This window comes from Mobula birostris, chromosome 18, assembly GCF_030028105.1.
Source record: "Mobula birostris isolate sMobBir1 chromosome 18, sMobBir1.hap1, whole genome shotgun sequence".
In the NCBI taxonomy this organism is placed as follows: domain Eukaryota; kingdom Metazoa; phylum Chordata; class Chondrichthyes; order Myliobatiformes; family Myliobatidae; genus Mobula; species Mobula birostris.
In genome coordinates, this window is record NC_092387.1 from 19,446,356 (window position 1) to 19,507,303 (window position 60,948).

Consider the following 60,948-nt stretch of genomic DNA (forward strand, 5'->3'; position numbering starts at 1 on the left):
GAACTGGGATGGTGCTGGGGCTGTGTTAAATAGAGAGCTGGAAGAGGTGGAGGTTCTGCTTGGCTGGGGAGATTTCACACGTAAGGTGGTACCTGTAGCAGGCTGAGAGAGCAGACTCAACATTTTTATTTGTCACATGAAAGCATCTACAAATACAGTGAAACGTGTCTTTTGTGTCAACGACCAGCAGAGCCCAAGGATATGCTGGAGGGCAGCCTGCAAGAGTCGCCACTTTCTGGCGACAACATAGCAGATCTACAACCTATTAACCCTAACTTGTATGTCTTTGAATGCAGGAGGAACCCAGAGAAAATCCACACAGTCATCGGGAAAATGTACAAACTCCTTCCAGACATCAGCCGGAAGTTAACTCTGGGTGCTGGCCCTGTAAAGCATTACGCTAACTGCTGCACGACCATGCCATGTATAAAAGAGAAATGGTAGTGGCAGAAAGTTTAAAATTTGGCACAATATCATGGGGTATCACAGAACATAATGTTCTACGTTCGATCTGAAATAGTGCGACTCTGGGAATAATCGAGGGAGTGGCATTGGATGGCATCTCCCACAAAGAGCAGGAACAGTGAATTCTTGCTGTGTGGGATCTGTTCCACGTAGAAGCATTTGGCTTTTAATCATGATTGATGCTGAGCACTGATAATAGTGCTCACTTCTGCCCAGCTTTGGGTGGGTTGGGGGAAGGAACCAGTAAGGCAAGGTCCTGGTCAGAAGAGGAGATCTGACTAATTTCTGATCACACCTGCGTTAACTTATCTGCCCCAGCAAGATTTGGAATTAGGTTTATTATCAATGAATATGTTGTGTGAAATTTGTTGTTTTGCCCCAGCAGTACAGTGCAAGGCATAAAAAAATTCTATAAGTTACAAGGAATACAAAAGTTAAGACAATAAATATTGTTACGAACCCCGTAACTGGGTTGCCAAACCAGCAGACATGGATCACTCAGTTGGAGTCTGGATTACTAGAACTAAGAAAGTTTTATTAAAGAAACAAGCAACACAGTACTCTAATCAAAAGGATAATAAATGCAACAGTTCAGCAATGATAAACACACATGTACACAGAATTAAGATAACAGGATCAATCAAGCTCTATCGTTGTCTAGGGGTAAATGACCAGTTTCAAAGTGACACAAAGTTCAGTTCAATTTAGTTCAGTTCAGTTCGCAGTAATCGCTGCCGTTGGAGATGGACAGTGGGGGGAAGGAGAGAGAGAGCAAAACGAATGAATATTCAAAATGGCTTCCACACAGACCTTCGATATTCTTCACAGTCAGCTTTCGTGCGAGCCCTTTGTGATGTCATCTGAGGTCACCGACCGTGACCCCTCCGTTTCCAGATACGATCGTTTCTCTGCAGTGAACCTGGCACCCAGGCAAGGGTGGACACACACCAGGTTCCTGCCGATCGTGCCTTTCCACCCTGTGCGTCTCTGGCTTGGTCCCGCAACCAGCCTTCCAAAACTTCCCACCGACTTGTGGGAGACGCACCGCTTCCAGGTTCTCGTTACCTCAGGGTGTCGTGTGTGTCGCCTTAGCGAACCTGTCCCTTTTTATCCCCCTGCTGGGGTATCGCCTGTCCATCACTTCAAACAGTTCAGGGTTCAAAGGGGGAGCCGATCTTCACAGCTCTCCTTCCGTTACTCTCCCGTCCCTTCATTAACATCTCCAAATGCTGCTCCATTGTTTTCCTTATCTCTCTTTCTCCTGAAGACAAGTGGCAGACCAACTGCTGATCCCACTGGTGCCAGCCCAGGCCAGCTAACATCTTAATTTATGTGTATTCTCGTCACAATATATAAAATAAGTACCATAAAATGTGGTGTCAAAATGGTTGTTCTGACATGTCTAGCATGGTAGTGTAGTGGGTAGTGCTTGTCGCTCTCACTTTCAGCTGCCACTGCTGGCTAGCCATCTTGGGAACAGGAGAGCTGAATGCATAAGTCTCTCTCTGCCAGTACATAGTGTCTCCAACAGCATGTAGTACCTTTTCACTGGTGACGCACAGAAACTGAACTCCTTTCAGTCTCAGGCTGAACTACAGAGGGGAGGAGGAGGTCTGGCCCCTGCGCACGTAGCGCGCAGGTCCACCGGTGTGCGGACGTGCCCTGGTGCTCGTGAACCAGATCCCCAGCTAATGGTAAATAGTCTCACTGTCTTGTGGGTATCCTTGGGAGAGATGAAGACTACGGCGGTAAACCAGACAGCAAATCCAGAGTGGAGCCACTGAGACATAGTTGAACACCCTTCTGGCAGCTCCTGCAGCCAAGCCAGTGCCAAAGGTATTGCTTCATAAGCTTTCCTTTGGACTACACTGGTGAGGCCGAGAAGGGGATCTTGATGACTGGGCATCTCAGGATCTTCATACCTTCTGCCCAGGCTTGTGATGATGATCACCATCACCCATTGTCCTTCCAGGCAGATAGATGCCAACCACCAGTGTAATGAGAGAACAAGGTAGTGAGTTGGTGTTCATGGGTTCATGGACCATTCAGAGATCTGATGTTGGAGGGGAGAAAGGTTGAGTGTGTCTTCAGGCTCCTGTACTTCCTCACTGATGGTAGTAATGAGATGAGGGCATGTTCTGGATGGTAAGGGTCCTTAATGATGGTCCCCACCTTTTTGAGGCATGGCCTTTTGAAGGTGTCCTCGAAGGTGGGGAAGCTAGTGCCCATGATGGAGTTGAGTGAATCTACAACCCTCTGCAGCGCTTTCTGATCCTGTGCATTGGTGCCACCATAGGTTCTGAACTTAAAGAGGGGTAACTTTGAAGGTATGAGACGTGAATTAGCTAAGATAGACTGGCAAATGACACTTAAAGGATTGACGGTGGATATGCAATGGCAAGCATTTAAAGGTTGCATGGATGAACTACAACAATTGTTCATCCCAATTTGGCAAAAGAATAAATCAAGGAAGGTAGCGCACCCGTGGCTGACAAGAGAAATTAGGGATAGTATCAATTCCAAAGAAGAAGCATACAAATTAGCCAGAGAAAGTGGCTCACCTGAGGACTGGGAGAAATTCAGAGTTCAGCAGAGGAGGACAAAGGGCTTAATTAGGAAGGGGAAAAAAGATTATGAGAGAAAACTGGCAGGGAACATAAAAACGGACTGTAAAAGCTTTTATAGATATGTAAAAAGGAAAAGACTGGTAAAGACAAATGTAGGTCCCCTGCAGACAGAAACAGGTGAATTGATTATGGGGAGCAAGGACATGGCAGACCAATTGAATAATTACTTTGGTTCTGTCTTCACTAAGGAGGACATAAATAATCTTCCAGAAATAGTAGGGGACAGAGGGTCCAGTGAGATGGAGGAACTGAGCAAAATACATGTTAGTAGGGAAGTGGTGTTAGGTAAATTGAAGGGATTGAAGGCAGATAGGTTCCCAGGGCCAGATGGTCTGCATCCTAGAGTGCTTAAGGAAGTAGCCCAAGAAATAGTGGATGCATTAGTGATAATTTTTCAAAACTCGTTAGATTCTGGACTAGTTCCTGAGGATTGGAGGGTGGCTAATGTAACTCCACTTTTTAAAAAAGGAGGGAGAGAGAAACCGGGAAATTATAGACCGGTTAGCCTAACGTCGGTGGTGGGGAAACTGCTGGAGTCAGTTATCAAAGATGTGATAACAGCACATTTGGAAAGCGGTGAAATGATCAGACAAAGTCAGCATGGATTTGTGAAAGGAAAATCATGTCTGACGAATCTCATAGAATTTTTTGAGGATGTAACTAGTAGAGTGGATAGGGGAGAACCAGTGGATGTGGTATATTTGGATTTTCAGAAGGCTTTTGACAAGGTCCCACACAGGAGATTAGTGTGCAAACTTAAAGCACACGGTATTGGGGGTAAGGTATTGGTGTGGGTGGAGAGTTGGTTAGCAGACAGGAAGCAAAGAGTGGGAATAAATGGGACTTTTCAGAATGGCAGGCGGTGACTAGTGGGGTACCGCAAGGCTCAGTGCTGGGACCCCAGTTGTTTACAATATATATTAATGACTTGGATGAGGGAATTAAATGCAGCATCTCCAAGTTTGCGGATGACACGAAGCTGGGTGGCAGTGTTAGCTGTGAGGAGGATGCTAAGAGGATGCAGGGTGACTTGGATAGGTTGGGTGAGTGGGCAAATTCATGGCAGATGCAATTTAATGTGGATAAATGTGAAGTTATCCACTTTGGTGGCAAAAATAGGAAAACAGATTATTATCTGAATGGTGGCCGATTAGGAAAAGGGGAAGTGCAACGAGACCTGGGTGTCATTATACACCAGTCATTGAAAGTGGGCATGCAGGTACAGCAGGCGGTGAAAAAGGCAAATGGTATGCTGGCATTTATAGCAAGAGGATTCGAGTACAGGAGCAGGGAGGTACTACCTCAGTTGTACAAGGCCTTGGTGAGACCACACCTGGAGTATTGTGTGCAGTTTTGGTCCCCTAATCTGAGGAAAGACATCCTTGCCATAGAGGGAGTACAAAGAAGGTTCACCAGATTGATTCCTGGGATGGCAGGACTTTCATATGAAGAAAGACTGGATGAACTGGGCTTGTACTCGTTGGAATTTAGAAGATTGAGGGGGGATCTGATTGAAACGTATAAGATCCTAAAGGGATTGGACAGGCTAGATGCAGGAAGATTGTTCCCGATGTTGGGGAAGTCCAGAATGAGGGGCCACAGTTTGAGGATAGAGGGGAAGCCTTTTAGGACCGAGATTAGGAAAAACTTCTTCACACAGAGAGTGGTGAGTCTATGGAATTCTCTGCCACAGGAAACAGTTGAGGCCAGTTCATTGGCTATATTTAAGAGGGAGTTAGATATGGCCCTTGTGGCTACGGGGGTCAGGGGGTATGGAGGGAAGGCTGGGGCGGGGTTCTGAGTTGGATGATCAGCCATGATCATAATAAATGGCGGTGCAGGCTCGAAGGGCCGAATGGCCTACTCCTGCACCTATTTTCTATGTTTCTATGTTTCTTTATCAGCTGGTGAAGCAACCAGTCAGGATGCTTTCTACAGCTAGTCTTTTCTGACACACCAAATCTCCTCAGACTCACAATGAAATACTGTATAGCTGCTGGTATGCTGTAATTGAATCAATAGTTGGGCCCAGGATAGAAGTAAAGTGGTTAGAAGGGAAACAAAGAGGAACTGTTGGCAAGGACATGATCATCATTAAATCACAATGAAAACCGGGGAGATACTTTTGAAGTCACCCCGGTGAGTCACTGCAGTGCATTTTGTCGATAATTCACACTGCAGCACTGGCACAGCTGTAACATGGTGAGTGAGTGTTTAAGATGATGAAGAGTATACCAGGCAAACAAGCAGCTTTATCCTGAGCTCTTGCTCTTTGTGATCTTTAATCAATGACTTGGATGAGGAAGTTAGTAAGCTTGCAGATGGCACAAAGGTGGGTGATGTTGTGGACAGTGTAGAATGTTGCTGTAGGCTGCAAAGGGACATTGATAGGATGCAGAGCCGGGCTGAGAAGTGGCAGATGTAGTTCAACCCAAAGAAGTGTGAAGTGATACACTTTGGAAGGTCGAACTTGAGGGCAGAGTACAGGGTTAGGATTCTTAGCAGTAGAGGCAAATACATTAGAGGCTTTTAAGAGACGTTTGGATAGGCAGATGGAAGTAAGGAAGACAGGATATGGACCATTGTGTGGGAAGGAAGGATTAGTGTTCGGATGTTCTTGATTTGCTTATTAGCTTTCATTGTGCCCGACGCCAGCCCCCTAGGCCTGAGTCGACATAGTAGTAGTAGTAATTAGCTGATTCGGCACAGCATTGTGGGCCGAATACCCAGTTCCCATGCTGTATTGTTCTGTGTGGAGGGACAGAGGGATCTTGATGTCCACTTCCATCGATCCCTCAGATTTGCTGTGCAAGTTGATAGGGCGGTTAAGAAGGCGTATAATGTGTCGGCCTTCATTGGCTGGGAGATTGATTTCAAGAGCCACGAGGTAATGTTGCAGATCTATAAAACTCTGGTTAGACCACACTTGGAGCATTGTGTTCATGTATGGTCATCTCATTATAGGAAGGGTGTGGAAGCTTTAGTGAGAGTGCAGATTTATCAGGATGCTGCCCGAATTAGACAGCATGTCTTATAAGGTTGAGCAAGCTAAGACTTTTTATTTTTTTATTTTAGATTATGAAGACACACAGTCCTCTTTTATTGCCATTTAGTAATGCATGCATTAAGAAATGATACAATATTTCCTCCGGTGTGATATCACAAAACACAGGACAGACCAAGACTGAAAAAACTGACAAAACCACATAATTATAACATATAGTTACAACAGTGCACAATACCATAACTTGATGAAGAAGTCCATGAGCACAGTAAAAGTTCAAAGTCTCTCAAATGTCCCACATCTCACGCAGACAGGAGAAGGAAGAACTCTCCCTGCCACGCTGACCACAGTCCGACTCTAAGTCATCCGAAAACTTCGAGCTCTGATCAGCTCTCTGACACCGAGTACTGAGCGCCATCTCTGTCTAAATGATTCAACCTCAAACTCGGCCGCCAACAGCAGGCAAAGCCAGGGATTTTGAGGCCTACCCTCCGAAAGATTCCGGACCACACAGTAATGACAGCAGCGAACAAGCGTTTCAGAAATTTCTCCAGATGCTCCTCTGTGCTTTCACGTCCATCTCCGTCAAATCAGAATTGTCCACGGCTCCTATTTAATGGATACGACATCGTTTTGCACCGGAGGGCTGCGCACGCGCAGCGCGCTGCTCTCTCTCTCTCTCTCCTTCACTTCACTTTGGAGCGAAGGAAAATGAGAGATGGTGAGATAGAGATATATAAGATAATAAGAGACATAGATACAATGGACAAGCAGAGACTTTGTCTCAGGGCAGCTATGACTAATATGAGAGGGAATAATCTTAAGGTGATTGGAGGAAAGTATGGGGGCTGTCAGAGGTAGGTTTCTTACACAGGGAGTGCACTGCCAGGGGTGGTGGTAGAGGCAGATACATTAGGTTGAATGGACAGAGTCAGACTGGCGATGTTGAGGCTTTAGCTCTTCGAGGCTTCAGTCAGAGAAAGCAAAGGAAAGAAAAGCTCAAGGTTAAGTTATTTTTCCTTCTTCCCTTCTTTAAGTTTGCTCAGCCAGGACAGTAGAGATGCCAGGCAGGACAATGGAATGCTCCTATTGCGGGATGTGGGAAGGCAGGGGGACCTCCAATGTCCCTGACGACTACAACTGTGAGAAGTGCATCCAGCTACAGCTTCCAACAATCTGCATTGAGTTGGATCTGGAACTGGTTGAACTCTGGGTCACTCGGGAGGCTGGAGGGGCGATAGATAGGACACTTAGAGAGGTAGTTTCACCCAAGGTGCAGGGCACAGGAAACTGGGAGACAGTCAGAAAGGAGAAAGGGATTAAGCGGCCAGTACAGAGTACCCCTGTGGCTATCCCCCTCAACAACAGGTACATCACTTTGGATACTGTTGGGGGGGGGGGGTGGTGCTGTTGACCTAACAGAGGAAAGTCACAGTGGTCAGGTCTCTGGCACTGAGTCTGGCTCTGTGACTCTGAAGGGAAGGGGGGAAGAAAAGACTTGTAGTGGTGGGGGAGGAACAGACAGTGGGTCCTGTGGGCGAGAACGAGATACCCAGACGGTATGCTGTCTCCTAGATGCTAGGGCCTGGGACATCTCGGATCGAGTCCTCAGCATTCTTAAGAGGGAGGGTGAACAGCCAGAGGTCGTGGTCCATGACATGGGTAGGAAGAGTGACGAGGTTCTGCACAGGGAGTTCAGGGGGGTAGGTACTAAGTTAAAGGGCAGGACCTCTAGTGTTGTGATCTCAGGATTGCTACCCGTGCCAAGTGCTGTGACGGCAGAACTATGGTTTAATATGTGGCTAAGAAGTTGATATAGGAGGGAGGGCATAAGATGTCTGGATCATTGGGCTCTCTTCCAGGGAAGGTGGGACCTGTACAGAAGGGATGGTTTGCGCCTGAATTGGAGGGGGACTAATATCCTAGTGGGGAGGTTTGTTCATGCTTCACTGTGGGGTTTAAACTAGAGTTGCAGGGGGAAGGGAACCAGAAAGCCAGAACAGTTAGTGCAGAGTTTGTGGAGGCAGAGGTTGGTAAGACCTTGGACGAAGTTAGGAATCAAACGGTTGAGCATGGTGTGACTAGTGTCCTGAGCTGCCTGTATTTGACTGCAAGAAATATCATAGGAAAGGCAGATAATGGTGCTGAAGATGAGGTAGCTGGTTTACAAACAGAGCCGATGTGCAGTGAAGGGAGGCTGTTGGTGAGGCAAAATTGCAGTCAACAAGATGAGTTGCAACGTAAAAGGAGGACAAAATCGAAAAGGGTGAATACAGGACTGAAAGGGTTGTATTTTAATACGTACAGTATACAGGATAAGGTAGATGAACAGATACAGATTGCCAGGTATGATGTAGGCAAGTGAATCATATCTGAATGAAGATTATAGCTGGCAGCTTAATGTCCAAGGATACACATTGTGAAAAAAGGATAGGCAGGAAGGCAGTGTTGCTTTATTGGTAAAAAATTAAATCAAATCTTTAGAAAGAGGTGGCATGGGGTCGGAAGGTGTTGAATCAATGTGGATAGAGTTAAGGAACTGCAAGACTAAAAAGACCTTGAAGGGGGTTGTATACAGACCCCCAAACAGTTGTAAGGATGTGGTCTACAAATTACAACAGGAGATAGAAAATGCATGCCAAAAGGGCAATGTTACAATAGTCATGGTTTTACAATACAATGTTTCAATATGCAGGTAGAGTGGGAAAATCAGGTTGATGCTGGATTCCAAGAGGGAGACTTTCTAGAGCGCCTACGAGATGGCTTTTTAGAGCAGCTCATGTTGAGCCCGCTAGGGGATCAGCTATTCTGGATTGGGCATTGTGCAATAATCTGCAATTGATTAGAGAGCTTAAGGTAAAAGTACCCTTAGTGGAAAGTGATCATAATATGATCAAATTCACCCTGAAATTTGAGAAGAAGCTAAGGTCAGATGTATTAGTACTACAGTGGGGTAAAGGGAATTAAAGAGCCATGAGAGAGGAGTTGGCCAGAATTGATTGGAAAAGAACACGGCAGGGATCACAGCAGAGAAGCAATTGCTGGAATTTCAGGAAGCAATTCGGAACGCACAGGATATATACATCCCAAAGAGGAAGAAATATTCTAAAGGCAAGATGACACAACCCTGGCTAACAAGGAAAGTCAAAGTGAACGCAAAAGACAAAGAGAGGGCATATAATAGAGCAAAGGTTAGTGGGAAGTTAGAGGATTGGGAAGCTTTTAAAAACCAACTGAAGGCAACTGAAAAAAGTCATTAAGAAGGTAAAGATGGAATACAAAAGTAAGCTGCCAGTAATATTAAAGAGGATACCAAAAGTTTCTTCAGATTGATAAAGTGTAAAAGAAGTGCGAGTGGATATTGGACTGCTGGAAAACAATGCTGGAGAGGTAGTAGTGGGGGACAAGGAAATGCAGGACAAACTGAATAAGTATTTTGCATCAGTCTTCATTGTGGACAGCACTAGCAGAATGGTATCAGCGGTCATGAAATATGTGAAGTTACTATTACTAGAGAGAAGGTTATTGGGAAACTGAAAGGTCTGAAGGAAGATAGGTGACCTGGACCAGCTGGTCTACGCCGCAGGTTTCTGAAAGAGGTGGCTGAAGAGATTAGACCATAAGATATAGGAGCAGAAGTAGGCCATTCAGCCCATTGAGTCTGCTCCACCATTCAATCATGGGCTGATCCAATTCTTCCAGTCATCCCCACTCCCCTGCCTTCTGCCCATACCCTTTGATACCCTGGCTAATCAAGAATCAAGGGTGCCTTAAAACCACCAAATGACTCGGCCTCCACAGCCACTCGTGGCAACAAATTCCACAGACTTACCAACTTCTGACTAAAGTAAGTTCTCCGCATCTCAGTTCTAAATGGACGTCCTTCAATCCTGAAGTCCTGCCCTCTTGCCCTAGAATCCCCTACCATGGGAAATAACTTTGCCATATCTAATCTGTTCAGGCCTTTTACCATTCAGAATGTTTCTATGAGATCCCCCCTCATTCTCCTGAAGTCCACGGAATACAGCCCAAGAGCTGCCTGATGGTCCTCATATGGTAACCCTTTCATTCCTGGAATCATTCTCATGAATCTTCTCAGAACCCTCTCCAATGTCAGTGTATCCTTTCTAAAATAAGGAGCCCAAAACTGCACACAATACTCCAATTATGGTCTCACGGGTGCCTAATATAGCCTTAACATCACATCACTGCTCTTATATTCTATACCTCTAGAAATGACTGTCAACATTGCATTCACCTTCTGCACCACCAACTCAACCTGGAGGTTAACCTCTAGGGTATCCTGCACAAGTCCCTTTGCATCTTTGCATTTTGAATTCTCTCCCCATCTAAATAATAGTCTGCCTATTTATTTCTTCCACCAAAGTGCATGACCACACACTTTCCAACATTGTATTTCATTTGCCACTTCTTTGCCCATTCCCTTAAACTATCCTCATCTCTCTGCAGGCTCTGTTTCCTCAACAGTACCCACTCCTCCACCTATCTTTGTATCATCGGCAAATTTAGCCACAATTCTATTAATCCCATAGTCCAATAGATTGTGGAGGCATTAATAATGATCTTTCAAGAATCAGTAGATTCTAGCATGATTCCAGAAGACTGCACTCTTCAAGATGAGAGAGAGGCAGAAGAAATGAAACTGTAGGCCAGTTAGTCTGACCTCAGTGATTGGGAAGGATTGTCGGAGTTGATTATTAAGGATAAGGTTTCAGGCTACTTGGAGGCACATGATAAAATAGGCAGTAGTCATCATGGCTTCCTCAACGGAAAATCTTGTCTGACAAATCTGCTGGAATTCCTGAAGAAATAACAAGCAGGATAGACAAAGGAGAATTGGTTGATGTTGTGTACTTGGATTTTCAGAAGTCCTTTGACAAAGTGCCACACATGAGGCTGCTTAACAAACTGTGCCCACATATTACAGGAAAGGTACTAGCACGGATAAAGCAGTGGCTGATTGGCAGGAAGCAAAGAGTGGAAATAAAGGGAGCCTTTTCTGGTTGGCTGCCAGTTTTCTTCAGGGGTCTGTGTTGGGACCAATTCTTTTTACGCTATATGTCAATGATTTGGATGATGGAATTGATGGCTTTGCTGCAAAATTTGCAAACACTATGGATAGGTGGAGGGGCATGTAGTTTGGAGGAGGTAGAGAGGCTACAGAAGGACTTAGAGAGATTCAGAGAATGGGCAAAGAATTGGCAGATGGAATACAGTGTTGGGAAGTGTATGATCCTGCACTTTGGTAGAAGAAGAGAAAGGATTGACCATTTTCTAAATGGAGAGAAAATACAAAAAACTGAAGTGCAAAAGGACTTGGGAATTCTTGTGTAGGATTTCCTAAAGGTTAATTTGCAGGTTGAGTCTAGGGTGAGGAAGACAAATGCAATGTTAGCATTCATTTCAAGAGGGCTAGAATATGAAGCAAGGGTGTAATGTTGAGACTTTATAAAGCACTGGTGAGGCCTCACTTGGAGTATTGTGAGCAATTTTGGGCCCCTTAGAAAGGATGTGCTGAAACTGGAGAGGATTCAAAGGCGATTCACGAAAGTGATTCCAAGATTTAATAGCTCATCACATGAAGAGCATTTGATGGGTCTGGGTCTGTACTCAGTAGAATTCAGAAGAATGAGGGGTGATCTCATTGAAACCAATCAAGTGGTGAAAAGCCTTGATAGATTGCATGCAGAAAGGTGGAAGAGTCTAGGACCAGAGGACACAGCTTCAGAATAGAGGGGTGTCCTTTTAGAATGGAGATGAGGAGGAATTTCTTTAGCCAGAGAGTGGTGAATTTGTGAAATTCATTGTCACAGCTGACTGTGGAGGCCAAGTCTTTATGTATATTTAAGGCAGAGGTTGATAGATTCTTGATAGGTCAGGGCCTGAAGGGATGTGGAGAAAAGGTAGGAGATTGGGGCTGAGAGGAAAAACGGATCGGCCATGATGAAATGGTGGAGCAGACTTGTCACCGCACTCTGTCACTTCATTCCTTGTCACAACCTTCATCAGTCTGACATTCCCAGCAGTTGTTTCAGATGGAGATTGTACCATGCAACCCCAGGAACTTCTAATTTTCACATTGGCACCAGGACCATACATTACAAAACAGACCCTAATGTGATAGTTTTACTCCTAATCATAGTGTCCAGTCTTATTTATTTTTACTGACTGTCTGTCTGTAGCTGTGGTGAGCTATCAGCAGCCTGGATCTCAATCCCCTCGGCTTCTCTCTCATCAAAAAAGCCCCACAAACCCCTGTCCTTTGGAAATCTCCTCTACTATCACGAGTGGCTGGGACATGGATATGACTGGTAAACTTCAGATCTAGACATTTAGAACATAGAACAGCACAGGCCCTTTGGCCCAGGATGTTTTGTGCTAAACCTTTAACCTATCCCAAAATGTCTTCCAGATAGCCCTCCATTTTTCTTTCATCCATGCACCCATTCAAGACTCTTAAAAGTCCCTAATGTATCTGCCTCTACCACCATACCTGGCAGTGTGTTCCACACACTCACCACTCACTGTGTTTAAGAAAAAGACTGTGACACCCCACACCCTGTACTTTCCTTCCAACTCCTTAAAATTATGCCCCTTGTTGAGATGTTCGCTATTTTGACTTGAGCTTTGTCAACAATTGAGTGTGTGGGGGGGGGGGCGCGGGGTGGTGCCCTTGAGGAAGTACTGCCTCTCCACTGCAACAATCTGGATTGAACCCTGACCGCAGATGCTGTCTGCATGGAGTGCTCCAGTTCCCCCCACTCACCTCCTGGAGATGTGTCGTTTGGTAGGTAAATTGCCCTGGCTGTGGAGGTGATTGGTGGTACTTGAGTAGAGTTGATGAGGAGGAGAGAAAAATAAAATGGGTTTTGTGTAGGATCAGTTTAAATGGGTCAGTGAAGACTTGAAGACAGTGAAGGGTCCGTTTCCGTGCTATATGACTTGGAATCTCTAGGCAACAGACAGACTGTTCCAACTTTATAGAAGATATCCCATTTTGCTGCGGGTGGTAAAGAACGTCACGGCTCGCTGGCTAGTTTAAAAACAAGTTCATGAAGTGGACACAAGCTGCCTCTGTAATGAGTGCTCCAGTACAGAGTAACACTCAAACAGCAGAAAACTTCAGGGGCAGAGAGACAACCTGTGACCACCTCGACTGTAACCGCTGAGCAACCTACCAAGGATAAAACATGATCGTGTGCAATTAATCTTAGGCAGGTGATGGATTCACAAACAAATGTAGCAGCACAGTTTACATCTGATAAATATTTCTATTCACCTTCCCAAATTTATGTTTTATAGTAGCCTATGGCTCCAAAGGTAGTCATAGCCGAAGGGTGGTAGTGGGGACGAGCTCCCAATGCTAAACAAATGCTCTTCATGGTGTGTGTCTAAACAGCCTCTGACAACCAAGTCCAACTCCTGGCCTTCACATGTGCCATAGTTCTTATGCCCGGCAGAGCTGTTCTCGCTGACAGGAGAAGGGGCAAAGGCGGGCCACTGGCACCTTAAAACCAGTTGCTCGGGGCAGATGGGGCTCGTTAACCACAGATGGTAGCTCATCTAGGAGAGGGAAAGCTTTGATTTCAAACCTCCGCTGCCTTGCGGCTATACCCACTCACGGGAAAGGCTTTGGGAGTAAACCCCAAGGAAAAATCCGGAGTCGGAATCCCGAAGGCGGCCGACTGCTGCCCCCAGCACCGGCACGGCAACTCCTGCTGGCACCAAACTCTACCGACTTTCGTCGTTCCTTTGGACCTGTCATCAGCACGGAGAGGGGGGTCCCACTGCATGGGCAACAGACAGATCTCCATATCAACTCTGCCCTGGCTTGCAACCTGGAGAGACCACTCCAGCTTCACTTACCAGAGGCGCAGCGCCCATGGTCGACCAGGACCGACGGAGGCCACACACAAGTAGCCTATGTTACAGCTGACACTGCGAAATTAAAAATAAAATTGACTACTTGCTGAAAAGTTCGAGCAGTGAAGGTGTGTACAATTACCAGTAGTTGGTAATCACAGAGAAATATCACACATGAAGGAATATCTCAAGTTCATTTGTCGAGTTAGTGTAAATTTATTTATTGAGGGACAGCGCAGAATAGGCACTCCAGCCCAGCCAACTTACAATGACCAATTTACCTATCAACCAGTACGTCTTTGGACTGTGGGAGGAAACCAGAGCACCCAGAGGAAACCCACATGTTCGCGGGGGTGAACATCCAAATTCCTTACAGGCAGCGGCGGGAATTGAACCTGGGTTGCCTATACTGTAAAGCGTTGTGCTAACCACAGCAGATACAAATTCTGTTACTACATGCAACACACATCAAAGTTTCTGGTGAACACAGCAGGCCAGGCAACATCTCTAGGAAGAGGTAAAGTCGACGTTTCGGGCCGAGACCCTTCGTCAGGACTAACTGAAAGAAGAGCTAGTAAGAGATTTGAAAGTGGGAGGGGGAGGGGGAGATCCAAAATGATAGGAGAAGACAGGAGGGGGAGGGATGGAGCCAAGAGCTGGACAGGTGATTGGCAAAAGGGATATGAGAGGATCATGGGACAGGAGACCCAGGGAGAAAGAAAAGGGGGAGGGGGGGAAAACCCAGAGGATGGGCAAGGGGTATAGTCAGAGGGACAGAGGGAGAAAAAGGAGAGAGAGAAAAAGAATGTGTGTATATAAATAAATAACAGATGGGGAAGGTGGGGCATTAGCGGCAGTTTGAGAAGTCAGTGTTCATGCCATCAGGTTGGAGGCTACCCAGACGGAATATAAGGTGTTGTTCCTCCAACCTGAGTGTGGCTTCATCTTTACAGTAGAGGAGGCCGTGGACAGACATATCAGAATGTGAGTGAGACGTGGAATTAAAATGTGTGGCCACTGGGAGATCCTGCTTTCTCTGGCGGACAGAGCGTAGATGTTCAGCAAAGCGGTCTCCCAGTCTGTGTCGGGTCTTGCCAATATATAGAAGGCCACATCGGGAGCACCGGACGCAGTATATCACCCCAGCCGACTCACAGGTGAAGTGTCGCCTCACCTGGAAGGACTGTCTGGGGCCCTGAATGGTGGTAAGGGAGGAAGTGTAAGGACATGTGTAGCACTTGTTCCGCTTACAAGGATAAGTGCCAGGAGGGAGATCGGTAGGGAGGGATTGGGGGAGGGGCGAATGGACGAGGGAGTTGCATAGGGAGCGATCCCTGTGGAATGCAGAGAGAGGGGCGGAGGGAAAGATGTGCTTAGAGGTAGGATCCCATTGGAGGTGGCGGAAATTACGTAGAATTATATGTTGGACCCGGAGGCTGGTGGGGTGGTAGGTGAGGACAAGGGGAACCCTATTCCTAGTGGGGTGGCGGGAGGATGGAGTGAGAGCAGATGTGCGTGAAATGGGGGAGATGCGTTTGAGAGCAGAGTTGATGGTGGAGGAAGGGAAGCCCCTTTCTTTAAAAAAGGACATCTCCCTTGTCCTGGAATGAAAAGCCTCATCCTGAGAGCAGATGCAGTGGAGACAGAGGAATTGCGAGACGGGGATAGCATTTTTGCAAGAGAGAGGGTGAGAAGAGGAATAGTCCAGATAGCTGTGAGAATCAGTAGGCTTATAGTAGACATCAGTAGATAAACTATCTCCAGAGATAGAGACAGAAAGATCTAGAAAAGGGAGAAATGGACCAGGTAAGCTTGAGGGCAGGGTGAAAGTTGGAGGCAAAGTTAATGAAGTCAACGAGCTCAGCGTGCGTGCAGGAAGCAGCGCCAATGTAGTTGTCGAAGTAGCAAAGGAAAACTGGGGGACAGATACCAGAACAGGTTTAGAACATAGATTGTTCCACAAAGCCAACAAAAAGGCAGGCATAGCTAGGACCCATACGGGTGCCCATGGCTACACCTTTAGTTTGGAGGAAGTGGGAGGAGCCAAAGGAGAAATTATTAAGAGTAATTTATTTATTTATAAACACACATTCTTTTTCTCTCTCCTTTTTCTCCCTTTGTCCCTCTGACTATACCCCTTGCCCATCCTCTGGGTTTCCCCCCCTCCCCCTTTTCCTTCTCCCTGGGCCTCCTGTCCCATGATCCTCTCATATTCCTTTTGCCAATCAACTGTCCAGCTCTTGGCTCCATCCCTCCCCCTCCTGTCTTCTCCTATCATTTTGGATCTCCCCCTCCCCCTCCCACTTTCAAATCTCTTACTAGCTCTTCTTTCAGTTAGTCCTGACGAAGGGTCTCGGCCCGAAACGTCGACTGTACATCTCCCTAGAGATGCTGCCTGGCCTGCTGCGTTCACCAGCAACTTTGAAGTGTGTTGCTTGAAATTCCAGCATCTGCAGATTTCCCCGTGTTTCTGTTATTACATCTTGCGTTTGGTAGTGAAGATCAACACTCATTACCCGCCTGTCCCCACCCCACCAAACACAAGGTCCAAATGGTGGGTCAGCACAACTTGGGAGCTGTCTAGAAATTTATTTTGTTATTGTATTTAGATAAACAGCAAAGTGACAGGCCCTTCCAGCCCAGTGAGTCCACGTCGTCCAATTACACAGGTGACCAATTAACCTATGTATGTCTTGGGAGTATGGGAGGAACTAGAGCACCCAGAGGAGACCCCCACAATTATGGGAAGAATGTACAAACTCCATACAGACAATTTGTTAGGTCACTGCCATGCTTAACTTTGCATTTGCCAATCCAGTAGGCAGTGTACCTCTCCTACTTCATTCACTCTTGACCTGGCAGCATTATGAAGCTATTCTGGATAGAACGAGATTTCCCCATGGCTGTAGTATCGGTGTACAATCACAGAATTAATCATTACTACCCTCTCGCAAACGTCTGTAAGTTTCCCTTTGATTTTCTCTGAATATAAATAACTATAATGCAAAACCTAGCAATGATACACTCTGGAACAAGATGAACCACACTATGTGGATACACTTTCTTCCTTTCACCCACAATAATCAAAGGCAGGATCTTGGGAGTATATAGGTCATGGACATAAGTAGTCCTTGATAATTAATTGCATTAAATGCTGACTATTTTGAAAAACATCTGTGTCTTCCAAGACGACTTAATAGCCATGTCCGTCTGCCCACTGATGGATTACCCACTACTTGCCTGGAGAGGTTAGGCTGCAAAAATTAAGCTCACTTTCATCCAATATCAGCAGTTCCTCCTGAATAGGAGCTATTCCACTAACTTGGACATTTGCCTCCTTCTCCTGCTGGTGTACATGCTGATGGTAGCCTATCAAAATCACACCAAGGCATGCATCCTGTAACCCACATCCTCTGGAAAACATCACCGTCTGGTACGGAGCCGTCAGTGCACAGGATTGGAAACAGACCCAGGGTTGTAAACACAGTCAGCTCTATCGTGCATACTAGCCTCCCCCACCACTGAGGACATCTTCAATAGTCAATACCTCTAGAAGGTGCATCCATCATTATTGACCATGACCACCCAGGACAGGATCCCTTCTCACTGTTCCCCACAGGGAGGAAGTGCAGGGGCCTGTATGCACACACACAATGTTTTAGCAACAGCTTCTTCCCCTCTGCTAGCAGCTTATTGAGCAATCCACGAATACTATCTCACTATCTTGCTCTTTCTGCACTACTTATTTTTTCTATGTATTTATTATTGTAAATTATAGTAATTTTAGTGTATTGCACTGCACTGGTGCTGCAAAAGAACAAATTTCATGGCATATGTCAAGGATAATAAACCTGATTGAAAGGTCAATAAACAGTAGGCCTACAGGAGCAACATCACCAAAGTCACTCAATTTCTTGATGTGTACACGGGTTAAAGCATGTTCACAATTAAAATGGAGTATTCATCTAATGGCATCATCTTCACAAATGATACAAAGATTGGTGTGGCTTAGATAGAGATGATTGCCAAAGGATATACTGTAGACTGGTTGCAGATATGGTAGATGGAGTTTAATCTAGCCACATGTGACTTGCTGCAATTTGGGAGATCAGTTGTGAAGGTAGCCCCACTAAAGGAAAGGTGTGCAGGCTTTAGAGAGGGTGCAGAACAGGATTACCAGGATTCTGCCTCATTGGAGGGCATGTGGTATAAAGGGAGGTTGCACAAACTTGGGTCTTTGTCTCTGAAGTGGTAGAGGCTGAGGGGAGACCCGATAGAAGTTTGTAAGATTGTGAGAGGCATAGGTCTGTATCTTACTCCCAGAGTCAAAATATCTAATACCAGAGGGCATGTATGGAGTGGCAGTGTAATGTAGTATGGGGTTAGCACAACTCATTCCATTACCAGTGACACGGATTCAATTCCCGCCACTGACTATAAGGACTTCTATGTTTTCCCCATGACTGCATGGGTTTCCTCCAGGTGCTCTAGTTTCCTCCCAAAGTCAATATAGATATAGAATTGTACAGCACAGTACAGGCCCTTCAGCCCATGATGTTGTGCTGACCTTCAATCCCTGCCTCCCATATAAGCCACCACCTTAAATTCCTCCATATACCTGTCTAGTAGTCTCTTAAACTTCACTAGTGTATCTGCCTCCGCCACTGACTCAGGCAGTGCATTCCACGCACCAACCACTCTGAGTAAAAAACCTTCCTCTAGTATCCCCCTTGAACTTCCCACCCCTTACCTTAAAGCCATGTCCTCTTGTATTGAGCAGTGGTGCCCTGGGGAAGAGGTACTGGCTATCCACTCTATCTATTCCTCTTATTATCTTGTACATCTCTATCATGTCTCCTCTCATCCTCCTTCTCTCCAAAGAGTGGACATGTACCCCCAGATCTCTCCGCTCCTCCACACTACCAAGTATCCTGCCATTTACTTTGTACTCTGCCTTGAAGTTTGTCCTTCCAAAGTGTACCACCTCACACTTCTCCGGGTTGAACTCCATCTGCCACTTCTCAGCCCACTTCTGCACCCTATCAACGTTTCTCCGCAATCTTTGACAATCCCCTACACTATCCATAACACCACCAACCTTTGTGTCGTCTGCAAACTTGCCAACCCACCCTTCTACCCCACATCCAGGTTGTTAATAAACATCACGAAAACTAGAGGTCCCAGAACCAATCCTTGTGGGACACCACTAGTCACAACCCTCCAATCTGAATGTACTCCCTCCACCACGACCCTCTGCCTTCTGCAGGCAAGCCAATTCTGAATCCACCTGGCCAAACTTCTCTGGATCCCATGCCTTCTGACTTTCTGAATAAGCCTACCGTGTGGAACCTTGTCAAATGCCTTACTAAAATCCATATAGATCACACCCACTGCACTACCCTCATCTATATGCCTGGTCACCTCCTCAAAGAACTCTATTAGGCTTGTTAGACACGATCTGCCCTTCACAAAGCCATGCTGACTGTCCCTGATCAGACCATGATTCTCTAAATGCTCACAGATCCTATCTCTAAGAATCTTTTCCAACAGCCTTCCCACTACAGACGTAAGGCTCACTGGTCTATAATTGCCCGGCCTATTCCTACTACCTTTTTTGAACAAGGGGACAACATTCGCCTCCCTCCAATCCTCCGGTACCATTCCTGTGGACAATGAGGACATAAAGATCCTAGCCAGAGGCTCAGCAATCTCTTCCCTCACCTCGTGGAGCAGCCTGGGGAATATTCCGTCAGGCCCTGGAGACTTATCCGTCCTAATGTATTTTAACAACTCCAACACCTCCTCTGCCTTAATATCAACATGCTCCAGAACATCAACCTCACTCATATTGTCCTCGCCATCATCGTTCCCTCTCATTGGTGAATACCGAAGAGAAGTATTCATTGAGGGCCTCGCTCACTTCCGCAGCCTCCAGGCACATCTTCCCACCTTTATCTCTAATCGGTCCTACCTTCACTCCTGTCATCCTTTTTCCCTTCACATAATTGAAGAATGCCTTGGGGTTTTCCTTTACCCTACTCGCCAAGGCCTTCTCATGCCCCCTTCTTGCTCTTCTCAGCCCCTTCTTAAGCTCCTTTCTTGTTTCCCTATATTCCCCAATAGACCCATCTGATCCTTGCTTCCTAAACCTCATGTATGCTGCCTTCTTCCACCTGACTAGATTTTCCACCTCACTTGTCACCCATGGTTCCTTCACCCTACCATTCTTTATCATTCTCACCGGGACAAATTTACCCCTAACATCCTGCAAGTGATCTCTAAACATCGACCACATGTCCATAGTACATTTCCCTGCAAAAACATCATTCCAATTCACACCCGCAAGTTCTAGCCTTATAGCCTCATAATTTTCCCTTCCCCAATTAAAAATTTTCCTGTCCTCTCTGATTCTATCCTTTTCCATGATAATGCTAAAGGCCAGGAAGCGGCGGTCACTGTCCCCCAGATGCTCACCCACTGAGAGATCTGTGACCTGACCCGGTTCATTACCTAGAACTAGATCTAGTATGGCATTCCCCCGGTCAGCCTGTCCATATACTGTGACAGGAATCTGTCCTGGACACACTTAACAAACTCTGCCCCATCTAAACCCTTGAAACTAATCAGGTGCCAATCAATATTAGGGAAGTTAAAGTCACCCATGATAACAACCCTGTTATTTTTGCACCTTTCCAAAATCTGCCTCCCAATCTGCTCCTCTGTATCTCTGCTGCTACCAGGGGGCCTATAGAATACCCCCAGTAGAGTAACTGCTCCCTTCCTGTTCCTGACTTCCACCCATACTGACTCAAAAGAGGATCCTGCCACATTACCCACCCTTTCTGTAGCTGTAATAGTATCCCTCACCAGTAATGCCACCCCTCCTCCCCTTTTTCCGCCCTCTCTATCCCTTTTAAAGCACTGAAATCCAGGAATATTGAGAATCCATTCCTGCCCTGGTACCAGCCTAGTCTCTGTAATGGCCACTACCTCATAATTCCATGTATGTATCCAAGCTCTCAGTTCATCACCTTTGCTCCTGATGCTTCTTGCATTGAGGTACACACACCTCAGCCCTTCTACCTTAACAACAGGAATTCTGCAGATGCTGGAAATTCAAGCAACACACATCAAAGTTGCTGGTGAACGCAGCAGGCCAGGCAGCATCTGTAGGAAGAGGTGCAGTCGACGTTTCAGGCCGAGACCCTTCGTCAGGACTAACTGAAGGAAGAGTGAGTAAGAGATTTGAAAGTAGGAGGAGGAGGGGGAGATCCAAAATGATAGGAGAAGACAGGAGGGGGAGGGATGGAGCCAAGAGCTGGACAGGTGATAGGCAAAAGGGGATACAAGAGGATCATGGGACAGGAGGTCTGGGAAGAAAGACAAAGGGGGGGGACCCAGAGGATGGACAAGAGGTATATTAAGAGGGACAGAGGGAGAAAAAGGAGAGTGAGAGAAAGAATGTGTGAATAAAAATAAGTAACAGATGGGGTACGAGGGGGAGGTGGGGCCTTAGCGGAAGTTAGAGAAGTCGATGTTCATGCCATCAGGTTGGAGGCTACCCAGACGGAATATAAGGTGTTGTTCCTCCAACCTGAGTGTGGCTTCATCTTTACAGTAGAGGAGGCCGTGGATAGACATGTCAGAATGGGAATGGGATGTGGAATTAAAATGTGTGGCCACTGGGAGATCCTGCTTTCTCTGGCGGACAGAGCGTAGATGTTCAGCAAAGCGGTCTTCCAGTCTGCATCGGGTCTTGCCAATATATAAAAGGCCACATCGGGAGCACCAGACACAGTATATCACCCCAGTCCACTCACAGGTGAAGTGTTGCCTCACCTGGAAGGACTGTTTGGGGCCCTGAATGGTGGTAAGGGAGGAAGTGTAAGGGCATGTGTAGCACTTGTTCCGCTTACACGGATAAGTGCCAGGAGGGAGATCAGTGGGGAGGGATGGGGGGGACGAATGGACAAGGGAGTTGCGTAGGGAGCGATCCCTGCGGAATGCGGGGGGGGGGGGGAGGGAAAGATGTGCTTAGTGGTGGGATCCCGTCGGAGGTGGCGGAAGTTACGGAGAATAATATGTTGGACCTAATCAGTTCCCCTCTACCACCACTCTGCTCCATCTAGCGGAATTAGTCCTTACTCTTAATAATTTCTCCTTTGGCTCCTCCCACTTCCTCCAAACTAAAGGTGTAGCTATGGGCACCCGTATGGGTCCTAGCTATGCCTGTCTTTTTGTTGGCTTTGTGGAACAATCTATGTTCCGTGCCTATTCTGGTATCTGTCCCCCACTTTTCCTTCGCTACATCAACGACTGCATTGGCGCTGCTTCCTGCACACATGCAGAACTCGTTGACTTTATTAACTTTGCCTCCAACTTTCACCCTGCCCTCAAGTTTACCTGGTCCATTTCCGACACCTCCCTCCCCTTTCTAGATCTTTCTGTCTCTGTCTCTGGAGACAACTTATCCACTGATGTCTACTATAAGCCTACTGACTCTCACAGCTATCTGGACTATTCCTCTTCTCACCCTGTCTCTTGCAAAAATGCCATCCCCTTCTCGCAATTCCTCCGTCTCCACCGCATCTGCTCTCAGGATGAGGCTTTTCATTCTAGGACGAGGGAGATGTCTTCCTTTTTTAAAGAAAGGGGCTTCCCTTCCTCCACTATCAACTCTGCTCTTAAACGCATCTCCCTCATTTCACATACATCTGCTCTCACTCCATCCTCCCGCCACCCCAGTAGGAATAGGGTTCCCCTGGTCCTCACCTACCACCCCACCAGCCTCCGGGTCCAACATATTATTCTCCGTAACTTCCGCCACCTCCAACGGGATCCCACCAGTAAGCACATCTTTCCCTCCCCCACTCTCTCTGCATTCCGCAGGGATCGTTCTCTACGCAACTCCCTTGTCCATTTGTCCCCCCCATCCCTCCCCACTGATCTCCCTCCTGGCACTTATCCGTGTAAGCGGAACAAGTGCTACACATGCCCTTACACTTCCTCCCTTACCACCATTCAGGGCCCCAAACAGTCCTTCCAGGTGAGGCAACACTTCACCTGTGAGTCGACTGTGGTGATATACTGCGTCCGGTGCTCCCGATGTGGCCTTCTATATATTGGCGAGACCCGACGCAGACTGGGAGACCGCTTTGCTGAACATCTACGCTCTGTCCGCCAGAGAAAGCAGGATCTCCCAGTGGCTACACATTTTAATTCCACATCCCATTCCCATTCTGACATGTCTATCCACGGCCTCCTCTACTGTAAAGATGAAGCCACACTCAGGTTGGAGGAACAACACCTTATATTCCGTCTGGGTAGCCTCCAACCTGATGGCATGAACATCGACTTCTCTAACTTCCGCTAAGGCCCCACCTCCCCCTCGTACCCCATCTGTTACTTATTTTTATGCACACATTCTTTCTCTCACTCTCCTTTTTCTCCCTCTGTCCCTCTGAATATACCTCTTGCCCATCCTCTGGGTCCCCCCCCCCCCTTGTCTTTCTTCCTGGACCTCCTGACCCATGATCCTCTTGTATCCCCTGTTGCCTATCACCTGTCCAGCTCTTGGCTCTATCCCTCCCCCTCCTGTCTTCTCCTATCATTTTGGATCTCCCCCTCCCCCTCCTACTTTCAAATCCCTTACTCACTCTTCCTTCAGTTAGTCCTGACGAAGGGTCTCGGCCTGAAACGTCGACTGCACCTCTTCCTACAGATGCTGCCTGGCCTGCTGCGTTCACCAGCAACTTTGATGTGTGTAGCCCTTCTACCTTACTATCTTTACACCATTTATTCTGCTTCTCTTTCCTCAAAGCCTCTCTATATGTTAGACCTGGCTTTAATCCATGCACTTCTTTCACTGCTCTATCGCTCTGGGTCCCATCCCCCTTGCAAATTAGTTTAAACCCTCCCGAACCATGCTAGCAAACCTACCTGCAAGGATATTGCTCCCCCTCGAGTTCAGGTGCAACCCATCTAATCTGTACAGGTCCCACCTTCCCCAGAAGAGATCCCAATGATCCAAAAATCTAAAACCCTGCTCCCTGCACCAACTCCTCAGCCACACATTCAACTGCTATCTCCTCCAATTCTTACCATCACTATCACGTAGCACTGGCAGCAATCCTGAGAAGGTCACCCTTGAGGTCCTGTTCTTCAGCCTTCTGCCTAGTTCCCGAAACTCACACTTCAGAACCTCATCCTTCTTCCTGCCTATGTCGTTGGTCCCAACATATATCACGACTTCTGGTTGCTTTCCCTCTCGTACCAGGATGTTGTGCACCCGGTCAGAGACATCCCAGACCCTGGCACCCGGGAGGCAACAAACCATGCAGATGTCCTTCTTACGTCCACAAAATCTCCTGTCTGCTCCCCTGACTATAGAGTCTCCAATGCCGACAGCTCTCCTCTTCACCGTCCCACGCTTCTGCACCACCGGGTCAGACTCAGTGCTGGAGGGCCTGCCACCGTGGCTCACACCTGGCCAGTTGTCCCCGCCAACAGCATCCAGGACGGTAAACTTATTATTCAGGGGAATGGCTACAGGAGTGCTCTGCACTACCTGCCTGCTCACCTTTGCTTTCCCCCCTCTGACTATCACCCAACGACCTGCTTCCAACGTCTAGGTGTGACTACCTCCCTGTAGCTCTCATCTATGACTGCCTCATTCTCCCTTATGAGTCGAAGGTCATCCAGCTGTTGCTCCAGATTCCTTACACGGTCTTCCAGATCGCCCAGCCCTCTGTACTTCTGACAGATGTGACTCTGCGGGAGAGGGGAGTTCCCCCAAGACTGCCACATCTCACATGAGAGGCACATCACCGTCTCAGGTGGCATTGTAAAGACTAACTGCGAGCTAGCTTGTCATCCGCCTCTTCTCGTTGAAGCCTCTCGAGTCAAAGCCTCAAAGCTCCACTCCTTCACTGGCCGCTTCGCTTGACATACCGGACACACCAGTTAGTAGGCTAATTAGTCATTATCAATTGTCCTGTGATTAGGCTACGGTTAAATCGGGGGTTGCTGGGCGGTGTGGCTCAAAGGGCCTATTCTGTGATGAATGTCAATAAATAAAATAGATTTAAGATGAGAGGGGCAAGTTCAAAGGAGGTATGCAGGGGACATTTTTTTTTATGACACTATGGGTCCTGAAATGCACTGTCAGGGATAGTTGGGGAGGAAAACATGAGGTGGACATGAACATGCAAAGAGTTGTGTAAACAGAAGGAATTAGTTTACTTAGGGTTTTAATGACTAGTTTAATTAGTTTGGCATGATATGTGCTGAAGAGCCTGTTCCTGCTCTGTACTGAACATCTGTGCTCGACGTTCTAGCACTCAGTCCTCAGAGGGAACCAAGTAAATCACAAGGCCCTAGGTCAAACATGGAGTGCTGTGGTAAGATAAGATAAACTTGTTTCTGGCAGGATGGTAAAGAGCATTCTGGTACTAAGTGGAGTCATTAACACCATCTCTGTATTAGCAAGGATAGCTGGTTTCTCAATGTAATTGAGAGGTGCTGGTAAAATTAGGAATGAAGCACAGGTTTTAGGGAATGTAGGATTATGGATTATGTGCAAACTTCAGAGAATTAGTCTGATCCTATACCATGTTTAGAACTAACAATGTGGCTCAAACGGCCTGTTTTATGTAGACATAAGTGAACTCACTGGAATTTTCCTGGGAATGGTGCCAGGACCTTCAATTTCTCCAAACCAGCCACAGTTCTGTGAAGTGTCCGCCAGGTAGAAAGGTATAAGGTTTGTTGCTTCATTAATATTTTTGTAGCTTGCTGCTTTGTTGATATTTTAATGAATATATCATTTTGTAACCCCCTGATCAAGGTCACATGAAGCCATGGGAGCTGTGCATTTCACAAGTCTTGGTTACAATCTTTGAAGAGTATTGTTAATGGCTGGAGTCACTCGTCTTGTAAACACACTACCCAGAAGGCAATGACAAACCACCGCCGTAGAAAAGTTTGTCATGGAAAGACCATGCTCGCCCATGTCATACAAAAAAAAAGTTCTTTCTCCATTATTGATCTGAATCCTGCTTACATCCCATTACAACGTGGACACTTGGGTGCAGTTCCTTCACCCACTTTGGACCAGAAATTCAAAACTCCCTTCCTAACAGTGTTGCACAGTGTAAGTTCTCATGTGGAGTTTCAAGGCATGGCTCCACTTTGCATGGGAAGTGGACACCAAGTTTGACAGTGGCGTTTTTATCCCAAGAAGAAATTAAAAATTTAGTAAGGAAGCATTTTCTAAAACAAAACAGTTGAAGGCCTGGTCATGAAGGAAACAAGACAATATGTACAGTCTGTTTGAGTTTGAGCTCCCTCTGCACCAGCATATAATCCAGTACAGCACTGGTGTATGAAAAAGAGCCAAGGCAAGACTTCAATAATAATATTGATAATGTAAATAGATCACAACAAACTATGTAGCTATTTGTCCAAAATTTCATCTTTCTTACATGAACTATACTAATAAATGTATTGATCTAATTGGAGAAGGCCCAGTTCCGTGTAATGAAAGGAACATTTTCAAATTCCTGTATCTAAAGGAAAAGTATGTCGACATTACCTGTACATGAAAGGCATGATCTCTTGGTGGTGACAAAGGACACCTCAGTGAATAGCCATGTAATGCACACTCACTCAGACTATTCACTAGTATGTTTGTGAATTTGCACATTAACAGCTAATCTACATACCAATACACCCCCAGTTCCATGCAATCTTATTTGACAGAATAAGATTGTGTAGCTCAGGCAGATGGTAGGCTTTGCCAGTCACAGATCCCAGCCCACTATGTACACAGACCACTTTTGTACTTCAAAACAGAGTACCCAGGATTGATTTAAAAAGCTGCTAAAATTGGCCAATATTGAGCAACTGAAAACAAATAAAACTAGAATGTTATTGCTCGGTATTCGACAATCTGGACCACAGCAATAAGTATGCTTTTTGTAGATTGATGTCTGCTACAAAAAAAAACAGACAGGCAGCTTCTTTAGCATTTCACGTTAAAATATGTAGCAGATCTTATGCAGCTGAGGTAATGACTTGGAAAACCAGGTGGACGTGATCACCAAGGTTCATCTCGTACAGCCAGCGTGTCCTTGGGTGGTTAGTGATCCACTAAGGCAGACAATCCATGGCGATTGTATCCATCTACACAACAGCCTAGAATTTTAAGAGCAGAGTGCTAATTATTTGTCTTCAATGCCCAACTACAGTGCACCCTGAATACCACCGTGCTCATGATCTTAAATTCAACAAACCTGAATACTTCTTCAGAAATGCATCAAAATAAGCTGTTTATATCAAAACCGTCCTGCCAGTTTGAACAATTGTGAAACTAAGATTTAAGCTAAGATCTTGGAAAGACCTCTGTTTAAATTTCATTACTGATCACTGTAAACATCCATATGAAAAATAACAATCCAAAACCAAAAAAAAATGTGCAAAGTTCAAGGCAGGTGTGTATGAGTCAGTGCATTTAACCAAAGAGTAAAATACAATAGGTCCCTGATTAATTAACAGTAAACAATGGGCAATCACATTACAGAAACTAAACATTATTAGCTTAACTGATGACTGGAAAAGGCACACCAAATTACTTATGGTGTCAATTGTTACAGCAAGAGGTGGCTACAATAGGGCTTGTATTAAGAAACCTAAACAAGAGGTGATTTTAATAGATGGCCACTGTAGGTTTAGAACCAACTAAAAACACTCAGTGGTTGAAGACCAGGCTCAGCTGAACACTTGGTTATCTTTCCTGACATTGTTGTGCATTAATTTGTTTCTATCAAACAGCTCTATTTGATCCTGACTTGGGTTGTTATATGGAATTTGCACATTTTCCTGTGCAAGTGTGGGTTTGTCTTGGATACTCCATTTTCCTCTCACATCCCAGATACATGCTGATTGCGTCCTGTAAATTGCTCCTTGTGTAAGTGGGTGGCAGGAGAATTGAGGAGAGTGAATGGGTAAGCGAGAGGGAATGGGTTATAAGGAAATAGGTGGGGGGGGGGATGGAATCAGCGAGAACTGTCGAATGGACATTGGTGCAATGGATCACACAGCCTCCTTTGCCATTGTACAGAAACAGACATCAAGTACTGCACAGAATCAGAAGGAAGCGATGGAACAGCCAATGTTTACTACTCTCTGTAGGTACAGTTGGTCTAGAACAGAGCAGTTGCCATATCAGGCTGAGACAACAATTGAGTAATCAAATCAGAATCAGGTTTAATAATACTGGCATATGTCGTGAAATTTATTATGCATCAGCAATACATAATAAAAACTATAAATTAAACTAAGTATATATTAAAAAATAACAAGTTAGTGCAAAAAGAGGGGAAAAATTACTGAGGACGTGTTCATGAGTTCATTGTCCATTGTTGATGGTAGCAACGAGAAGAGGGCACATCCTGGGTGATGGGGGTCCTTAATGATGAATGCAGCCTTTCTAAGGTGTCACCTTTTGAAGATGTTCTCGATGCTGGGGAAGCTAGTGCCCATAATGGAACTGGCTGAGTTTCCAACTTTCTGCAGCGTTTCTGTTTTTGATCCAGTGCGGTAACCTCTCCATATTAGATGGTGATACAACCAGTTAGAATGCTCTGCAGAAATTTGCTGGTCTCTGGTGACATATGAATAGCTACGGTCATGCCTTCATCGTGCACTGTTTACTCTGAGTTTCATGTGAGCAAGCAATTTCACTGTATCTGACAATAATCTAAGGTCAGTTACCGATATGGTAGGTAAGATCTTTGCTCTATAGCCACATATGCCTACCTTTAAATTTTGCAATCATCTCTCATTTGAATTAACTGATATATACTGATGTTCTAATTAGCTCTGCAAAACCAAAAGTAGGGTCAGTAGTTGTAGACATGAAATCCATACTGTATAATGTTATAAAGATAATATCAAATTAGCATATGTAATTACCTTAAACTTTGTGGTCAGGTGAAGACCAGCAATGAAATCATTCATCGAAATTTTTGGACATGCTGTATTATGTGAATTAACCCCAAAACACTGACAGATATAACAGGAGAAAGCTGAACAACAAAAAAAAAACACGACACAGATAGAAGAACGCTCAGGGGCAAAAACAAAAAGATTTAATACAAATTTTCTAACACCAAAGCAGACCACTTGTACTAACTGAAGATTACTGAGTCTTTACTGTGGATTTAATCACTAAAACTCCAATAGAATACTGTTAGACTTTGAAACAGACACACTTCACCATCACCATCAACCTAATTATTAACACCTAAGGCAACTTAAGGCTGGAACTAAAAGTACTTCAAATATCATGACATTTTTGGGAGGCAAATTACTCGTCTGCTTCAGCTGTAAAGTCATCTTTTAAAAAGGAATCCATTATAAATTGTCACTTACATTTAAATAGTACAGGAGGCATTTCCAAAATACTGCAGTTATTGATGGATGCAACACACAAAATACTGGAGGAACTCAGCAGGCCAGGCAGCATCTATGGAAAAGAGTAAGCAGTCAATGTTTTGGGGCGAGACTCTTCATCACGAGTCTGATGAAGGGTCTCACCTCACAATGTCAACTGTTTATTCATTTCCATAGATGCTGCCTGGCCTGCTGAGTTCCTTCAGCATTTCGTCTGTGTGCTTCGATTTCCAGCATCTGCAGATTTTCTTTTGTTTTTAATAAATGCCATTTCTGAACAGGAGGAACTTTGAAAATGGAAAATTTGGAGTCTCACTGAATGTACTAAAGTGTTTGAAATAGATTGGCTCATTTCATCAGGACTCATGAAGGGTCTCGGCCTGAAATGTCGACTGTTTAGTCCCTTTCTATAAATGCTGCCTAAACTACTGAGTTCCTCCAGCATTTTGCGTGAATTGTCTGAACCCATTGCTTTATTATGAAAAGCTCCAGATTTTCAATATAAACAAAATGATTTACTTATTTTTAAAATGCAATGAGTTTTGGACATGCAGCACAAGTCCCAAAACCCACTAGATTACTCATGTTGTACCAGTCTGCAAGTTAGACAGAAACTTTAAATTGATTCCCATCAATTCTTTACTATTTAAATAAGTTAACTCATAAGCAACAAGATACAAGCACCGAGTCCTCTCTTCTGATAGCAGTCTTACTCTTGGGGTCTGGATACCTCAGACATACTAGGTTATGTATGCTTTGTAGAGCACGGACTTCATTAATGTTATATTGTGTGCTATACTTATTTAGGTGCAATGAAGGCCAACATACTACTTCACCATGCAAAACAATCATATTGTATTGATACAGTGTGTGATAATCCAGTCAGATTGTGGTGCAGACACATCTCTCTCTCTTTGGCTGGTGGAATCTGGTTCAAAAACCATCAGACTGCAGAAATGGTGGATGCAAGTCCGATTTGCTTCAGACTGGTGCCTGGAGCAAATCAACACCAAACCCATCCATAAATGCAGCAGTTTCACTCCAACTGAACAACAGATCTTGACAAATAAAAAACAAACAAAAAGTGTTTATGTCTTAAACATAAGCCTTAATCTGAGAACTGACTTCTCTCTGACTGCTGTCTTCCCACTAAATCTGTACTGGAAAACCTAGGGAGATATCCTGTAGAATTGGTCCAGTGAGAACTAAATAACAATCCTGACATCTTGCCATACATGTGGAAGTAAAAGAGAATTCAATGGCTTGAGCTTTTGCTGCATTTTCTATTCTCCAGCAAATTCTAGTCTCCAAAGAAATACAAAAAAATATGAACAGTACAAATGGGAAAGAGGGATTTCACAAAGCCCCCAGGTGACAGTGGGGATCCTAAAACAGTTGGAAGGACAACTGCACAAGCCAAACTAATGTAGAACTATTTTGGATTTTGGGAAATTAAGATTTTATATGACTGTTTGATAAAAATTGGTCCACCATCTCCTCCATGAAGGAAGGCCAGAAGGAAAAACAGGAAGTCAATGAATCCCAGCTTTTATTTCAATAGATTTGAATTAGATTTGCAAGTTAGAATGGATATCACTCTGTACCTGGCAGTAATTGCTTTTTCATGTTCTAGTCTGTGGCCATAGTCATTGTACACTACAGTGCAGAAACAAGCCCTTCTATCCATTTAGTCCCACCGCCCTGCACCCAAATCATAGCCATCCCACCCTTTTCATCTACGTACCTATCCAAATTTCTCTTAAATGTTGAACTCGACCCTACGTCCACCACGTCTGCTAGGAGCTCATCAAATATTCAAATCACCCTCTGACTAACGTTCCCCCTCATGGTTCCCTTATGCATTTCAGCTTTCACCCTTAACCCATGATCTCTAGTTGTAGTCTCCCCCAACCTCAGTAGAAAAAGCCTGCTTGCATTTACCCCATCTATACCCCTCAATTTTGTACACCTCTATCAAATCTCCCCTTATTCTCCTATGCTCAGGAATAAAGCCTTAACCTATTCAATCTTTCCCTATAGCTAGTGTCCTCAAATCCTGGCAATATGCTTGTAAATTTTCTCAACATTCTTTCAATCTTATTGATAGCTTTCCATAGGTAGGTAATTCTGCAAATTAGGCCTCACCCCTGTCTTAAACAACTTCAACTTAACATCCCAGTATAACATGGTTTCTTGATAAATTAGACTAAAGATGTCCATGAAGGGAGTGCTGGCAAAGATAAAGGAATTTAATCCACCAAATCAGAGATGATTTATAATGGTTGTAACATAAAATAAGAAATACACAGAGTGAAAAACATCACAGAAATAGTTTTATTGATACACTGAATCTTACGCTCAACCTCTCTCTCCAAAAAAGAATTACTGAGAAGGGACTTCTTTTGGGTTTCTGGGTGCAAGGTCACAGTATAACCGAAGTAAATTGGAATCAGCATGAAAACAAGGGGCTCTGCTTCCAAAATATTGTGCCAGAAATATCAATGACTGAATAATAAAGTCACATTCAGTGTTATTTAATTCAACTGTAAATTAAAAATAATAGCACCCATTTTCAGGGGATTTAGTTAAGAAAGAAACAAAAGATATTGTTGGTTGCAGAGAAAAACTGAGTTCAGTACACAAAGTCCAATTTAGCTTGTCCTTTTGAACAACAAAAGCCGGTGCAAAGGAGAGCAGGCCAAAAGAAGAATGATGAGCAGAATTTGGGGCACAAAAATACAAAAAATATCCATAAAAGTCCCAGTATGCAGAGAATATACTGGGGAAAAGTACTGACCATATTGTCTATTACTAATCAAAATTAAGACAAGCAGCTTCAGAGAACTGTATTAGGGTTTACAAATACAGCCTCACATTAAGTATGAGTATGCCAGGCTTGTCTGTATAATCCAAGATTTTACCAACAATACCAAAGAACTTCCACCCATAAACACTTAATTAAAATTAACTGCCAACATTTCATCAGAAACAAATGTACTTGTATGCAGTCTTTCCCCACAGAAAAGGAATGAAAGGTGTAGATGGTAGCTGACACCAGCCTGGATCCAGGAATCCTGCCTCCTATACAAGATATGGACAGTACCAGGGCAGCTTTCTCCAGTTTAGGAGAAGTAATCTATTGATACTAGCTAGATTCGTAAAGGGTGCAGGAAGCTTGAAGCAAGGAGCATGCTTCCCCTGAGAGGAAGTGGCTCAGACCAGAAGAAAGTTTCTGAACACAGGATTCAGGGCAGAGCAGAGGAGAAATTTATTCAGGTACAGATGACAAATCTTTGGTATACTATAATCTACAGGGTCAGTCACTGATAATGTTCTGTAAAACCAAAGACGTAGGAGCACAATTAGGGCTTTTGGCCCATCGAGTCCACTTTGCCATTCCATCATGGCTGATTTATTAATCCTCTTAACCCCATTCTCCTGCTTTCTCCCTGTAACCTTTGCCACCCTGATTAATCAGGAACCTATCAAACTCCATCTTAAATATACCCAACGACTTGGAATGCACTGCTGTCTGTGGCAATGAATTCCACAGATTCACCACACTCTCTGGCAAAAGATATTTTTCCCACCTCTGTTCTAAATGGATGTGCCTCAATTCTGAGGCTGTGCTCTCTAGTCATAGACTCCACCACTATAGGAAATATCCTCTCCACATCCACTCTACCTAAGCCATTCAATATATTCCAATGAAATTCCCTCTTCAATTTTCTAAACTCCAGCAAGTACAGGTCCACAGCCATCAAACGCTCCTCATAGATGAAAATTTTCATTTCTGGGATCATTCTTGTGAACTCCTCTGGACCCTCTCCAATGCCAGCACAGCTTTAGAGAAGGGGTCCAAAATTGCTCAAATACCCCAAGTGCAGGATAAAGTCTTTATAATGCCTTATAAATTCTCACCATTCCACCCTTGCTTCTAGTCTATTCTAGTCCTCTTGAAATGAATAATCACATTGCATTTGCCTGCCTTACCACCAATGCAACCTCTGAGTTAACCTTCAGGGAATCCTGAACAGGGACTGCCAAGCCCCTCTGCACCTCTGATTTCTGAGTTGCCTCCCCATTTGGAAAACAGCCCATGCCTTTATTCCTTCTGCCAAAGTGCATTACCATGCACTTCCCTGCACTATACTCCATCTGCCACTTTTTTGCCCATTCCCCCAGTCTGTCCAAGCCCTTTTGCAGACACCCTGCTTCCTCAACACTACCTGCCCCACCACCTCTCTTTGTATCTTCTGCAAACCTGGCCACAAAGCCTTTATCAAAATCACTAACATATGTATAATGTGATGAAAAGAAGTGGTCGCAACATCAACCCCTGTGGCACACCACTAGTCACTGGCAGCCAACCAGAAAAGGCCCTCTTTACTCCCACTCTGACAAGCTGTTGCACACGAGAGAGCCCACGGAATTACAGGAAAGCTACCAGCATGGATAGAAGATTGGCTGACTGGGAGGAGGTAAACCTTCTGGAAATCTAAATAAACAACATTCACTAACTCCTTTTCTATCCTGCCTGTTATTTCCTCAAAGAATTCCAACAAACTTGGCACGCAAGATTTCTACTTCAGAAAATCATGTTGATGTTGACCTATTTTATCATGCGACTCCAAGTACTCCAAAATGTCATCCTTAATAATAGACTCCAACATCTTTCCAGCCGCTGAAGTCAGGCTAACTGGCCTAGAATTTCCTCTCTCCTGTCTTTCTACCTCCCTTCTTAAAGAGTGGATTGACATTTGCAACATTCCATTCCTCAGGAACCATTCCAGAATCTGATTCTTGAAAGATTACTAATGTGTCAAAAATCTCTTCAATTACCTCTTTCAGAACACTGGTATCTGGTCCAGGTGACTTATCGACCTTCAGACTTTTCAGCTTCCCAAGCACCTTCTCCTTAATAATAGCAATGACACTCACTTCTGCCCCTGACACTCTTGCATTTCTGGCATTCTGCCAGTATCTTCCTCAGCAAAGACTGATGAAAATATTTATTACGTTCATCTGCCATTTCTTTGCCCCATCAATACCTGTCCAGCGTCATTTTCCAGCGCTCCAATATCCACTCTCACCCCTCTGCCTACCTGCCTGTCCATACAATGTGCATCCTTGGATGTCAAGCTCCCAACTACGATCTTCCTTCAGCCACAATTTAGAGATGCCCACAACATCATAACTGCCAATTTTGAACTGAGCTACAAGATCATCTACCTTATTCTGTATACTGTGTGTATTTGAATACAAAACCTTCTGTCCTGTATTCATCACCCTTTTTGATTTTGGCCCTGTGACATTTCAACTCATCCCACTGACTGCAATTTTTCCTTATCTGCCTGTCCTTCCTCTCAGTCGCAGCACACACTGCACTTAGTTGTATACAAACTGCTCCATTCTCTGCTCTATCACTCCGGTTCTCCCCCCCCCCCCCCGCCAAATTAGTTTAGACCCTCCCCAACAGCTCAGCAAACCAACATGCAAGAACATTGGTATCCTTTGGGTTCAAGCATAATCTATCCTTTTTGTATAGGTCAAATTTTCCCCACAAAAGATCTCAATGATCCAGAAATCTGAAACCCTGAACCCCTGCACCAATTCCTCAGTCATACATTCATCTGCAAAATCATCTTATTCTTTCCTTCACTGGCCCATGGCACAGTCAGCAATCCAGAGATTACCACCCTGGAGGTCCTGCTTTTCAGCTTTCTGCCTAACTCCCTACACGCTCTCTTCAAGACCCCCTCCCTTTTCTACACAAATCATTGTATATGTATGACTTTCAGGTGTTCACTCTCCCCTTTAGAGTGCCATGGACCTGATCCGAGACACCCCTGACCCTGGCACCTGGGAGAATGTCATATCACCTGGGTGTCTCTTACATGTCCACAGAAGGAACTCCCTATCACTACTGCACTCATCTCCACCCCTCTTCCCTTCTGTGCCACAGAACCAGACTCAGTGCCATAGACCTGGTCGCTGTAGCTTCCCCCTTGTCCTTCCTATCCAGAGCGATATACCTATTGAGAGGTTTGGCCACAAGAGTACTCTGCACTGGCTGCCTATTCCCTTTCCCTCCCCTGAAAGTCACACAGAAGAGATGGAGCTTGAAAATGGTGCTGGGATTATTAGATCAGGTATGAACTCGATGAATCCTTTGTGGAGTTACAAGATCTACCTCCTGTCAATGATACAGGAGGTATGTAATCAGTTGGTGTTTCTGGGGTGTGAACTGGGATTCACTGGTCAGTACATCAGGAGAACAAACTGCCAGCAGGCCAGTGCCAGCGAACCCACTTACAGGAACAACTGCCCTCTGGCCGGCTTCCGAGTCAGTCACCAGATCATAAACCTGACACTGAGGAGAGGTGGTGTGCTGACGTCTGTAGGCAAAGAGCTGACACACAACACTGCAGAATGGAACACTTTTAATCTGTACCGGAACAGCAGTGGCGCCAGGCCATACAAGGTCCAAGCTGGGAGATACAACTTAGTATTGGCGTCATCAGATTTCAAACCACTCACCCCAACCATACCTTCCTCCCACCACCCCCCTACACTTTCCCCTCCCTGTCACATTCACCAATATCACTTTGCAATAGAAATTTGAGATGCAGAATCCAAAAGCTTTTGCGTGGAAGATGGCATCTTTCTGTCCATCACTTAAGTTTCTACTGTACAGACCTTCATTAAAAACACTGAATCAACATCTGTCAGGAAGCAGAAGCCCCTGGGAATAGCTGCAGGAGTGCACGACGGCTGGTCATCTGGAACTTTGGCCTTGGGTGCGAAACTCCACTCCTATCCTCAGGTCAAGTCCACCCATTCTTTACTCTCGATGGACCAGCACAAACAAACCCAGCAGAACGAGCACTGCATACTGTGGAACAAATCAATTCATTCTTAAATACAGAAAGCAGAGAAAGCCGTAAAACACTGGCATCAGGAACATGATGAGATTCAGGTTACCTTAAATTTTGGGTAGTCGTTCATGAGAATGGTCACAATGCCTATATAAGGAACAAACCTGGAAAATCAAGATCAGATGTGTTAAGGGCATAAACAATTCTGTAATATGAAAGTTAAAAATAGCCAATTATAATAATTTAATTATTAATTTAATTATTATAACCACTGAACAGATGCACCCTTTCAAAATTCACTGATCTAAATATGAAACCTGACTCTTCAGTGGTTAGACTGATTATAATGATAAGATCCTGTCATCTCATCCTTATTTTTCAGACAATTCACTCAAACTTGGCTGATCTCACCGAGTTTGAGTAGGTTGAGGGGAGGGGGTGGGTTTGGGTGGAGAAAAATAGTAATTTCCTGGTAAGTGAATTAGCTTAGGTTACAACAGAACATATTTTAACACCATCTAGTGACTGTCGGATGAAGGAACTAAATCCTACTGGAACATTTTTCATTACTCTGGCCCACATATATCTTTCAAAACAAAAACAAAATCAATAACTCTACTTCAGCTCAGAATACTGCACCTCAAAATGTGCTTCCTGTTGTGGTTTCAACATGTTGGAATTTATTTAGATACAACATGGTAACAGGTCTCGTGCCCGTGCCGCCCAATGACGGCCATGTGACTACTTAAATTAACACACATAAAAGTTGCTGGTGAACAGAGCAGGCCAGGCAGCATCTCTAGGAAGAGGTATAGTCGATGTTTCAGGCTGAGACCCTTCGTCAGGACTAACTGAAAGAAGAGTTAGTAAGAGATTTGAAAGTTGGAGGGGGAGGGGGAGATCTGAAATGATAGGAGGAGACAGGAGGGGGAGGGATGGAGCCAAGAGCTGGACAGGTGATTGGCAAAGGGGATACAAGAGGATCATGGGACAGGAGGCCTAGGGAGAAAGAAGGGGGGGGGGAAGCCCAGAGGATGGGCAAGGAGTATAGTGAGAGGGACAGAGGGAGAAAAAGGAGAGAGAGAGAAAAAGAATGTGTGTATATAAATAAATAACGGATGGGGTACGAGGGGGAGATGGGGCATTAGCGGAAGTTTGAGAAGTCAATGTTCATGCCATCAGGTTGGAGCTGTCCAGCTCTTGGCTCTATCCCTCCCCCTCCTGTCTTCTCCTATCATTTCAGATCTCCCCTCCCCCTCTCAAATCTCTTACTAGCTCTTCTTTCAGTTAGTCCTGACGAAGGGTCTCGGCCCGAAACGTCTACTGTACCTCTTCCTAGAGATGCTGCCTGGCCTGCTGCGTTCACCAGCAACTTTTGTGTGTGTTGCTTGAAATTCCAGCATCTGCAGATTTCCTCGTGTTTGCGTGACTACCTAAACTACTAGCTCATGCATCTGTAATGTGGAAGAAAACCCAAACACCTGCAGGAAACTTACACAGTCACGGGAAAAGTGCACAGGGATTGAACCCTGTTGCTGGCCCTGTAATAGTTACACCAACTGCCGTGCTATCATGCCATCATTTACATAAGGCCATTAGGAGCCAGAATCCCATCAAGTCTGTTCCACCATCGTGGCTGGTTCATTATCCCTCTCAACCCCATCTCCCTGACACCACGATCAATAAAGAATCTCTCAACCTCTGCCTTAAATACACCCAATGACATGGCCTCCACAGCCATCTGTGGCAATGAATTCCACAGATTCACCAGCCTACCTCTGGCTAAAGAAATTCCTCCTCATCTTTGTTTTAGAGACATCATCTAATCTGAGGCTGTGCCTTCAGGTACTAGACTCTCCCATTATTAGACCCTCTCAACATCCACTCTCTCTAGGCCTTTCAATATTTGATAGGCTTCAATGAGACCCCCCCCCCCCCCCAGCAATTCTTCTAAACTCCAGCAAGTACAAGCCATCAGGAACTCTGCTATTTATTATGTACATGTGCAACTGATGATTGTCAATATGCAGTTTTATCCTGGTTTCCAGGGTACAAGTTTGCACTAATATGCCCTTCAGCAGGGGAGGGGAAGGAGAGGTACCAGCTTACTCTACAGGTTGGGGGTCAAAGTGACAACACCTGCAGCAAACGTCAGAATACCAGCTTTACTTAGTTTATAAAATGGAATTGGGGACTTTAACTGCTCTGTTTTCATAATAGTTATGCTCAACATTATTTTTGGTCTGATTACAATTCTCAACACCTGGATTTATAGGTCCTTTAACATAACATTATCCACAAAGAGCTTCATTCCATTTTCATACAATTCCTTTAAACATAATTGAGCATTCCCAAATGGATTTTGGATTGAAGTTGCTGAGTCTGAGCCAGACTTAAGAATACATGCTATAATTTTCAGTAATGGTACAAGAGTAATATACGGGATTCATTTCAATTATTACATTTATATTAGCAAGAATTCATCAGCTCAGTATAATAAAATGCTGCACAAGTGCAAGGCAGACTGAAGTAATGACTTAAGACCAACTTCTGAGTTCACAGATGACCAAGGATTAAACATTCTGAAAACTGATAAGCAAATTTTCATTTCCCCACAGTCCTGAGGACTTAAGTACTCTGTAAAAATGTATTTACAAATTGAAAAATGATTAGCCCCAGTTCAGAGATACTTTGCTAAATTTCAATTTGCACAAATCTGCATGATGCCTCAAAAAGGATAATTACACAGCTTTTTTCCCACTGACGTGATTCAGATGGCTATTAGTAATCCATAGTTTTAGTAATGGGTAGCTGTCAGGCTTAAAATGCCATTTTACAATAATTTTCTACATTCCCTGAGGTCCAGCAAATATTATATTAATATATATGTATCTAAGACAATTTGAAAACTAAATGTTATGTTCTAGGATTTTAATTTAAATGAAACAGAACTCTATTTTGTACTGAACAGGATGATCTCTACATTTATTATAGCACAATTTGTAAATTGTTACCGTTCCAAATCAAGCTAGCTAAGACATCAAATTATTTTAAAAGAAATTCACTAGAACTGGATTTTAGAGCATTGAGCATTAACATCAGGAAGAGATACTCCAGAACGGGCTATATAGCCTACCAAGCTACCACTGAGACTTCCAAGTGGACCCACATGCCAATGCAAATACATATTGAATTAGATAGTACTACACTGACTTGTAAAATCGAGCTTGAAACATCAAGCAATCATCCCCCCCATTCCCCCCCTACTCGTGTATAGAAACCAAAAGTTGGTAGATATTTGTAGTGGAGCTGGATGCTGGCTTCCAGTACTATGGATACAAGTCTTGAGTAAACTGGGACAAGCCACTAGTGCAAAAACTGTGCATTTTGATGTACATATGGTAAATAAATGAATTGGAAAGAGCAGTGAATCTTCAAACTATAAGCACTCAGCCATGACCAAAAATAAATTACCAGTCATCACCACTGTCACTACCACTTGCCTAACAGTATTAGTTATAAACCTTTTGCTTGACATACAATTATGACAGGGCGCAGCTAGTAACAGCGTGAAATTATATCTGGCATTTGTACGATGCAGGCTGGACAGCGGTTAATGTCACACATTTCAAAGATTTATCTAGTACTATGTACCACTAAAAGAAAACATTTCACACTTCATATATGTTAATGCAACTATTCCAGGAATGCTGCGGTCACAGCAAAGTTGTGAGCTGCTCAAAATTTATAATCCATCAACGGACTTTGGGGGAAAAAAATAGAATGACTCTGAACAAACACGGCAAAAGAACATCTTTCCAAATAACACCATTCTTTGCTTCTGAATGTGGCAATTTAGGTAGATTATAGTGAGTAGCTGTAAAACTTGGTGCTGCTGTAGTCTGTAAATGCAGGACCCCCGTGAAAATGGCTACATTATCCTGCCACCATAATTCTGGATTACCCATTGAAAGGCCCACGATTTGAATGTCAAGTTAAGGATTTAATTATAGCAAACTAATCTACAAAAATAGTAAATCTCAGAGGTCTTTTAAGTAGACAAAAGATGGGGAGGGTTGTAGGACAAGGAATGTGTAACTTCACCAATCTGCCACCATTAGAACATGGATACAGATTGTGAGGGGGACATTAAGAGACAAAATTACACTAGAACCACCTCCTGTGCTAGACTAAACTCAATTACATGTTTCTTTATTGAGCTTGCTTTGTGAAAAACCATGCACTCAGTATAGCAACCATGTGAGCTTTCAAGAGAGAATTTAGATTTAGGCCTCTGTTCAGCTCCACTTCTCTAACTGGTCTTTAGTGCATGTGGCCTCTCTGCCACATTGGTAGGTTTGGTGCTTGGTTCAGCCATCAGCTTCTTTTCCTTTTCTTGTTCCCAGAGCATTTTTGGATTCCTTTTATGTTTGTTGCTCATCTATTCTCAAGCCCTCTCTCTTTGCCTCACTTACTTTTTACTTCTGAAGCCTGTAATCTGACTGGCACTTTACTTGTTTTAACAGCCTGGCACTTTCCATTGTTTTTTTCTGTTCTATTATACTGTTTTTTCAGTCATTACAGGAGCTATTTCCTAAAGTTTGGGAAGCATCTTCTAGCTGAAGCACAGTATTCAGTATGTAGGTGCGAAACAAGATGTCCAACTCACCCACGAGCTCTTCCCACAACATCTTTTTTCTCTAGCCAATGTTGTCCCTGCCTGTACAGGCCTCTGTCATCAACACTGTTGTTGTCACCTTTTGTCAGGAACTTGATGTCACCGTTTTCTCTAGAGGGAAGGGAACATTCCTTTAGCATTTGGTTCACAATAAGTAGAAGCTTAGAGAGTGTACTTTATAAAAGGGTAATTTCAAATTTGACAACCTATGTCAATGGCTTTTATTTACACAGCACCCTTAATTATGCAAAGCATCAACAGTAGGGTCTAACAAATATTTTAGGAGGAACCAAGAGGGTTTGGGGCAGCAAAGCTTCGACCCAAGGTGACACAGTCAAAAGATGGACATTTATGAAGGACAGACATCTCACAAAATTGCAGGGTTGAAAATTATGGGTTGATAAGTAGCTAAAATGCAAACATAGGGCATTGCTGTTTTCTGTTTTTGCAGACGTGAAAAATCTGAACGAATTTGTCCAAAATCAGCACTTCAGGTACAGAGAGACAACAAAGTTTCACATGACTACAGACACTTTAGCTAGAGGTTTGAATGGAATACATCAGCAAATGGCCCTTTTCAAGAAGCAACAGATAAGAAAACTCCTGTGTGTGCAAGCTGAGCTGCAATCTTTAAGTGCAATCCCAATCAAATTCCATGATGTATCCCAGGAAACACCTCAATATACTAGCCCTCAGTTTCCCAAACACACATACACAGCCCTCTCTATGAAAGCAAGAGCACATGTAATAGATGCAAGAATATTGATTGTTCTTTGACCTTAAAAATGTGTAATTTATATATAATTGTTATTATGGGTGTTGACTGTACCTACATGCTTGTGATACTGCTGCGATTTCATTGTACCTGTACCTCACTGTAATTATGCACACGACAATAATCTCAATTTAACTACCTCTCTGCTCATTCGAATTCAGAACAGTTATAATTGCAACAGTTTTCTATGAACAACATTCTTGTTCATTGTTTATAATTAAATTTAGAGACATTTGGTAAGTCACTAAAGAGTCTTGTAAATTTCGACTGATGTATGGTGGAGAGCATTCTGACTGGCTGATTCGCAGTCTGGTGTGGAGGCTCCGATGCACAGGACCAAATGAAGCTACAGAGGGCTGTAGATGCAGGCAGCTCCGCCATGGGCACAACCCTCACTGCCACTGAGGAAGGTTCATAAAGAGGCGAAGCCCCCAGAAGGCAGCACCTATCATTAAAGACCCTCACAATCCGGCACACGTTCTCTTTGCTTTAGGGAGGAGAAACAGAAGCCTGAAGACTCACACTCAGAATGTTTTAAGAACAGCCTTTTCTCCTCTGCCATTTGAGTTCTGAACATTACTTTGCTATTCAGCTTTTACACTATTTATTTATCTTTGTAACCTATAGTAATTTCTATGCACCACTGCCACAAAACAAATATCACAACTTCTGTTAGTAATAATAAACTTGGTTGTGATTCTAGAGCTGGGAAAGGGAAAGAAAAACAAGTTGCTTATAAGCAGAGTAAAGCCAAAAATGAGGAGGATCTTTATTGTCCGCACTTCCCACAATTCTCTTGGTTCTTGGGAAAAGGTGGGAGATTGAAGAAAGGAGCAAAGCATTTCAAATCAGAGTTTGCACATTACCCAGTAGAAAGAAAATGGGATTTCCATCTCCCCACAAGGGAGATCACTTTACAGAAAAGGGTTACTGACATTTTAAACAATCTCTGGTTTCCTGGCTTTGGGCCACTTACTTCTCATGAATTTTCAGTACTCTGTGTACTATTGGAATTTCTCGTCCTTCAATTCTGAAGACAACAATTTCACCAACTCTAATGGGATCCTCAACTCGATTTGTCAGGAATAGAAGATCCCCTCGATGGAATGCAGGTTCCATACTCCCACTGAAATAAATCGGAAGAAGATCAAAGTAACCCCAACTCTTTCAGAAAGGAAAGTGATATTTCAGAGTATTGGCATAAAAATCAATCCAAGCATTCCATCTCAACTTTCATTAGTTTAAAAGAGAGGTACATTTCCAACCATGCCATGAGGCCTCTGGCATCTTACCCACACAGTGAGCTGACTATTCAGCAATGCTCTTTATCATAGTCAACCACAATACCACCAGATGTTTATTCATGTCTGGTAAACATCACTAAATTACAGAGGCCATGATCTTTGGTTCATACCAAATTTAATTGCAAAGTTTTACATTAAAATTTTGGGATAAAAATTCTACATCTTAGTTAATTTAGATAGCAATTTATTCAAATTTGTTATGTTAATTTTGAGAAGGAAATTATTTTCAATGTAACCATTTTATTTGCTAAATCAAAATGCAATTAATAATTACCACATTATTCTCCAGTCAGGCAATACCTGTAGATGGAAACAGTTAAGATTATAGGTTGTTGACCTGTTTTTTCAAGTGACTTGGAATATCAAGGTAATCCTCTCTCCACAGACACTGCCTGACCTATAAATTACTTCCACCATCTTCAGTTTTCATTCCAGATTTGTAATATCCACTTCAAAGTTGCTGGTGAACGCAACAGGCCAGGCAGCATCTCTAGGAAGAGGTACAGTCGACGTTTCGGGCCGAGACCCTTCGTCAGGACTAACTGAAGGAACAGCTAGTAAGAGATTTGAAAGTGGGAGGGGGAGGGGGAGATCCAAAATGATAGGAGAAGACAGGAGGGGGAGGGATGGAGCCAAGAGCTGGACAGGTGATTGGCAAAAGGGATATGAGAGGATCATGGGACAGGAGGCCCAGGGAGAAGGAAAAGGGGGAGGGGGAAAAAAACCCAGAGGATGGGCAAGGGGTATAGTCAGAGAGACAGAGGGAGAAAAAGGAGAGAGAGAGAGAGAGAAAGACTGTGTGTATATAAATAAATAACGGATGGGGTACGAGGGGGAGGTGGGGCATTAGTGGAAATTAGAGAAGTCAATGTTCATGCCATCAGGTTGGAGGCTACCCAGACGGAATATCCAAGAGGAACAACACCTTATATTCCGTCTGGGTAGCCTCCAACCTGATGGCATGAACATTGACTTCTCTAATTTCCACTAATGTCCCGTCTCCCCCTCGTACCCCATCCATTATTTATATACACACATTCTTTCTCTCTCTCTCTCTCTCTGTCTCGTCTTTTTCTATATAGCTCTACTAGACTATACTAGCTCTTCCTTCAGTTAGTCCTGACGAAGGGTCTCGGCCCAAAATGTCGACTGTACCTCTTCCTAGAGACGCTGCCTGGCCTGCTGCGTTCACCAGCAACTTTGATGTGTGTTGCTTGAATTTCCGGCATCTGCAGAATTCCTCGTGTTTACAATTGTAATATCCACAATTGTCTTCACTCAAAGATTGATAATGCAAACTCCTTTAATGCTTAAGATCCAAGTATATGCACTCAACAGAGATGAAGATTGCATCAGAAACTGCTGTACACTAAACTTTAGGGACATTCTCACAGATAGCTAAATTCTTCAAATTGAACTGCATTCTATAACAAAGAATGCTGCACAAGCTGGCTATCGGGTGGGGTATAATCTTATTGTAAATATTCACCCATATTCTATAAAGTGGAAAAAAATCATTGTACCTTTATAATTAAAATAACTGTTCAATATTTTTGTTAATTATCAACATGACAGATTAAATCATGTACATATTATTTACAATGTTTTTATACAACAGAAAATATCTAAGGGGTTCAACAGTGACTAAAATTTGTACAAATTTGTTCTGTACATATGCAATACAAAGAAAATGAGGTATTTCAGATGAAGGGAAAGTGCTTGCATTTATACAGTACCATAATCACATTCTCAGCACGTAGCAAACATTTTTCTTTAAACTTTGGACAGACAGTAGATAGTTTACAAAACGCAGCATTCATAAAGAGTCAATAGATACTATACCATTCAATATTACACAGAAATGCCCAGGATTAGCAGCTTGTTCAGAGTGGAAATTGCAACTTACAATTTCTGATGCCAGGGTGCTAACCCCTACATTAAATCCGCCTACAAGAGGGAATATTCCTGCCACATCTACTTTGTTACTCTCTAAATGACAAGTATTTCTACTTCCATTTCTTCTAGCACGTCAGAAGTTCATTATAAATGGCTGGACACTCAAAAAAATTATATACTGTATCGATATTTATGAAAACTTTTGAAAAGTAGTAAGTGACCATTGCATTCCATAGCATTGAGTTATGTAACTTGATACAAATGATCACAGAATGCAAGAAGAACCCATTTAAAATGTGAATATATTTACAAGATGTTGTCTGATCTGATTTAGAGGGTAAATAAAAGGAAGCTATTCCCATCACATTAGTCAGCAGTTCAAAAATGGACTGGGGGACAGGGACATATTTATGTTCTTTTTTGGGAAAGGTACATTTCTGATGTGAAGAAAGCACAATTTTTTTTGACTAAAAGCTATTATGAAACATGGCCACGGGTGGTCAGTAAAGTTCACGAGATTTATTCCTGGGATAGAAGGTTTAATCCTATGAAAGCAGGTGGAGACTATGCTGATATTTTCTAGGATTAAGGAATAGGAGATCTGACTTTATTGTTAAGGGGATTCACAGGGTAGACATGCCATTGGCTATCATAGCCATTATCAGGCAGGCTCTGAAAAGAATCAGATTTTGAGGACAGTGATGAAAAGAAATTTAATCAGCCAGAAGACACTGGGTCTTTGAAATTCTCCAGCTAATGGAGCCATGGCAGATCAGTCACAGAGTATGTTCAATAGATTTTAAGGGATATGGGGTTAGTGCAGGAAAATAGCACGAAGACACATGATCTTATTTAACGATGGAAAGAGATGCCAAATGGCCAACTACAGCTCGTTTCCCCTTATAATGATTTCAGTCCTTAAACTAAACAATTTCATAGATCCCCAATGCACAGTTCAAAGCAAATCAATCATGTCTGACTCTGAATCCACACATTTTATACCACAAATAATACAATACTGCAATATATTCAATATGCAAAGTAGAATTTCCAAGTGATTTTGATATCTTGATGGAACCCACTTTCTAACATGAATGAACCAAAGATGATGAGGGAGGAGTGGAGAAGGAAAAGAGAGCACTCCTTTATCAAACACAACTATCTGAAGAAACTATGAAAATTAGTATATGAACAGGACGATAACTCACCTGAGTACAACTACAATTGGACTTTCACTCCCTGTGAGGACCATCAGTCCTTTCCATATCATCAGTGCAGATGATACAATCATACCAAAATTCAACACTTGATAATACAGCTGAAACAACAAAAGATTAAACACAGGTAAGATTTCAGTGAATATGCATGCAACACCAACAGTTTTACCTTTCTATATAACAGTATGATCATGAAGAAAAAACAATGCACTTTATCTATACTGGTCTCACATCTGGTCAATATCATTAAGTCACCTCCAGTACTTGTGGAAAGATTCATTCCAACAACAGACCACTGCAGGTACAAGTTAATAGGGAGTTACTATCACATACTACTAGCACAAAGAACCAAATACCCAAAACTGAAAAATAATTAAAACAGTTGTGTGCTCCAAGTTAAGTCTGAGTGTCATAAACCAAGAGGTTCTTCAGATGCTGGAAATCTTGAGCAATACACATAAAATGCTGGAGGATTTCAGCAAATCAGGCAGCATCTATAGAGGAATAAACAATGGATGCTCGGGCTGAAACTCTCCATCAGGACTCATGAAAGATTATGGCATTACGCGTGTTGCTTTTTTGAGTGGCAACCTGCAATACAAACTTCATTTCTTAAAACTAAACATCCACCTGGAAGCGAGAACTTAAAACGGCCCTAGGACACACAACTACAGTATACAATTGCTCCTGTCTTCTAACCTTTCCCAAACTTTCAGCCAGTAGGTACAGGACAGCAGCTGCAACATAAATTCATTCACCTTCTGAGAAGTGTCAGATGATATTCAGAATACTGAACAAATGGAACCAGTTGCTTTCAAGACCTGGCCATTGACTGGGCTTCTACCCACACAGCCAACCAGAGGGTAGCTGGAACTTGTGGTCAGAGAGCAAACACGAGCGCTCCTTCACAACCAAACTGAAGCTTTTTTTAAAAAATATGCAAACCACTGTCTGCATTAGAATGTGCAAGCAATACCCTCTAGAGCTTAGAATCCCCATCAGATACAGGAATCAAGATAAAGGAGAAAAGGTCAGAGAAAAAAGTAGAATGAATATCTTCAAGGAGCTGAAGAAAGCTTTCCTGTTGTTGAATTTAATTTTAAGTAGAAGCGGTTTTAAGCAAATAAGCTTAACTAGGCCATTAAAAACTACTGAGAATTATGCACTTGAGCCTAAACATTATCTGTAAGATTAACAGGGGAATTTTGCACATGTTTGAAAGGGGTCCATTCTTTGTGCAACTTCCCAAAATGTTTAACTGGATCATATACTGTGGTTTTTTGGTTATGCAATGATGTGATTGATATTATTAAAGACAAAGATGAAAAGGCAGGCAGCATCTATGGAAATGAATAAACAGTTGATCAGACATCCCACTCTGCAAGAACTCATTTCATAGAGGTAGCACCATCAACTTGAGGGAGACTTCCGGGAGAGGTGGGATGTCTGCAATAGGGTAGCTCCTTAGCAGCTAGCCAGCTAGTTTAAATAACGTTAGCTATGCTAATGAATGAATGACACCTGTTAAACTCACCTCAACATGACTTTTACAGTCTTAACCCACCATGGGCAATAGAAAAGTCACTGTTGCAAACAGTGCAGTGAGCACCACTGTCATTATTTTGAGCCCTATTTGGCAGGGGTACACTTTAGTGTAGTCTGGGGTGACGTACGTTTTATATTTTTTTTTGGAACACTCTGCTACTCTGACTTTTTTTGGAACTCTCTCGCTCTCTCTCTCGTCCATGGTTCCTCTCACTTGCGCTCGCTCCCTCTCGCGGTCGCTCTCACTCGCGCTTGCCTTCTTGCTCTTGCGCTCGCTCTTTCTCGCGCATTCTCTCATGCTTGCTCTCAAAAAAAAAATCAATTTTCGGGACATTGTATATAATTTGCGGGCATCAAGGAGCCACTATTAATATGCGGGAGACTCCCGGAAGTTCCGGGAGAGGTGGGATGTCTGGTTGATATTTCGGGCTGAGATCCTTCATCAGACCCTAAAGCAGCTATTCTTTCACTTATAATGAGGTTTGAAGGATTCCAGCCCTGCCTGGCCTAGCCTGGTCTCCATATTACTGAGGTCACAAAATAAACTTGGCTCAAAATCTCTGAAGTGGCCTAGCAAGTTGTGTAAATCAATACAAAAGCTCACTATCTTCTATGTAGTATGGCATAGACATTACCCATCTTAAACCAGAAATAATAAGAAAAATGGACACATAACATGAAGAATATTGTGAGGAAGGTGTCAAATTAATTAAGAGTCATTTTTGATTTCTCCATTGTATAGGTGCACTAGTGTGTTACGCAAAGTGGTGACTGCAGGATAAAATGGTGTCACATTGGAAAGTGGTGATAGCACATCCTTGAGATTACACACTGGTGGAGAATATTTTTCTTCTTGCATACCTGCTGTCTCAGTCTCTGAGTTACATGTTTAGAACGACAGCTGCGAGAGATAAGATGGTACAGGCTTGTATCACTTGGAGATGGAAAAGTAAAGGGGTAAAACTTGTGTAGATTTGTGAAAGGTATAAAAAAGGGCATGTTTTCAGTGCAGATTTTTACCTTTCTTTAGTTTGGGTTGCATCTGGAACTAAGAGATAGAGAGAAGGCTACCAACTTAGTACTGTATGCCTGTCGGACCCGAGGTACTCTCCAGCATTACGTACAGCAGTTCGTTAATTGGTTGGAAAGTATTATTATTTTGTTTCCTTCTGTACCTTAAGAATCCTTTCTTTATTTTATTTTCCACATAACTCTAATAGTTTCTAAAACCTTTAACATGTGCATAGTCCCTCCTTTGTGGATACCTTTTGCTAATGATTCAGAAAAGAACAAGGTTTTAAAAATTTTTTAAACACTTCTGTTAGAATTGTCAAATACATGTATCAGTCATTTCCCACTGGCTCCACATGTGGCCCAGACAGTCTGAACTACTGTAGTAGATATGCAAAATCCCTCAACTGTCAGCCTACCTGAGGCCAAGGTATACTCAGTTCAATTTGCTCTGATTTTACTACCTCACTGTCACCCACTCCATGAAGTATTTGGCCAATGGGTTTTGAAAGCAACCGCCTCACAGTGCAATCCTGACCTCCGCTGCTATGTCTGGATTCTGCAATTGTGAAATAATCCAAATTTCCTCCTGTATCCCAAAGTGACATGGGTTAGTAGGTTAAACAGATATACTAAACTGCCCCAGTATGTAAGTGACTAATGGAATCTGGAGAGAATTGATGACAATGTGAGGAGAATATAATGGGACTAGGATCGGATTAGGGTATTTAGGTACCTGACTGACGGGCCTACGGACATGATTCCAGGCTGCATAAACTTATGACATTCAAGCAACAACACTAACTCAGGCCAAAGAAATTTTTACCTACAAATTGAGAGTAACCAGAAGGGTTTGCTTTTGAAAAAGTAGAGGAGGGTGTGAGGGAAAAATGGTGAAGAATCTGTTAGTTTGTGTTGTCATCAAGGTTTGCATACATGGAAGAATCAAATGCACATCAGAATTCAATTAAGCAACTTTGATGACTGGAAGCAAAACCATCTAATTTCATAAGAACATAATACCGGAAAGAGATTATAACATCAACAAGTTACAAATCTGGTTTTTCTTGGTGTTCAAAAAACAAGTTGCACTTCATCAATGATAACAAATCACTGAAAAGAAAGATTAAAGATTGGCTTTATTTGTCACATACACTGAATGTGTCATTTTGCAACAAATCAAATCAACAAGGATTGTGATGGGCAAGTGCTACTACTCTTCTGGCACCATCACTGCATGCCCACAACTCACTAAAACATGCCTTTAGACTGAGGGAAGAAACTAGACCTCCTGGAAGAAACCCATGTGGTCATGGGAGAACGTATAAACTCCTTCCAGACAGCAGCGGGAATCAAACCCCAACAGATTTTACAACGTCGTTAAATGTTGTACTAACTGCTATGCTACTTCTCTACAGCAAGAATGAGAGATCATTCTGACCACGAACGCTCACACTGTTTTATAGTAAGCATAATTCAGGAATCAAAGGAGATCTTGTAGAGGACAATTAGCTGGGAAAAGATTTTCCTGGAAGATCAGGAAGTAACTGGGGAACTCCTGATTATTCAAGATGACATTCAAGGGAACATTGTCTCAAGATTCAGGGGAGAAGATTTAGGACAGAGATGAGGATAAACTGTTTTTCCCAGAGCGTGGTGAATCTGTGGAATTATCTGCTCAGGGAAGCAGTTGAGGCTTCTTCACTAAGTTTATTTAAGATACATTTAGATAGGTTTTTACATAGTAGGGGAATTAAAGGTTATGGGGAAAAGGCAGGGAGATGGAGCTGAGTTTACGGACAGATCAGCCATGATCTTACTGAATGGCGGGGCAGGCTCGATAGGCCGGATGGCCTACACTGCTCTTATTTCTTATGTTCCCACATCATTGATGAGGATACAATGAGAGATAAGCAAATAGTGGAGAATTTGCAAGTACAATTAAGCAGGAAAGAGATCAGATTGAGGAAAGTTGTGCATTGGTGTGCTGCTAAGAGGAAATGACAGAATATACAAATACAGGAATTTACAACAGAATTATTGGCTACCTGTCTTTATTTGTTTGACACGGCTCAGAGCACAACTTTCACTTGTGTCCTTCTGGTGTAGTCAATGTAGGGCGAGGCTTTTCAGTTAGTTAACATGCAACATTAAAAATTTTGAAAGCAACTTAAATTACAAATGAAACCTTTCCTCTAAGGGAACTGACATCTCCCATTCACTTTAATACTTTGCCGGCAATAGATTTAATCAATTGGCCATGAGCAGATTTTCCAACATGACAGCTATGAAGCTTATGGTAGAGAGCTCTCTCTTTAGTCTCCAAGAGCTAGGGGATGAGGCTACCACTGCTGACTTCAAGCAACAGCAGCACTGGAAACAAGGACTTCCACTGGAATACCTGGAGACGTCAAAGATTAGCACTGGCATCTAGGCAGAAGATCTGCCCCAAAGAATGCAACAACCAGACTAACTCATGTTTGAAAGATAGCAAATTTCTTATGCCCGATGCCAGCCCCCTAGGCCTGAGTCAACGTCGTAGTAGTGGTAGTAGTAGTAGTACTAATAAATTTCTTAAGTCTCTTTACCTTCCTACAATATAGTGTCTGGGACGAGTCAGGGATTGGGTTACATAGTTTTGTATTAAATAATGAAGCAGATTTGGTCAAAAGCTGAATGGTGCATGAATATTTACTCAATAAGAATATGTGTCATTGAATTTGAAAGGAGGAAATGCCAAGCAGCTTAAGGTAAACCAGGTAAATGACTGATGAATAAAATATCAGTGGAGGTGTGGACAGTGCTGGAAAAAAGTTTACTGTTGTACAGGAATTGTTTACACCTGCCCCCCACCCCCCGAAGAAAGTCTTGTAGTTACCAACAAAAAAGCTGCAGAATATTAGAGATGAGAGCATTAAACTGCTGCTACAAAATAAAACTAATGGTGTAGATCCTGTCCAAAGCAAATGGCAACAGAAGAGCCATGAAAGAGAATAAAAAGGCAGGAATGATAGACGATGCCAATATTGAAATGAACACAGGGAAATTATTAACAGGCTGCAAGACCACTACAGCAGGATTAATAGCAGAGACCAGGGATGGCATCCCAAGAAATGTAGTGCAGGGAGTGATATTACTGGAAGAACAGGGTTGAAAGTAATGACATTCTCAGGCCATATAAATTCTATCTTAAAACAAAGTGGGTGAAAACGGTCAAATATTCTAATTGTAATTTTCCAAAATTCTCCTGAACTAAGGTTCTTTTGACTGAAAAAATGCATGTCATGTTGCTGTTTAAAAATAGGAACCATACTCTGATGATTTGCCAGAAAGTTATTGGACTCCATAATTATGGCAACAGGAATTGAAAAATTTTAGTTCATTTGTTAAACCAGCCTGGATTTGTATAGTAAGGTCCTATCATAAGAACTTGATAGAAAGTTTGGAAATGATTAAATTATCGGACAATAAAATATCTAACATTATTATTATTATAAGCTATCTGGATTCCAAAAGTATTTGGTAAACTCTCAAAAAATTTTGGGGTGGGGGTAAAAAAAAAAGTCTTTTTTTAACCTGGCTAGAAAGTTGGTTGAATGAAAAAGGTCCAAACTTTAAAAATCCTTCGAATTACCATAGAATTTAGATCATTAAGGGATCATTCAAACTACTTTTTATCTATATTAATGACTTGGATGAAGGGACTGACTGCATTGCTGCTAACTGAGCGGACAATACCAAGAATGGTAGGCTAGCAGGTTGCACAAAGTACACGAAGTGCTTGCGAAGGAGTACTGATGGGTAACATGAGGGAGCAAGAATTCTGAAGACAGAATGCAATGTGGGAAAATGTGAAGTTATGCAATCTAGAAAGGAGGAGGAAAAAGCAAAGTAGTATTTGACCAAGACAACAAAATGTTGCAACAGAGAGGGTTCTGGAGTCCTGGTACATCCAAGTCTAAAGAGTTAGATACAGCAAGTGGAGGGTAGAATTTTTGGTGCAATGTTACAGGGCCCTGGTGAAACCACATCAGTCCTTGTCTCCATATTTAATAGACATTACACTTTCATAGCAGGAGTGCTAATAAGGTTCACTGGGTTGATTTGCAGCATTAAGAGCTTGGCACAAAAAAGACCGAACAAATCATAGGAATAAAGAAATTTCTTAGTGAAATAAAAACCTCTCAGCAGGATTGAGAAGATGGATATTTCCCCTTGTGGATATCTAGAATAAGGGGCACAATTTAGTGAGCTCCCATTTCAAACAGATGTGGAGAAATACATTCCCCAAGGAATTCTTTTGATTTCTTTTCCCCAAAGAGCTATGGAGAAAGAGTCCTTAAATATATTTTAAGCATTTAAACTAGAAGAGTTGAGGAGTTCTGAGAGAGTTACACGGAAATACTGGGGGGGGGGGCAACTTGGTCTTACTGAATCAGAAACATGGGAAAATCTGCAGATGCTGGAAATCCAAGCAACACACACAAAATGCTGGAGAAGTTCAGTAGGCCAAACTTATGTTGGCCAGCTGAGTTCCTCCAACATTTTGTGTGTGTTACTGAATCAGGTTTAATATCACTGGCATATGTCGTGAAATTTGTTGTTTTGTGGCAGCCGTATATTACAATACATAATAAAAACTATAAATTACAATGAATTAAATTTATGCAAAGAGAGAGAAAGATGAGAAACTGCTGCATTCTGGTTTTCACCAAAACGTGGCTTAACAACATGCCCGACTTGGTATTTCAACTCGATGACATGACGCTGTTCGGCTAGACAGAATCCCTGTCAAGGAAATCCAAAGGAAGTAGAACCTGTGTGTACATGAATAAAGACTGGTGCACAAACTCATCTGTAGTTAGCAGTCACTGATCCGAGGAAGTCGAGCATCTTACAATTAAATGCTGCTCAGGGAGTTTACAAACATCTGGGCAGACTTCAATCATGTTAACCTGCAGGATATTTTACCCAAATTCCACCAACACATCACCATGGCCACTAGGGGAACAGACTGGACCATGTTTATACAAACTGACATGGTACTTACAAAGCCACCCCATGCCCTTATCTGGCCCCAATGACCACATCTCCATAATGCCAACCCCAGCACACCGACCACTACTGAAAATGGAGAAACCAGTCAAGCGCACGACCACTGTGTGGCCTAACGAGGCAATCTCTGTGCTCCTGGACTGCTTTAAATGGACTCGCTGGCAGATGTTCAAGGAGGTCAGCACAAACTACACAGGCACAGACCTCAAGGAATATGCCTCATCATCAGTCATTGGCTATAGAAGTGTGTACCTTAATGGTTATTTTATGGCCGAACCAGAAGCTCAGGCTGAAAGCTTAGGTGCACTCCCTACTAAAAGCATGGGATGTTGTTATCAAGTCCAGTGACAGAACAACTCTCAGAGCAGCCAGGAGAACATGCAGGTAGACTGGAGGGATCAGGTTGGTACTGGACCCCAAGTTTGTGGAGTCCCTCCGAGATGGATTCTTAGAACAGCTTGTACAGCCTACCAGAGAGAATGCAATTCTAGATTTAGTGTTGTGCAATGAACCGGATTTGATCAGGGACCTCAAGGTAAAGGAGCCATTAGGAGGTAGTGACCATAATATGATAAGTTTTAATCTACAATTTGAGAGGGAGAAGGGAAACTCGGAAGTGTCAAATATTACAGTTGAACATAGGGAACTATGGTGCTATGAGGGAGGAGCTGGCCAAAGTTCAATGGAACAATACCCTAGCAGGGATGACAGTGGAACAGCAATGGCAAGTGTTTCTGGGAATAATGCAGAAGGTGCAGGATCAGTTCGTTCCAAACAGGAAGAAAGATCCTAAGGGGAGTAAGGGGAGGCTGTGGCTGACAAGGGAAGTAATGAACAGCATAAAAATAAAAGAGAAGAAGTATAACATAGCAAAGACGAGTGGGAAGCCAGAGGACTGGGAAACTTTTAAAGAGCAACAGAAGGTAACTAAAAAGGCAATACGCAGAGAAAAAATGAGGTACGAAGGTAAACTAGCCAAGAATATAAAGGAGGATAGTAAAAGCTTCTTTAGGTATGTGAAAAGGAAAAAAATAGTTAAGACCAAAATTGGGCCCCTGAAGACAGAAGCGGGTGAATTTATTATGGGGAACAAGGAAATGGCAGACGAGATGAACAGGTACTTTGGATCTGTCTTCACTAGGGAAGGCACAAACAATCTCCCAGATGTAATAGTGGCCAAAAGACCTAGGGTAATGGATGAATTGAAGGAAATTTATATTAGGCAGGAAATGGTGTTGGATAGGCTGTTGGATCTGAAGGCTGATAAGTCCCCGGGACCTGATGGTCTGCATCCCAGGGTACTTAAGGAGGTGGCTTTAGAAATCGTGGACACATTGGTAATCATTTTCCAATGTTCTATAGATTCAGGATCAGTTCCTGTGGATTGGAGGGTGGCTAATGTTGTCCCTCTCTTCAAGAAGGGAGGAAGAGAGAAAACGGAATTACAGACCGGTTAGCCTGACGTCGGTGGTGGGAAAGATGCTGGAGTCAATTATAAAAGATGAAATACGACACATCTGGATAGTAGTAACAGGATTGGTCCGAGTCAGCATGGATTTATGAAGGGGAAATCGTGCTTGACTAATCTTCTGGAAATTTTTGAGGATGTAACTATGAAAATGGACAAGGGAGAGCCAGTGGATGTAGTGTACCTGGACTTTCAGAAAGCCTTTGATAAAGTCCCACATAGGAGATTAGTGGGCAAAATTAGGGCACATGGTATTGGAGGCAGAGTACTGACATGGATTGAAAATTGGCTGGCTGACAGAAAACGAAGAGTAGCGATTAACTGTCCCTTTCGGAATGGCAGGCAGTGACCAGTGGGGTACCGCAGGGTTCAGTGCTGGGACCGCAGCTGTTTACAATATATATTAATGATTTAGATGAGGGAATTAAAAGTAACATTAGCAAATTTGCCGATGACACAAAGCTGGGAGGCAGTGTGAAATGTGAGGAGGATGTTATGAGAATGCAGGGTGACTTGGACAGGCTGGGTGAGTGGGCAGATGCAGTTTACTGTGGATAAATGTGAGGTTATCCACTTTGGTAGTAAGAATGGGAAGGCAGATTATTATCTAAATGGAGTCAAGTTAGGAGAAGGGGAAGCAAAACGAGATCTAGGTGTTCTTGTACATTAGTCACTGAAAGCAAGCATGCAAGTACAGCAGGCAGTGAAAAAAGCTAATGGCATGCTGGCCTTCATAACAAGGGGAATTGAGTATAAGAGCAAAGAGGTCCTTCTGCAGCCGTACAGGGCCCTGGTGAGACCACACCTGGAGTACTGTGTGCAGTTTTGGTCTCCAAATTTGAGGAAGGACATTCTTGCTATTGAGGGAGTACAGCGTAGGTTCACAAGGTTAATTCCCGGGGTGGCGGGACTGTCATATGTTGAAAGATTGGAGCGACCGGACTCTGGAATTTAGAAGGCTGAGAGGGGATCTTATTGAAACATATAAGATTATTAAGGGATTGGACACGCTGCAGACAGGAAGCATGTTTCCGCTGATGGGTGAGTCCAGAACCAGAGGCCACAGTTTAAGAATTAGGGGTAGGCTATTTAGAATGGAGTTGAGGAAAAACTTTTTCACCCAGAGAGTGGTGGATATATGGAATGCTCTGCCCCAGAAGGCTGTGGAGGCAGAGTCTCTGGAGGCTTTCAAAAAGGAGATGAATAGCGCTCTTAAAGATGGTGGAATCAAAGGTTATGGGGATAAGGCAGGAACTGGACACTGATAGTGGATGATCAGCCATGATCACAGTGAATGGCGGTGCTGGCTCGAAGGGCCGAGTGGCTTGCTCCTGCACCTATTGTCTATTGAGAAATCTCATCTTAGATATCAAGAGGGAAAATACTGCCCAAACACAAACAATACAGAAAGACCTGTCTGATGACAACTCCCCTGTATGTTGCTGGGCATCAAGAGCGTTCCTGACTATGTAACAGAAACAATGTCGACCATACCATTGACACCTCCCTCCCTGATGTTCTAAACAACTTTTCTGTATACTTCAAGGCAGTGCAATATAGTGTCAGTAACAAAAGCTACCCCCACCCTCCCAGGTGAACAGCCACTGCCTAACAGCAGCAGACAGGAGAAGGACTCTGCAGACAGTCAACCCCCATAAAGCAACTGGGGGATTAACAACATCCCACACTGAGTATTCGGGGAGTGTGCATATCAACTCACTGACATCTTCATGGACATCTTAAACACTTCACTCTTCCAGGCTGCTGCCGCCAATGCTTTAAATCAGCCATCATCGCGGTACCAAAGAGCTCTATAGCTGCCGAACTAAACAACTACCATCTGGAAGCACTAAGCACTGATGCCAATTATCATGAAGTGCTTTGAACGACTGGTAATGGCACATATCAAAATCTCCATTCCTGCCACATTGGACTCTCACCAATAGAAGCACACTACAACAGATGTCATAGCATCTATCATGCACCTGGCCCTGACACACCTAGAAAACAAGGACACATGTCAGAATGCTGTTCCTAGATTTCAGTTCAGCTTTGAACAATATTGTCCCACAGACCTTGGTGAACAAACTCCTACTCTTTGGTCTGAATACACCATTGTGCAACGGGGTGTTGGACTTCCTAAGCATCGGACCCAATAGTCAGGATGCACAACTACTCCTCCCAACCCATTATCCTCAAACCGGGTGCCCCCTCCTCCCCCGAGGGCTGTGTGCTGAGTCCATTGCTATACAGGTTGCTCAGACATGCCGGCATGGGCAAATACCCCAGCAATCACATTGTTGTGTCATCAGTGAGCTTGACACTGATGAATCAGCTTACACAGAGGATGTGAAAGAGCTCGAGGCCAGGTGACAGGCAAATAACCTCTTCCTTAAAGTCAACAAGATAAAGGAGATGGTTATCGGCTTCAAGAGAACCTGCATCACTCACACTTCATTTTACATTGCCAGCACAGCAGTGGGAACTTCAAGCAGTTTCAAACTCCAGGGAGCGCCCATCACACACAAACTCTCGTTGTCCCAGAACACATTATACCCAATCAGGAAAGCTCACCAATGTCTCTGCTTTCTGAGGAGGCTGAAGAGAGCTGGACTTTGCACATCCATACTCACATCATTCTACAGATGCGCATTAGAGCATCCTGACAAGCTGCATTGCTGCTTGGTGTAGAAACTGCACTGGAGCTCACAGGCAATGGGCAGCAAAAACTGCCCAAAACATCACTGCTACCAGACTACCCATCAAGAAAAGGGCCAGTAACATCATGAAGGATCCCACGCAATCTGCTCACTCCAATCAGAGAGGAGGCTACTTAGCATCCACGCTAGAACTACCAGGCTCAGGAACAGTTACTTTTCCCAAGCAGAAAGGCTGATCAACATCTCCACCTCTATATTATTTCTCGAGTCATCTTATTACAGCCTAGCATTTTGTGTATTTATATTTTATGTATTTACATTTGTTTATTATTATTGTGTTCTTTATATTTTTTGTGCTGCATCGGATCTGGAGTAACAAGTATTTCATTTCCCTTACGCTGTGTACAGGAATTGACATTAACCAATCCTGAAATGTTTGAAGACAAAGTGAGTGGAACAGCAGTCCGCTCCTATTAATGACGTGTCCTAAACCATGGATCAGAAAACTGCGCGGAACAAGCAAAGATATGGATTAAGGTCACCACGCAGCTTTCATTCTCAAGTACAGCTGAACGCCCGCCCATTTTGTACATATGTTAAGGTACCAAACGTAGCGAGAAGGCTTTCCACATGGAGACACCCAGTCCACATTGCCGGGCTGTGCAAACACCGGATCACAGCGCGCCCTCCCCACGGGGCATCCGAAAGAAGCTCACAAGAGAATCACCAAACCTGGGTGGGGGCAAAACAGGCGAGAGTGTGTGTGTGTGGGGGGGGTGATAGGTAGGCAGTACGGGCGGAATCCGACGCCCGGGGAGAGGTGGGGGGAAAGGGCTGAGGTCCCACGGGGGGCATCGATGCCCCGGGGAGAGGGAACCGATACACTCGGGTGGTGGGGGTTGTTCCTGAAGGAGAGGGTGGACCCGTTGCCCTCACCGACCTGCCGCTTATTCATACGCCGCACATCGTTCAGAAAATCCAGCGACAGCATGATGCCGAGTGCTCCGTGTCCCTCTCGGGTGTCTGTCTCTCTCTCTCTCCCGCCGGCCAATCGGACCTGAAGGCAACTCGGCCCAGCGCCACACCGGAAGTCGCCCCGCTTCAAACACAACTTTATTCGCAGCCGCCAACGGACAAAGCGCGCGGCGGGTGGGGTGGGGTGGGGTGGGGGAGGGGGAGACGGGCTTGGAGGCGGGGCCGAGGGTGGCGCGCTTCCCTGGAGGAACTCAGACGGACGCCCCCTCTCGGCCAGGATGACCACAACAGCGAGCAGTGTTTGCCGGCGAGGCTTTCCTCCCTGTAAAACACAGACACTGCCAGCTCAGCGGCTACTTCCTGGTAATTAACTCCAGGAGTTATTGGTTAATAACTTAGTTTACTCTCCTTGGGGCACTGGTTCCCCCCACGTTCTCTCTTTTCACCTCCTGCATTCTTCACCACAACCCACCCCACCCCTCCTTAGTTTTAGATTAGAGATTAAATGTATTTATTAATCACATGTAGATAGAAGCATAGAATAAAATGTGCCATTTGCTTTTAAAATTAACACAACTGAAGGATGTGCTCGGGCAGCTAAGTGTTGCTACACATTCTGGCGTCAACTTAGCTTGCCCACGATGTTCAGCAAAACAAACCCCTTTCCCATCCCTACATCCACACACATAGACAAATCTCTAACCCCAGGACAGGGCTCCCACCTACAGACTATAGGCCTGGACTCTAAGACCATTGGGCCTCTGACCTCTGGACTTGCTGACCTAGGGACTTTGACCTTCAGGCTTTGACCTCTGAATTTATGGAGTTCTGGACTTCAACCCCAGGATTGACCAATCACAGGCCTCTGACCTCATGACATGCTGAGCGACTTTGGGCCTTCTATTCTAGGACTTGCTGACCTCATACCTGTGACCCCAGGATTCACCAACCTCAGGGATCACTGACCCTTGTTCTCGGGGAAGGCAGACCTCGAACTTCCATCCTTGGAGATTGCTGGCCTCCAGCTCCTTCCCCTATCTCTTCATTTATTCCCCACTAACCTCTCACTTCTCTCATCCCTGTCCCTACCTCTAAACTGCCCCCTACTTCACTCTCTCATCTGCAACAGCTTATCTTGGTTATTACAATACTGTAGGTATTATTCAGGGGTATCCCAATTCGTTCTAGAGACAGGACTTAAGGTATGTACTAAATCCAATGCCTTTACTGAAAGCGTACTCTTCCCCAGTAGTACAGTGTAGCAACTGTACTATCAGATATACAGTCCTCTGCAAAAGCCCCGGGTACATATATATATATATATATATATATATACACACACACACACACACATATATATATATATATAGCTAGGGTGCCAAAGACTTTTGCACAGTACTGTATTTGTCTACATGAAACTGAGAGTGAGCTTAAAAATCTGGCGGGAGCAAAGGATGTTGGGAATGGTGAGAGCAGAGCGATGTGGGGTAGAGGGGTGGGACAGCTGGCCGAGAAGGAGAGCCAGGGGTAGAGGGTGGCGCAGGCACAGACACACCCGGCCCTGAGGCACCAGACAAGGTCATTTGATTCCAAACAATTGGTTTATTGATCATTACAGAATGTCTCTCTGGTGCTTCCTGCTCCCTCCCCTCTCCCTGCCCCCTTCCCACTCTCAGGCCACAATCAAGAACTCATACCAGAATCAGGTTTATCATCACTCACATGTCTTGAAATCTGTTTTATTTTGCAGCAGTACAGTACAATACATAAAATTACTGCAATACTGAAAAAAATTCTTAGGCACCCTGGTTATACACACAAACAAACAAATAAACAAACACACACACACACACACACACACACACACACACACTCTATATTTATGCACCTAAGACTTCTGAATGGTACTGTACATCCTAATAATAATATAACTTACCATGGAAAAAAAATGGAGGCTAGTTTTGTCTTTTAGTAAGTTTATTTTTGTCAAGTTTACTTGCAATTGCAACACAACCCTACAGAGAAACACGAGAGACTGCAGTTGCTGGAATCT

General features: G+C 43.7%; 1 protein-coding gene across 1 annotated transcript; it reads right to left on the reverse strand.

The window, feature by feature from the left end:
* Positions 1-32,677: 32,677 nt before the first annotated feature.
* sec11a (SEC11 homolog A, signal peptidase complex subunit) lies at positions 32,678-59,049 on the reverse strand. Its single transcript, XM_072282324.1, has 6 exons — positions 58,861-59,049; positions 46,173-46,282; positions 42,741-42,890; positions 40,981-41,100; positions 36,418-36,475; positions 32,678-36,328 (listed from the first exon to the last, which is right to left on the reverse strand). Exons 1-6 carry the CDS (start codon positions 58,909-58,911, stop codon positions 36,278-36,280), a joined length of 540 nt encoding a protein of 179 aa, XP_072138425.1. The 5' UTR covers positions 58,912-59,049; the 3' UTR covers positions 32,678-36,277.
* Between the last annotated feature and the right edge of the window lie 1,899 nt (positions 59,050-60,948).

Coding starts and splice junctions, on each gene's coding strand:
- sec11a (XM_072282324.1), bottom strand. CDS start 58,911: ATGCTGTCGCTGGATTTTCTGAACGATGTGCGGCGTATGAATAAGCGG. Junction 46,283..58,860: donor GGCGTATGAATAAGCGGCAG/GTCGGTGAGGGC, acceptor TTGTTGTTTCAG/CTGTATTATCAAGTGTTGAA. Junction 41,101..42,740: donor GTACTGAAAATTCATGAGAA/GTAAGTGGCCCA, acceptor CCTTCCCTCTAG/AGAAAACGGTGACATCAAGT.